This window comes from Camellia sinensis, chromosome 13 (assembly GCF_055761805.1).
Source record: "Camellia sinensis isolate YWXY chromosome 13, ASM5576180v1, whole genome shotgun sequence".
In the NCBI taxonomy this organism is placed as follows: Eukaryota; Viridiplantae; Streptophyta; class Magnoliopsida; order Ericales; family Theaceae; genus Camellia; species Camellia sinensis.
Window position 1 is genome coordinate 21,480,625 of NC_138973.1, and position 72,089 is coordinate 21,552,713.

The 72,089-nt window shown below is 37.3% G+C and overlaps 3 protein-coding genes and 1 long non-coding RNA gene across 5 annotated transcripts in view; 3 read left to right on the plus strand and 1 right to left on the minus strand.

The window, feature by feature from the left end:
* Positions 1 to 7,334: 7,334 nt before the first annotated feature.
* On the plus strand, positions 7,335 to 37,517 carry LOC145805243 (uncharacterized). Its single transcript, XM_082900336.1, has 4 exons — positions 7,335 to 7,591; positions 7,682 to 8,101; positions 36,812 to 36,884; positions 37,113 to 37,517. The coding sequence occupies exons 1-4, from the start codon at positions 7,335 to 7,337 to the stop codon at positions 37,515 to 37,517; spliced, it is 1,155 nt and encodes a 384-aa protein (XP_082756462.1).
* An 8,182-nt stretch (positions 37,518 to 45,699) lies between these two features.
* Positions 45,700 to 54,512, plus strand: LOC114274022 (Thioredoxin superfamily protein). Of its 2 annotated transcripts, none has more exons than XM_028215879.2 (10): positions 45,700 to 46,076; positions 46,179 to 46,223; positions 47,145 to 47,201; positions 47,598 to 47,667; positions 48,147 to 48,188; positions 48,444 to 48,517; positions 52,136 to 52,206; positions 53,282 to 53,364; positions 53,495 to 53,595; positions 54,152 to 54,512. In XM_028215879.2, exons 1-10 carry the CDS (start codon positions 45,918 to 45,920, stop codon positions 54,212 to 54,214), a joined length of 765 nt encoding a protein of 254 aa, XP_028071680.1. In that variant the 5' UTR covers positions 45,700 to 45,917; the 3' UTR covers positions 54,215 to 54,512. The 2 variants fall into 2 exon arrangements, with proteins under 2 accessions (XP_028071680.1, XP_082757834.1); XM_082901708.1 differs by having other exon boundaries at positions 45,704 to 46,076; positions 52,140 to 52,206; positions 53,314 to 53,364.
* On the plus strand, positions 46,501 to 46,880 carry LOC145806053 (uncharacterized). The gene is made up of 2 exons (XR_014348488.1): positions 46,501 to 46,628; positions 46,660 to 46,880. It is a non-coding gene; the product is annotated as an uncharacterized LOC145806053 (long non-coding RNA).
* Positions 54,513 to 70,520: 16,008 nt separating the features above from the next.
* The window catches only part of LOC114274068 (uncharacterized), a 2,711-nt gene continuing 1,142 nt past the window's right edge, over positions 70,521 to 72,089 (minus strand). The window contains exons 5-7 of the mRNA XM_082900338.1: positions 71,906 to 72,089; positions 70,988 to 71,512; positions 70,521 to 70,883 (exon numbers count right to left, since the gene is read on the minus strand). The exon at positions 71,906 to 72,089 is cut by the window's right edge and continues 106 nt beyond it. Of these exons, the coding sequence (XP_082756464.1) occupies positions 70,521 to 70,883; positions 70,988 to 71,512; positions 71,906 to 72,089 (1,072 nt within the window). The remainder of the gene's footprint in view (positions 70,884 to 70,987; positions 71,513 to 71,905) is intronic.

Below are 72,089 nucleotides of genomic sequence, written 5' to 3' on the forward strand. Positions count from 1 at the left end.
GAGGACCAAACTCTTTAACGGGGGAAGACTGTAACAATCCCGACCCATGATTAACTGTTAAGCCATGATTAAGTATGCCTAATAAATAATTAAGATGAAATCCTGAGTTAATTACATGTGCATTTCATTATTTGTGTTTCTATTTGTCTTTCGTAGAAAAATCTATTTGTATTTCTGTTTCGATTTGTGAATTGAAGGTCTTTTCAGCATTCGATCACGAAATTTACTTGAATTATGTGTTAGTTGAAATTTTTAGAACATTATGGTAGGTTTAATTGAAATTTGATTCGGAACCAAATGATTAGAATATAATAATGCCAATTAATTAGTTGTTAATTAAACTTCTTAAACTAAGCCCATATAAGGCAATTTGATGACTTAAGGCTATTAGTTACACTTTCATTTCTCATCTTTTGGACTCAAACGTAGAGAGAGCGAGAGAGAGAGAGAGAGAGAGAGAGAGAGTTAAAGACCAAGGGAGCAAGTGAGATTAACAAGGAAAAATGAGAATTACTAGAAATTCAAGGTGTTGAACTAAGGGACTCGACCATTTGGACATCTAGGACATAATTAAGCTTCTAAGTTAAGAATTTCTACCTCCTAGTTTGTAATTTAGTTAGTTATTACATGAAATCAAGTGTGATGGGTGAATTAACATGAGAATTGAGCTTAAGAAGATGAATTCCCTACATGAATGCATTTTCATCACATTTGGCGTTTGAATTTCAAACAAATCTCACATGAATGTGTCTATCTTGACTTTGTTTTAAGTTTTCACCACATTTCTTACCATTTGATCTTAATTGATCATGTTTTGGAAAGTTTAACTTCACAACAATTCATACATGCCATGTCCATATCATATTCGTAAACTTCAAGTTGAATTTTGGGCAATTGGCAAGCTTTTGGGCCATAATTTCATGAAATGATCCTTGATTCATCATATTTTACAAGTTTGCATGTGTTTCCTCAAGTTTTGGGCCCAAGAGAATGTGTTTTGTTGGTTTGAATTTGAGTTTTGAGCTGGGAAGAGCAATTTGAAAATCTTGGAATTCTACTCTCTGCTCGAGCGATAGATTATGCACTCGAGCGACCACTCTATGTTTTGCACTCCCACTCAAGCGACAAATAGTTGGCTCGAGCGTAAAATTCATGCTCCCAGAAGTTTCCTATGTTTGCAGACCGCTCGAGCGACAAGAGTTGTGCTCGAGAGAGGACCTGAGTCTCATGCTCAAGCGAGCATCGAACAGAAAAACTAAGCCACCAATATTTTTGCAAAGTTTACAGACCACTCGAGCGACCGAAGTTATGCTCGAGCGATCTCTCACATTTCGCATGTCCACTTGAGCAAAAGAAGTTGCGCTCAAGCAAGATCCCTGTTTTTAGCAAGTTTTGTTAGGTGTTTTCAAGAGCATTTTTGGCATCCTCATTGCATCCTAGGCACTCCTAGGTAGGGGTGCAACTCGGGCGGATTTGGTCGTGTTGAGAGGTTGTCCAAGCCCAACCCAAGTTATACAAAGACCTACTCAGGCCCGAATTGTAACCCAAGGTTGTCTGCCCAAGCCCAACCTAAGTTAAACCCGAATTACCCAAGTTGCCCGAATTGTAAATGATTTTTTTTTTCCAGCTACATTATTAAATTATTAAAAATTGACTCTATTTACATTTTTTTTTTATAGAAAATCATTAATACCATCAAAATAAATCATTTATATAATGTAAGAGAGATGTCATTATAGTAGTCTTTATAATTTATAGGGAGTGTAAGCACTTTGGTGCTTTGCCAAAGGTGGGGAGATTTTCTCCCATATGTGCTAATCTAACAACTAACAACTAACATTTGCCGATCAAAAAATATATATATATATATTCAATATAATTTAATAATCTAAATTACTTTAATATCATGTAATGGCTAATAATTTATATGTATATTTAATATTTTTATATATCTATATATGTATAATTTAGGTTTCGGGTTGCTCGGGTTGTTTGACATCTTTGCCCAAGCTCGTCCAAATTTAATTCGGGCTTTTGAATTTTTGTCCAAACCCGTATCGAGTTTGAAAATATCTTGTCCAAGCTTTAAAAAAATTCAGGCTGGGTTTGGGTTGTTCGGGTTAAGCCCGCCCAAGTTGCACCTCCACTCCTAGGCCAAGATTAAGACATAATAATGAGGATAAGAAGTAGAAACACACCAAGATAAGAGCAAACTAAGTTAATGGTTCCGGGTGTATAATTCAGTACGTATTCGTTCTGTAACTGTGTAGGTCACGCACCACAAGATATCTGATTTGCTTACTCTGCCTGTCTACTTTCGGAGCCATCTGTGAGTAATAACTTAGTAAAGTTATGTTCAACTTTATTTATTTTCTGTATATGGAATAAGATTTGTTTTATAACATGTTATATATTTTGTACAATGAATGATTGCCTAATTTCTAACAAGCAAGTTATTTGTTCCCGGTCTGGAGGTTCCTATATGGAACTGACAAGTTATCCGTACCTAGCCGGAGGTTCCTTTCTAGGAACTGACAAGTTATCTGTTCTAGGTCCAGAGGTTCCTATATGGAACTGACAAGTTATTCGTTCCCGACTTGAGGTTCCTATATGGAACTAGCAAGTATGACCCTTGATGCTCTGTATGTGATATGTTAATGCTAACGGATGTACTATGTAAGATTAAGCATGAACTCTGATTTCTGTTTATGACTCGAACAAAAACGTGCATATGTATATGTTTCTGTTTATTGAATTAGTTATGGGACATAATTGATTTAACCCTTTACTCAGTTATTATTCACTGGGCTTTCGCTCACTGTTTATATTATGTATATAGGTGAGCAGGCGCGTGACCAGGCCTAAGCTGCTGCTTGGAAGAGTTGGGTCAACCAGCCTTTATGCCTCCTAGGGAGTGTAGACACCCCATTTTTGACCGTCCTCAAGACTTGGACGTTACCATTGGAACACTTGGTGATTATCCATGCTTGTGTTCGTTTGGAGTTCCCGGAGGTCTCGGCTACGCGCCTGGCCTCAGGATCTCCGAACTCGACTGTTTAGTGTCTGCTTTTGCACCAAGTACTTGTGTTTTGCCTTGGAGGGACAGGGAATGCCTTGTGAGGCATCCCCACACATCACCGGCCATGGCCAGAGGCCACCGGCTGGTATTTTGTTGCTGTCGGCAATGTATATTGCCGGTCGGCACTATTTGTTGCTGGTCGGCACTCATTTTTGTCAAAATGGCAATTTTGAGTAGCCGACCACTGTTCATCTACTTTATGTAGATATTTTGTGCCAGCTGTGATAGTTGGCACCAACTCTGTTCCCCTCCATACACTCTAAGCAAGCTTGTTTGGTAAGCTTTGAAAGGGGGATTTCTATAAGAGGAGCCCTTCTCTCCCTTGCTTAGGGGTTAGAGAATTTTGAAGAGAAAAACACAGAGAGAAGCCTTGGTGTTAGGGTGAGGGTTCATACATATCTCCTATCTCTCTTTTTCTCTCTTTGTGTTCTAGGTGTTTTAGTCCATACTATTGCACACAAACACCTAGTGCTTCACCTTCCTTTGGCTACTGAGGTTCTAAGGGGCTGGTTTTGGTGTTTTGGAGCTGGATTCAAGCCGAGGAGGGCTGTTAGAGCATCATTTGTGAAGGTGATCTACAAGGGTGAGAAATTTCCCTTTTATTCCCCATTTTTGCATTGCTTTTCTACCTATCTTAGAGCTGTTTTCGTGCTTATTGTATAATACAAAAAAGTTCTGTTCTTAGGCCCTCTAAATAGTTTATTTAGGGTGTTTTGTTGTTTGAGGTTGTTTGACGCCTCCTAAGCCTTGTAAGGCTCCATTTTGTGCCATTTTGAGTGAGCTCCGAGACCTTGGTGTTTGGGCCTCCTCACCACTGAAATCTTGAGGGATTTCAGAGGTGAGGATGGTGCCTTGAGGTCCCAAGAAGGAGAGGGCCACCCCCTCTCCTTGTTGTCCTTGAAATGGACCATTTTTGGCCTCTTGAGGGAGCACCTAGCTAAGCTTCATGTTGACCATGCCTTAGTTGTTTTTTGTGCTTATTATGACATAATATGCCTCTGTTTTTAATTGGTTTTGGTACACCATGCATGCTTAGCATACCTACCTTGTAATGCCACTTTGTTGCCTTAACAAGTCTTAGGTTGTAAACCCTTGTTCTAGCATGTTTTAGGCTTAGCTTTATGAAGCTTTTGTGCATATTTTGCCATGTTTAAGGTCTGTCCTAGGTTGTTTGGGTCGGATTTGGCATGCTTAGTATAGCCCCTTTGCATTCCGGCTTGTTGGCCTTAAGTGTGTGAATGTATAGCATGACATTCTTGCATTGATTTAGTGATTTAGAACTATCCACCATGTCATTTCAGTCCCCTTTGCATGCCTATATGCTGGTCTTGGATGTCTCTTTGATGCTTTGAAAGCTTGTGTAGTATGTTCCATGTTTTGGCCATTGTGCATGCCTTTAAATTCAAACCATCTAGATGCTATCTAGTTAGTCTTTTGGGCTTAGTTTCATGTGTTAAAACTCTGTTTTTGGTTGCCTAAGTCCTGCCATGTGTGGTTGTACTAAGTGTAGTCCATTGCCTCTTTGGTGAGCCTTGAATGCTTGGACCATTGTCGCATGTTTAGCTTGCCTTGTTGCTTGGTTTGGCACCATGTTTTAACATGATTTTCAGAGCTTATGTTGCATGCTAATTGTCCATGATATCCCTTTTCAAGTGTGCCTTAGAGTTGCTTATTTAATGCCTAAGTGTTGGTCCAACTTACTTGCATGTGTGTATGTATGTTTGATCCCAATTCCTTGGTTTTTGGCCACTGTTTTAGGCCTATTTAGAGTTGCCTAAATCATGTCTAAGTCCACCTTTTCATCAGTTAGCATTGCCTCATGTTTGCTTGTATGCTTGCATAAGTGTCTTGCCATGCCATGTTGCATCCTTAGCTTGCATGCCTAGGTTGCATTGCATCTTGCATGCATGCCTTGTTCCTTGACTTGGTGATAGGAATTGGGCCTTGGTTCGTTTGTTTGGTTTGCATTTCATTTGACATGAAAGTTGCACACTTGATTCTTTGGGCCATCATGCATGGAAATGCGTGATTGGCGGTCCGAGAATCGAGACACATGCCCTTTTGAGTCACAAACATGATTGGTGCATACATTGCTTGAATTGTATTGCCATGCAAGTTCTGTCCTCTGTTGTTGTGAGTTGCAGGTTCTGCAAGCATTCTTTGCCGACCGGCAGTATACATTGCCGACCGGCAGTAAATCACCAGCCGATGGATTCATTTTGTGCCGGTGACCACAATTCACTGCCGGTGGTAATTCTACTCAGCCGGTGGTGATTCCCAGTATCCAGAGAAGCATCCTTGAGACTTTGGCAGTCTTCAGAGAGGCAGAGCTGGGAAAACAGAGGCAGACTATGCATGGCCGTGCACTTCCGAGCAGGACCCGAGCATGTGCTGCATCTGGCTCTCCTCCCGAGGCTGTTTACTGCTTTTCCTAGTTTAAATTAGTTTGTTAACTGATTAGGCAATTTGTAATATTTAATTAGCTTGCATAGTTAATTAATTTGTATTATTTATTTGGTCCCTCCAGGCGAGGGCAAATCTGTAATAAGTGTGGGTGAGTGTGTGAATGTCTTCCAACCCCCATTTCTTCATTCCCTTTTATTTACCTGCTTATGATATAGATTAGGGCATGTTTAAATTAACATACCTTATGCTATGCATACATGCATCCATACATTTGTTTTGCATGCACTAGGCTCGGTACATCATTCTAACTGCATTTGTATTTCAATCCCAAATTGAATACGTGTATTAATTGGTTGTATTTCACATGTCATGTTTAGGTTAGCCGAGCCTACTCTAATTGCATCTCGCATGTGCTGCATTAGTCAACTTGACATGAACTAGGATCACGCATGTTTGCTAACTAGTTTATTGTTTTGGCACGGAGTACGATGTAAGTATTTATGCTTTAGCATCTCGCATGCGTGTGAATGCTATCATGATAGCATGCTTACCATGTGGCTAGATGCTTATGTGATAAACTGTTTGAATGCCTGTGGATGAAGGCTGGATTTCTTGAGTTGGAATAGCTTGTTGAAATCCGTATTTTAGCCTACTTGCGAGTAGCAAATTCCAAAACATTTTCCAAAACAAACGAATATGCAATGCTTATTTCCAAATTAGGCAATCTAGTCTATACTTGTTTGATGTGCTCATAATATAGTAATTCTAGGCTAATAACTAGAATAAGAACACATAACGTTTTCAAAAACGGATATCATGGTTAGTAGAGGCCGGTCTTCGGACCAGGCGAAAGGGGGTGCTCATAGCTGACCTTCCCCGATCGTACCCAAGCTCCTGAGCCAAGACAACTTTGGTGATGACGGACATGCGGCCTTCGACACCGAGTCAGGGTTTCCTAAATTTCCCCATAAAAAAAAATATTTAGGTGGCGACTCTGTATCTGGCAAAGCAGTCCATGTTTAGCACTTCTTTTCAAAAAATTTGTTTCTCAAAACGATTTACCGGATTTGGACTCTTTGGTTCAAGATTAAGAACCGTGACGATTTGAGAGTCTGAGCTGTAGTGACCCCACAAATGAACGGAACGGGACTCACCCTCCCAGGGCGTTCGGGGACGTCTACAGGGAGGTTCCCTTTGAGAAGTCAAGTTTTTGTGGTTCAAGCTTTTAAGACCTGTTTTCTTTTTGGTATAATGCATTGGGCTAAGTCCCACTTTTGTTTCATCTGTCTATGGGAATGATGTATGACTAATGTATTTTCATGACGTTACAAGTGTGTTTATAAAGTTTAAAATTATATGTCCCATGTATGTCTGCACAACTTAATGGACTATATAAGTTTTATATATTTGCTTCTGCGGCCCCTTATATTTTGTAATTCTGTTCAGAGGCCTTTGGTAATCCAAGTATTACTGGCCGGTTACGACGCTAAACTCTTAGAAGTGGGTTTGGGTCGTGACAAAGTGGTATCAGAGAACATGTTATACCGCACGCACAAGTCCATATGAGCCATAGGATGTCCTAGAAAAGAATTAAGGACATTTCATCTGCATGTATGAGTGTGTGTGTTCTATAAATGTGAAAATTGAACCTAACTATGAACACATGAAATTGAAATAAATGAACTGAGATTAAATGATCTGAATATTGTGAAAAGGACTATTTGCCTATGTTCATGAGTGCTCTGTTTACCTCTAGCAAATGGAAAATACAAGAAGTAATGATGCCACTGAATCCTCAGAGGCTCGAATAAGTCAAATGGAATAGATGCTTGTAGCTTTGACTGAAGCAATGACGCAACAACAGAGACAACAACTTTTACCCCCTCTGCCTCCTCCGATCCAAGTTGAACCAGATAACAATGATATTATAGATCTAACCCAGAAGTTCATGAAGATGAAACTGCCGACTTTCTTGGGTGGTATTGAACCCTTGAAGGAAGAAACCTGGTTGCTCGAAATGAAGAAAATGTTTGAAGTCTTTCCTTGCTCCAAGACACAAAAAGTTCTTTTGGCCACCTACACTTTAAAAGATGAAGCTCAGAGATGGTCGTTGTTGATCCGAAATAGCAATGGAAACATGACATGGGTTCGATTCAACGAAAATTTTTATGACAAGTATTTTCCTTAATGCTTCAGGGACCGAAAGGTTTTTGAATTTCAAGAACTTAAGCAAGGCAGGATGTCCGTAGCCAAGTATGAGACTAAATTCACTGAGTTGGCCCGGTTTGCTCCACACATGATGGATACTAACTACAAAAAGCTACGAAAATTCGAAAGGGGTTTGGATCTGGATGTGTTTGATAGAGTAGGCGTTTTAAAGTTGCCTACATACGTGGAAGTACTTGATAGAGCATTGATGACAGACGCCATTTTGGCAACAAAGAAACAAGTTCCAACCCCAATGACAAAACGGAAAGGTAAACGACCTGGATCTAACTTTCGGAAAGGCCATTCATCTTTTACCAACAAAAAGCAAAATACTGGATCTTCTAGCAGTTCAAGCCAAAGCAGTGAGCCTATGTGTAACGTCCCAAAATTTGAGGACATCATAATAAGGTTTAGAACTTAAAACCAATTTTCTTAATTAAGAACTCCTCATCAATGTTGCTACTAAGTTTACCATCATCCATTAATTAACAATACAGAAATTAAAAGTTCTTAAATTACAACTTTAACAAAACTCAAGACTTAGTCTCAGTATATGAAAGAAAGACACAAATACAAAAAAAAAAAAAAAAACTAGAAAAAAACTAGAAAACTTAGAAAAAGGTTCATGGAACTTTGGCACGTTTCAAGCTAACCAGAGCTGAATATTGCCTTCCAACACCTTGATGTTTCCTTTGGTTTCTTCGGTACCTGGCATGAAACACCAGGGCAACGAGAATGCCAATGAGTGATGAGCTTAATAAGATACTACAACCTGAAAATACCCACCCCGATAATGATACTCATAATTAATGAATACTGTGTAGTAACAGAATAACAAGCAACATTTAATAACCATAATAAGAATGCTATCAGTTAAAGTAATAACAATAGATAATAAGAACAATGGCAAGTGGAAGCAGTATTTCATCATAAGGAAAAATGTCAACTTTTCTTTTAAATTCACATAGATTTAGTTTATCAGATAAGTCTAAGTAACTCCCCGCGGAGCACTATTTTCACTCAACTGCTAAACAATGGCCACGGGCAATTCTGACTCCCCCTTTGTCAAATATTCAAATGTTGCTTGCTGTAACTACCAATGATGCCCACGCACCAGGGTTACGTACCTGAGTCGTGACATCACGGTCTGCCCCAAGGGAACAATCTATGTTATGACACCTGCATTACTAACCTTATATCGCCTACACTGATAAGAACCGAAATACCTTCCCGTGCCATGTTAGGGTTCGCAATTCACTTGCACAAGATTCTAAACCGGGCTCACCCCATCACTTTTAAATTTTTAATGTATTGTAGACACCCTATTTTTGACCGTCCTCAAGATTTGGACGTCACCGTTTGAACACTCGGTGATCATCCATGTTTGTGTTCGTCTTGAGTTCCCGGAGGTCTCGGCCACGCGCCATGCCTCAGGATCTCTCGACTCGACTGTTTTGTGTTTGGTCTTGCACCAAACACTTGTGTTTTTGCTTTGGAGGGCAGGGAATGGCTTGTTGGCCATCCCCACACTCCACCGGCCATGGCTTGAAGCCACCGGCTGTGTTTTGTTGCCATCGGCCAAGTATTTGGCCGACCGGCACTCTAGATGGTCGACCGACCATGTATTTTGGTCAAATTGTATTTTTGGCTGGCCGACCACTGTTCATCTGCTTTTGCAGATATTTTTTATGCCAGCTGTGCTAGCTGGCATACACTTTGCTCCCCTTCATACACGTGTATGGAGGGATCTCCCTCTTGACTAACTTACTTGAGAAGCTTTGCAAGAGTGAGCTCTATAAGAGGGAGCCTCTTCTCCCTCCATTAGGGTTAGAAAAAAATCCCAGGGGAGCTCTGGTTCTAGGGTTAGCATAGTATATCTATTCTATCTCTATTTCTCCCTCTCTTTTGCCTTGTGTGTGTGTTTAGTCTTACTATTGCACACAAACACCTAGTCCTACACCTTTTCTTGGTTGCTGAGGGACCAGAAGGCTGTTCTTGGTGTTTTTGGGTGGTTTTGAGCTTGAAGAAGCTGCTGGAGCATCATTCTTGAAGAGGGTCGACAAGGGTAAGATTCTTGCCCTTTTTACCCCATATTTGCATAGTCTTTTGGCCTATCTTGCAACCTTTTTTAGAATCTGTGTATAACACATAAAAGTCTTATTTTTTCCTGCTCTAAATAGTTGTCTAGAGTTTTTTGTTGTTTGAGGTCGTTTGACCCCTCTTAGGGCTTGTTTGGCCCCATTTTGTGCTATTCTGGGTGAGCTTGGGGACCACCTTGTTTGGGCCTCCTCACCACTAAAATCTTGAGGGATTTCAGTGGTGAGGATGGTGCCTTAAGGTCCTAAGAAGGAGAGGGCCACCCCATCTCCTTGTTGTCCTTGAAAAGGGCCATTTTTGCCTCATGTGTGAGCATCCTTTTTAAGTTCATGTTGGGAATGTCTTAAGTGTTATTTGTGCTTATTTTGCCATGATATAGCACTGTTTTTACTTGGTTTAAACACACCATGGTTGCTTTGCACACTTGTCTTGCAATGCCATGAAATTGCCTTAACATGTATCTAGCATTTAGACCACTATGCTTACTTGTTTTGGCTTAGCTTTGTGAAGCTTTTATACATGTTTTAGTGTGCTTGAGGACTATTTTTGGTTGTTTGGGTCATCCATGATTTGCTTTGTATAGCTACCATGTAATCCCTCTTGTAGGCCTTAAGTATCGGACCCTCTAACATGCTATCCTTGCATCATTTCAGTGGCTTAGAACCACTTATAGCATCATTTCAGTCCTCATGGCATGCTTGTATGCTTGCATTTGATGTCCCTTTAATGCTTTATAAGGTTGTCATCTTATGCTCCATGTTTGGCCTCTTTTGTATGCTTGCATGTTTAGACCATTTAGATGCCATCTAGCTGTGTTTTTGGCTTTGTTTTAACATGCTAAGACTCTGATTTTGGTTGTTCAAATCATGTCATGTTTGATTTTGCTAAGTGTAGTTCAATACATCTTTGGCTTGCCTTGAGTTTTGGCTTTGCTTGCATGTTTTGCTTGCTTTAATTAGTTGGTTTGGCACCTCTATTTCATGCAATTTCAGAGCCTAGCATGCTTGCTATATGCCCATGTTTATCTCCTTTTAAGTGTGCTTAAAAGTTGCCTCTTTGTGCTTAAGTGTCGAACCATATTTGCATGCATGATTGTATGTTTAGATACTTGGTTCATGACATGTTGTTGCATGCTTGAATAGTGTTGCGTTTGGTATGCATTTCTTGTTAAGTTGTCTAACATGTTATATGCCTTGCATGTGTGCATGTTGACATTACACTTTGCATGCTTGTTATTTACATCCTTGCATGTTCATTTGCATGCTCATGTTGCATGTTTAGAGTGCATGCTTAGGTTGTATTTGACATGCATGCCTTGCCTCTTGAATTGAGTATGATAGAAGTTAGGCCTCATTTGTTTGTTTGGTTTGCATTACATTTGAAATCAAAATGCACAACTTGGTTCATTGGGCCACCACGCATTGAATTACGCGATTGGTGGTCCGAGAATCAAGTACCATGCTCCTTTGAGTCATGAATATGATAAGGAGTGTGGTTAGTACAAACATTGCTTGAAATGCATTGCCATGCCATGTTTTGCCCTCTGCTGCTGTCAAAACAGGTTTCTACAGACAAAGATGGCCGGCCGACTACATAGAGTGCCGATCGACCAAAAGTTTGTGGCCGAGAGCTCAATCAATGGTCAATGACTATCCTGCCATGGTCGGTGACCATTTATCTTAGCCGGTGGTGTTCCACAGTGTCCATAGAGTGCTCTCTGGGACTTTTGCAATTTTCAGAGGAGCAGAGCAGGGAAAACAGAGGCAACTTGTGCATGGCGACGGGTTTCCGAGCAAATCCGAGCACGCATGCATTGGGCCCTCTTCCCGAGGCGTTTTATCGCTTTCTTTACTTAATTAATTTGTTAATTAATTGGATGATCTGTAATATTTAATTAGCTTGTAGGTTAGTTAAATCTGTATTATTCTTTTGGTCCCTCCGAGCGAGGGCGAATTTGTAATAAGTGTAAGTGCGTGTGTGCATGTTATCCAACCCCCACTTCTTTCTCCTTTTTACTTACCTGCTTTTGATGGTTAGTATTAGGGCACGTTTAATTTAGCATACCTTATGCTATGCATGCGTGCATCATTCATCAGCCTTACATGTACCGGGCTCGGCGCATCATGCTAACCGCATAGTATTTCAATTCTAAACTTGAATACGTGCATCGATTTCTCGTATTTCACATGTCATCCTTAGATTAACCGAGCCCATTCTAATGACATTTTTGTATGTGATGCATTAGCCACTTTAACATGAACTAGGATCATGCATGATTACTAACTAGTTCATCGTTTTGACACGGAGTACGATGTAAGTATTTATGCTTTAGCATCTCGCATAAGTGTAAATGTTAACATGACAACATGCTTATCATGTGGCTATGTGCTTATGTGATATTATTGAATGAGTGCCTGTGGGTGAAGGCTGGATTGTTTGAATTGGGATAATTCATCGAAATCCGTATTTTAGCCTACTCGCGAGTAGCAAAATTCAAACCATTTTCCAAACAAACGGAAATGCGATGCTTTGTTCCGACTTAGGCAATTTAGTCTATACTTGTTTTGCTGTGCGCATCACATAGTAATTCTAGATTAATAACCGGAATAGGAACACATAATGCTTTCAAAACAAGATATCACGGTTAGTAGAGGCCGATCTTTGATCGGGCGAGAGGGGGTGCTCATAGCTGACCTTCCCCAATCGTACCCAAGTTCCCGAGCCGAGGCAACTTTGGTGATGACGGACACGTGGCCTTTGGCACCGTGTCAGGGTTTCCTAAATTTCTCAAAATAAAATATTTAGGTGGCGACTCTGTATCTGGCAAAGCAGTCCATGTTTGGCACTTCTTTTCTAAAAATCCATTTTCCAAAACGATTTGTCGGATTTGGACTCTTTGGTTCAGATTAAGAACCGTGACAATTTGAGAGTCCTGAACTGTAGTGAGCCCAATATGAACAGAACGGGACTCATCCTCCCGGGGCGTTCGGGGACGTCTACAGTTTTTGGCGACTCTGCTGGGGAGTTTAGAGAACTTGACTCGAACTCATGATATCTTGTTTTGACTACACTTATGTGTTTCTTTGCATTGCATGTGCATTTGTGCGCCTAGGACACCGTGTTGGCCATCTGCTATTCCTGAACGGTTTGCCGAAGGCTTGCCTTGTCAAGGCATGACCATAAGGCTGACCGGTTGCGGGCTCTGCCAATATGGGAACACAAACTCCGGTTTTACCGGGGCACCCTTTTTGACCATTCGACCTAGTGCATATTCGGAATCCATAGTGACCATTCCAAATTAGGACAGGTTGCTTACCCGATGATAGGTTGTTTGAAACCGCTGCGTGCGTAGTGAAACCCTAGCTCCTGACAAAATAGGACAGGGAAATCCTACCCCAACATAGGGGTGTTTTGACTCTCACCTATCTGTTATGTGCTTTTAGAGTGAATCTCTACAGGAACGTACATACCAGTTTGCAAGTTTGGGCATTAGGCCTGCGGGCGCCAGTTCAGTGTTTGAGAATCAGCTATTTGCGGGTATCAGGTTCAGTTTTTTGGGACAGTGATTTTGGGGAATAGTGATCAGTAGTAGAGTACAGTTATTCAGCTACATCTGTATCTGTTCCATCTGGGCTGAAATGCTGCTTGTTTTCCCTTTCAGGTTCAGAGATTTGGGTTCAGAGATTTGGTGTTCTCCTTTGCTGAGGCAAGGCAGACATCTGATCCGTCAATCACCGGTTACATCATCACCGTTCAGTTCAGCGGACTTATGATGACGCAGAGTTTAGAGAAAATTGTGGTTATGGCAGCCGCGTTAGACCAAGGGATCATCTTGTAGGATAAGACCAATGTTGATGTACCGCATCCGCTCAGGTCGCCTGCTGCACACCCGAACTGGACCACCCATGTCACACCCCACTTTTTAGTACTCGAAGTCATTACCAAATTCATTAACTTAATTCAATTTCAAGGATAACATGCGGAAATAAACTTATACATTCAATCCGTAGAAGTGATTAACAATACTCTCATTCATATGCAAAGTAAATATTACATGAACATACTTAATAAATTGCCCTTGGGCTTACATCACTTAAGGTACAAGAAGAAGGGTGTAACCCTTTTACAACAATGGCATTCCGCCAACATAACTGAGGCCCCGTGGCCAGTAAATAAGTAGAACCAAATCTTGCAGCTCAACCTGCTTAACACCTGAAAAAGATTCAACAGCGTGGGATGAACATATAGTCCAGTAGGGAACTCAACGTGATCCTCAACAATAACAACTTACAGATAGCTATGATCATGAACACTCATTCTCATACTAGAATAGTAATGTGACAGTTTATACAAAATATATATGTATGAACTTTTCTCGAAAATAACCGTTTCATTCAACACTCCAAGTGGTTTGTCTTTCCTTTTTCCTTTCATTAACCCCAATTCCCAATCTTTCATAACATTAACAAATACTTAGGAAATAATCTCACTAAGCCCGATACCCTCTTCCATTTCCTATACATACTCAGATGTACCTTTTCAAACATGTTTATCTATAAAACACAAAAGACAAAAAATGACATTTTGGTTCGTTTCCGTTACTATCATAACTATACATGCATATCTTTGTAAAAATATAAATTTACAACCCACCAACATGTATACAATCAACCAATGGAGTAACTCGGTCCTCCGAACTGTAACCAATCAAATCCATGATATTTTCAGTTACAATGAAACAACAACAATCCCATTTCGCTCTACTAGCTATGTGCATAGTAAGCCAACAATACACCCCACTCAACAACATTAACAATGAGCCAGTTTACCAGGTGCTAGCTGGAGGGGTATGGTACCTTCGATTATTAGTGCAGTCAATTTTCCAAGCGCTAGCTGGAAGGGTATGATACCTTTGATTCTAAGCGCGGTCAGTTCTCCAGGCGCTAGCTGGAAGGGTATGATACCTTTGATTCTCAGCGCGGGGCACAACACCAACAATCACAGCACATCAAGGCATAACCAACATGTATAATGCATATACATAAACTATCAAGACACCAGCAATGTGTTAAAGTATATGAGCACATATCTACCTCTTCCCAAGCAAGCATACATATATAATGTATCTCAATAATTCATCACATACGATGTTCCATTAACAATGGTATAATGCATACACGACAATTCAACACAACCATGTCATCCTCCACCGATGACCAAGGACAAAACCTCTAGATGCAAATTTATTGTACATCTATTAACAGACTCAATTATCATGAGATCACAAACCCATTAACAACCCAAGCATGGTAGTTACAATTTATTCCCCCCAATGTGTACACTGACACGCATGATACAACAATCCAATTCCCATATTTATTTTCTATGACTCACATAGAGTTTAAAGTTTCATTCTTCACTTTCAGAATCAATTTTCATAATTTTCCAAATCAATATGTTCCACCACTTATTCCAAAAACACTTTTCTCATTTTCCCAAAATCAATTCCATTCCTTCCATAACCTTCCAAACTAATTATGCAAATTAAATCATAAACATTAAATTAGGGTTTTTCTATATTTCAACAACAACATACTATTTCACGCCACAAATAGTCCAATGAACACTCAAAGACAATAAATCCATTTTTTTATCACCCAACTCTAGCTTCCCTCATGATTTTCAAATAAACCCAACATGGTACAATTTTCATGCAATATAAAAATTACCACATGTCTATCTATAGACGGAGTATTGAAAAAGAACAAGGAGAATCCCTACCTCAAATGGAGAACTCAAATGGAGAATATGACCCGAAATCAAAGTGCTTCAAATCCCAAATTTCTTGGATCACAACGAAGCCCTCGACGATCAACACACTTCTTACAAAGGCCGAAGGTGAGGAAAACACTCTAGCTAGATCAATCCTAAGAGAGAAGTTAGGTTTTAGAGTGAGGTGCTCTCCAATGGCTTTTTTCGAAAAAGTAAGAGAGAGAAAGGAAATCAAAAAGTGATTCAAAAAGCTGAATCTCGGGCGTCACTCACAGATTCCCGCTCGAGCGCCAAAACCCCCCGCTCGAACGGCAGATACCACCATCCAGAAGTTTTGCAGAACAGGTCCCCGTTCAAGCGTCCAACTCCCCGCTCGAGCGTCACACTCAAACTCCCACTTGAGCGTCAAACCTCTAGCTCGAGCGTCCAACACTACAGAGGAAGTACAGGGAAGGTGATTTTCCCGCTCGAGCGCCGAAACCCCCGCTCGAGCGAAAAGGCCAAAAACTGGGCAAAGATTCTAAGTTTTAAAACATCACCAACTTATTCCCAACAAGTCTAACACAACCCAAAACTCTAAGATAAAGAGTAAAGGACAGAAAAGAGAATGAGACAACAACAACAAATCTACGGAACCGAGTCCGAATTATGGTTCAATAACGACAGGGAATACCGGGATCGCTATAGCCCAGTTGTATCAGGCTCGTGAGCCTACCATGTTCGAGTTAATGGGAATGATTGGTGACCTCCAGAGGTTTATGGCTGATCTCGCCTACGGAATGTCGGCTTCACCACCAACTACATCGTATGCCGGGAATTTTGTACTGCAGGAGCCCTCGCTACTGGGACGGATTGTGATCGAGCTCAGCCAACCTGAGGTTGTCTCAAGTTACAGCAATGACATGTCAACAACAATCGGGTTCCGCTCTGATAAAGAAACTCAAACCCTCGATCAGGCTGAGGCTAGAGGTAAGAATAAAGTGAGAACAGATGCTGATCCTGTTGAGCAACTGCTATGGGTAGTCGAGGCTTTGAAAGCCGGAGGGATGAATAAGCAGCAAGTATTCGCAGTTGTGGCTAAAGCTGTGGATGATGCTTTCCCCACTCCAACCGAAGGCAGTTCAAGTTAGGCGAAAAATCAGGATAGGCCCCGTTGTGCCAAGACAGTTTCTCCTAATCTCAACTCTGCACCGGGAAAAGATCAGAAAGTCAGGGCAGTGCCTGCCGACCCTTTCGCTAGTGCGTCTAGCAAGAACCCTCAGACTTCGAAGTACCTGCCTCGAGGGCGCAGAGTCTTTCACGCCCTCTACATGCCTTTGTCTAGGACATTTCAAATCTTGGCTAAAAAGGGGCATCTTAAACCCCTCAAGCCTCGGCCTCGGCCTCTCCCAAAGAATCTCCCTCGTACACATGATGCTACCTTGTATTGCACGTACCACCAACAGTCCGGTCACAGCACCGACGGTTGTTTTCGCCTTCGTCATGAAGTGCAAGATTTGATCGACAATGAGGTTATCCTCCCACCCATCTCAGCAAAGTTTGTTACCACTGAGTTGTTGGACTTCGAGGATACTACAAGTATGTGATCAGGGGTTGGACCACCTGCGGGCGGCGCCCGGTGTATTTCAGATGTGGCGTTTGGCACGCACTGTTGGGAGCATTTGCGAATGCAGTTTTGTAATTTCTGGCTTGGGTGTCGAGTCAGTTCTTTGTTTTGTTTTGGGGTCTGTCTCATTGTCTTGAGTTAGTATTTTTGCTTAAGGGTCTGTCTTGTTGTGTCGAGTCAGTCCCATTGTATAGAATGTCAGGTGATTCCAGGGTTGTTACCTTGAACACCGTTTTATTTTGTAATTATCCTTTTGCTTTCTTTTTGAGTCTGTCTCTGCTGTGGAGCCAATTGCAACCAGAAAATCTTGAACGAAATAGCTGCGGCTATCATGTTCTCGTGCTTATCGCTACTTTGAGCTAGTTGTTCCAGAGCATTTGAATGAAACGACGGAGCATCTCACTCACTCTTCTGCACCCCAAACTCATTGCATTAACTTAAGTTTTTTCAAAACTGTTTGAACATTGTGGTGATGAAAACGAAGAGGAAGGAATTCCTCGGGTTTTGCAAAACTTTGATCAAATTGAGAGAAAGAGAGGCGTGCTAAGCCCTTAATGATTGAAATCATGCTTGTCAACGTGAGTACTGAGAAGAACCCTGGCTTGATCCAGACTGGTTCCACACTATCTTCAGCGCGAGCGATTTGTCGCTTCTTTAAAAACTTTCAAAAACAAAATGTTTTGCGCGGTCCTGCGAAGACCTATGTGGAATCGCTCTTGAGATTGTGCAGCTTAGGATCGCTCTTAGCCTTAAGACTTGAGCCCTTGCTTTAAAACCTTGAACCACAATTCGGAGTGTTCAACGATCGACCATCAAGAGAGGCCTGTGTGGCCAGATTGGAAGCAGCCCTCGAACAAGAGGCACCAAAGTCAGATCAAGAAGATCGGATCTCATCAGAAGAAGCTTGTGAAGCTAGAACAGAAGCACCCCTCCAATTAGGAGCAAAAATGTCCGATGTGCTCGAAGAACCGAAGATGGGTCCTTCAGCAAAGCAATACAATAGTCATTTTCCTGGATTCAGATGATTTCAGGATCTCAAAACCATTTGGCATGGACTTGATACACTTTTACCCTTTGAGAGGCTCGTTGGGCCGAAAACCCGGAAGGGCGACCCAGGTAAAAGTTAGAGCAAGAGAAAAAGAAAAAAGAAAGAAAAAATGAAAAGAGAAAAAGAAAAAAGAAAGAAAAAATGAAAAGAAAAGATGAAAAAGAAAAGAAAAGAACAAAAAGAATTAAAGGAAAGAAAAACAAAGCTCGCAAGGTCGAAAACCCGCAACGGGCGCCTTGGCAAAAGTTAGAGCCTAAAAAAAAAATGAAGGTTAAAATACACAAGTGTACCTTACCCCGAACTACGTAAGGCTTGATTCCCATGTTTGGGATACGTAGGTAACTTCATTCTAAAGTCCAGCCCCCAACGCTTTCATAGCGACTAAGTCCATGTAATGGTTTTAATCATCCTTGATTCCTATGTTTAGGATACGTAGGCAACTTCATCCTGAAATCCAGCCACCAACACTTTCAAAGTGACTGTGTCCATATATTGGTTTTGACCATCTTCGCCTTCTCTGTATCCAACAGTTCAGTTGCGATCATCACTAATGAGGACTGACTACAGTATGCTGCGGCGTTATCCAGACAAGGGGCAACTTTCCGTTGCCATGAGTCGCCATCCAAACCAGGGGCAACTTTCCGTTGTCGTGCTGTGCCCTTTGGAACAAGGGGCAATTTTTCATTGCCTCCAATCCGAGGTTGTGCATCTCGAGAGTAAGTTCTGCGCTCGTTGAGCAGTGGCCGTTCGCAAAAATGATTTTTGAGAATTTTTTACTAAGGTTGACTATTTTCTCGAAAATTATTCTATCTTTTCCAAAACTGGACCATTTTCTTAGACCCAAGAAAGGAAAATTTTCAGTGCTCATAGCCTGACTTGCTTGATTTTAAATCAGAAAATTGAACAAGCATGTTAATCTAACTCTCATATTGGTCAAAACTGTTTTAGTAGAAAACCAAAGCAAAAAAATGGTCAAAATGATGAATTAGGGGTACAGTTGAGTCAGGCTCCCTGTTTTTCCCCCGATTGTCAATACTTGCCAGAAGGGCACTCTATTCGCCAAAAGAAGACACAACTGAAGTTGTCAGTAAAGGACTGAAAGCTCTCAACAACCTCCAAGCAACAAGGTATCGAGCCAAGTGCGAAGCACAAATTGGAACGGATCAAGATACTCCATTCCCTTGTCTGGGGCATCGACTAGACGTCCCGGGAGGAAATAGCCGCGAGCTAACCGTATCGGGTATGAACCCACAACTTTCTATTCATCCATCAAACACCCCGGGGAGGGATAAAAAAATGAGAGAATGAAGAATAGAGAGGTGTAAGTTGAGAGAAAAAGTGAGCCAAAGGGTTTTGAGAGAAAAACCGACCCTGAGAACTGAGTCATGTGAGAATCACAAATAAGAAAGGGTGGGAGACAATACCTGGAGGAACTGGCTCCTCATGATTTGAGGTTTCTCATTTTTGTAAACACGACGGTATGTCGTGCCTTTTGTTTTGTTTGTCTCGATTCTTGCTTTGAGACGTTCCGAGCATGTCTTGTTGTGTTTAGGTTGTTTACCCTTTTGTTTCCGCTGTTGAGTCTTTTTCACTGAGTTCAGTTGTAGGCTCAATACCCTGGTTTGAAAAACCTTTTTTTTTCAATCTCAAAAATTTTAATCATGCTGTGCTCAGAGTGCTGTGCCATTCTCCACATTTATGCGAAGCAAAAAGGAAAAGGAAAATTTGGGGCATCTAAGTGTGCTTCAACTTCAGCCGATTCTACCTTTGTATTCCGTCTTGTCAGATTGGACTGTTTGTTCAGGGTTTGCCGTGTGTAGAATAAACAAAATGGCCTGTGTGCAGATTAATTCCCAGCAGAGTATGGGCCGAGTGTTCAGACTAAGCAGTGGGTTGTATGAGTTATTTTGCTATTGGTCGATTCGTTACCTGGTTATTACAATACAAATATTTGACTTTTAGACGGGAGATCAATTCCATTTACATTGTTATGTGATGTGATGTAATGTAATGTACCAAAATATAACACTTTTTCAGATAAAAAGCTTTGTCTCATTTCATCATCTTTTTCAAGTACAAAGTTTTGAAAAAAAAAAAAACAAAACCTGCCTGCGGCAGTACAAGGTACTCTAGCTACCAACAAAAAAAGAAAAGTACAAAAAAAGAGAAGAAGAAGAAAAGCAGCAAAAATCTGGATCAATGTCAAGCGGCCTCAGGCCTAAGGGTCTATCCTCGTCCTCTTCCTGGATGAAGGTCCAGGAGCATCGTCATCAGCGCCGTCATCTGAGCCTGAGTCAGTGCTATCTCTGGTCTCCTCCTCAGATGACTCTGCCTCCGTCTCCACCTCGAACTCATCGTCATCAGGGACTGGTGCCCGTGAGCTACTCCCAACATGAGTGCGCCCCGCCTTGGTGCGGGGGTATACTCTGCCCTCTCCATCTCCCCCTCGAACAGGAACGGGTGGTCCAGCTGGAGCACCTCCTATAGTAGGAATCTGGAAGGGATGCTGAAAAGTACAAATGGCAAACGCATCAGTATGTTACAGGATGCAGTATATGAATGCAATGTATGAATGCTGTGAGCAGTGTATCAGTGCAGAATGCAGTGTACAAATACAGTGTGTGAATACTATGAGTAGTGTATCAGTGCAGAATACAGTGTATGAGTACAGCGTATGAATGCCGGGAGTAGTGCTGTGAACAGCCTGTGGGCTACAGTGTGTTAGATGCCGTGAGGGCCGTGTATCAAGTGTTGTGTTGTGCATCAGATTGTGTGGAACAATTTACAGTTTGAGACCATGGTCAGAAGAACATACCGGAATACTGTAGATCGCCAGAAGGTCGAGGCTCTGCTGGAGCATCCCCATCACAGAGGCGGTCAACTCCAGGGACTGGCGAGTGTACTCGGAGGAAACCTGCAAAAGTGTTAGAAGTCTTAGTATTCTGCGGAATATCAAGTGAAATGAAATGAAATAACGGTGCAAAATGCAAAATGCAGTAGTACATACCGTAGGCAAACCGTAGAACCCGACTAGCTCATGATCAGCCGGAAGGGGAGCAATGGGGATCTGGTAAGTTGCCCCACCTTACCCTCTGCATGTCATCGTCACGGGCAATGCTGGCCAACTAGCCCCCTGTCCTCTCTGGGCTCCACTCCTGCCACGGACTCGAGCCATCCTCGATGTCCCTGCTCCGACTCCAGCCGCAGGTGCCGCCGGCCTCTCTCTCTCAGCTCGACGGCCGCTGCTCAAAGGCCGCATAATATAGGTCCGGACATACTCTGTGTAGTATGCTTCTGAAGCGCGTCGAGTCCCAGCCGATCGTGTAGTCGGCCATCTGCTCAGGAATGAACCTCTCGGTGTCCCTCATATGGTCAGGAGGGTGAACCGGGACTATCTGCTCCAGTAAACCCAGGGTCTGGCATAGGAAATGCTCACCCAGGTACCAAGCCCGACAGACTAGGCCCTCCAGCAGGAGCCTGAAGCGGGCAGTCTCCTCCGCACTGGCAATGAAGCTCAAGGCTGCCAGGTGATCTGTAAATGGCATGTAGTTTGTTATCTACTGTTATTGAAAATACAATGTAAAGCAAAGTTTAAATAAACTCTAAAGTTGAACATACCTTTGCGGAGGTGATGGTGTCAAAGTAGCGGCGGAAGAAGATGAATGTCTCCCACGGTCTCCGCACGCATCTCACGTCGAAGCGTCGGGAGAATGGAACGACGAGAGGGGTCTCCTCGTCAGGCACTGGCGCAAGCCTCGGAAAGTAGGCGTAGATCCACAATTACAGAGTAAGTATCAGAATGCTTATCAGATAAAGCAGAATGCAGAATATAGCAGAAATTATAGAACCGTGTATTGTGCAGTGTATTGTGCAGAGTGTACAGTGTGTGCAGTGTACAGTATATGACCAGCATGAAGCAGACCGCAGTGTGTGCAATGTACAGAGTACAGAAAATGTAAAGGCAGAAATGTAAAACAAAGAAAGAGATGTACCTCCCAAGCTCGCCAGTAACCTCCGAGCAACTATCCACTGCCACGGGAAGCCGAGCTCATGTATCCATATAAGGTGGCCAAGGCTGCTCTACCCCAGTCATAGTGCAGGATCCTGGTCACGTCCACTAGAGCGCTCAGCAAGCAGAGGGGCACGGTGTTCACCCGATCGGCGAAAATAGTCGTCCCCAGCAGAAACATGAGGAAGCCGCGTGCGTACCGCTCCACGTCCTCCTGAGTGGTAGGTGCCTGGACCTGGAAGTGGTCCTTGAACCACGAATATCTGACATACCCTGCTCGAGCAGGTGGCGGCTGAGTGCCAAGCAAGTGTATTTGGGCAACGTCCCACTCATCCATGTCGGTGTCGAAAGGGATCGGATCACCCCCTACCCTGATGCCGGTGAGTATCGAGAAGTCATAGGAAGTCATCGTCATGTCTCCCGCGACAGAGAGGTGGAACGAGTCGGTGGTGTCCCACCACCTCTCCACCAGAACGGCGAGGAGAGGCCTGCTCGCAGTAAGCCGGGAGAGTCCTCTGCAGAAGGCGCCGAAGCCAGCCTGGTCTACGATATGTCGGACCGCATCGGGCAACTCCATGTACCAATCACAAGCGACAACATTCCCATACCCCCGGAAGGCATGGGAATCTCCCTGTGTTCAAGCGAAACAGTTATGAAGCAATATAAAATGTACAGTTTTGAAGAGCATTCAGAATTGGTGACAATACAGCGTGTGTGCACGTGTTCAGATTCAAACAGATATCAAGTACAACGTATTCACAGTCAACTACAACATGCAGTGTATTGGTGTATCCGGGTTAAACAGTAAAGAACAAGATCAACTTTGGCAGTTAAATGTTCTACATTGCGAAAAATGAAACGGGGAAGAATATACCTCGGAAGCGTCGTATGATAGATGTGACTTCGGCTCACATAGGAGAAGCTCTAGAGGCGTCGTCCTATCAAAGCTCCTGAACTGGCGAAGTCCGTTGGGAGGCAGTATATGAATCGCCGGCGGGTAGGTCGCCGGATCGAACGGGCGGACACTCAAGGGGAGGAGCTCGGCCTCTGGATCCATCTCATGCTCCGGGGGAGTCCCGCCCTATGGAAGGTGGTCTGCCATCTCAAAGAGAGTGTGGAAATGGCCAGAAATGTGGAAACCGGGCTAGAATGCGAAAAGTCAACGAAAAGTCAACCCCGAGAGGGTAAAAAATGGCCGGAAAAGCCGGAATATGGAAAAGGCACGAAGATCAAGAGGAACTAGGGGGAAACAAACCCCAAGTGGTGAAAATCGCAAAAGAAACACAGAAACGAAGTTTCGTTCGGTTCAAAACGTCCGAAACGCGAAGGTATTCGGGAATCAAACGTCAAAACAGGCACGAAAATCGAAAAAAATGGAGGATCGAAGGAAGGAAAATATTCTAGAGAGAGAGAGGAAGAAATTTCGAGCAAATGGGAAGTGACAAAATAGGATTAGAGGCCCTATTTTAAAAGACTCGAGGCCAAAAGACCAAACTGCCCCGATTCAGGCACTTTTGGCCGGTCGGCCAAATATTTGGCCGGTGGACTATTTTTGTGGCCGGTGGGCAGCCGGTGACCTCTTCTGATGGCCGGTGAGCCTTCTACAACCTTGTTTGGGTCAGATGTGTGGTTTGGAGCCTTCATTGCTCAAGACAGTGCAAGAAAGTGCATTTCCGAAGCTCAACCGGTCTCCGTTTTGACCTCAGACCGTGTCTTCTGCGCGTACCACTTGAATACGGGTGCGGTGTATCCTTTTGGTATCCTTTTGTCTCTTTCAAGATTCGAAAGTTGCCCCGCATGTGTTGCTTTACAACGCTTTGACGTGAACGCGTATTGAATTATACATCGTTGTGCTCGCATTGTATGCACTCGCAACGGTCTGGCGAGACCTTAAATATGCCCGGTCTAGGAGACCTTAAATCCTCTGAAGGTGCAATTCCTTCGGTATTTGTTATGCATCCCTCTCTCGCATTGTTATGCACACACCTTGTGCACTGCACACGTTATCATTTGTTGTTATGCATGTCTGCATGCGTTGTAGCACACATCATCCCTTGCATCGTTATGCATGTCTACACGCATTGTAACACGTACAATTTGCATCGTCATGCATTTTTCCCCAGCACTCGGTCTAGGAGACCTTAAATCCTTCGAAGGTGCGAAACCTTTGGCGTCTGCATTGTCATGTATGATCCTCGTCACGCGTTGCTATACGCACCTTACATGCGTTGTTATGTATCTTCCTCACATGCATTGCCATGCATTTCAAGCAACTTGCGTTGTCACGCATTCCAGACAACATGCATCATTTGTATTTTAAAAAACAAAAACAAAAACAAAAACAAACAATAAAAAAATATATGCATATGTCATGCACTGTAAATAGCATGCATTATCATGCATTTTCATGCATTTGTCATGCATTTCATCATAAACATTGCATATGTCATGCATTTCATTGTATATATTGCATATGTCATGCATTCCATTGTATATATTGCATACGTCATGCATCATTGTAAATAGTGCATACGTTCATTGCATCACCCCTACCTACGGCTTGTGCCTTTCCAGGTTGAGCTTGGTCTGATATGTGCCTGTACTTTTTGCGTTGAAACACAGATCTGAGACTTTTGTGTACGCGCTTATTCCACGTTGGTATGTTGGTTTGAGGGTTGCGGCACCGTTTCTGTATTAAAACGTTGGTTTGTATGCGTGCATGCCTTTCCTAGGCAAAACAAGGTTTGGTCGCGTGCCTTATCCGCTGTGAATACTATATTTGCATCCATTGCATTCTCCCCAGCAGATCGCATTGTACATAGCATTCATTGTATATAATGCAATGTACATCCATTCCATCCAGTGCATATTGTATATATTGCATTGTAGCTTGCATGCATCCACTGCATCACATCCATCTATGGCTTGCGCCTTTCCATGTTGAGCTTGGTCTGGTATGTGTCCATACTTTTTGCGTTGAAGCACAGTTCTGTATGTGTACGTGCCTATTCCACGCTGGTATGTTGGTTTGAGGGTTGCGGCACCTTTTCTGTGTTAGACATGGTTTGTATGTGTACATGCCTTTCCTAGGCAAGATTTGGTTTGGCCTGCGTGCCTTATCCATTGTATCCTACCCATTCAGTGCATATTGTATATATTGCATTGTAGCTTGCATGCATCCACTGCATCACATCCATCTATGGCTTGCGCCTTTCCATGCTGAGCTTGGTCTGGTATGTGCCCATATTTTCACATCGAAGCATAGTTCTGCATGTGTACGCGCCTATTCCACTGCTGGTATTGTGGTTTGAGGGTTGCGGCGCCTTTTCTGTGTTAGACATGGCTTGTTTGTGTCCATGTTTTTCCTAGGCAAGATATGGTTTGGGCCACAGGCCTTATCCATTGTAAATATTCCATTCCATTGCATATTTGTATATGTTACATTGTAGCTTGCATGCATTTGCCGCATCACATCCAGCTATGGTTTACACCTTTCCATGTTGAGCTTGGTCTGGTATGTGCTCATACTTTTCATGTCGAAGCACGGATCTGAGACTTTTGTGTACGCGCCTATTCCACTGCTGGTATTGTGGTTTGAGGGTTGCGGCACCGTTTCTGTGTTAGACGCGGTTTGCATGTGTACATGCCTTTCCTAGGCAAGATATGTTTCGGTCGCGCGCCATATCCACTGTATATACTGCATTGTAATGTAGTTCGATTGCATCCAGCATTAGGATCATAATCTTTTCTGAACAGAGCATGCCTCACTTATGTCATTTCACCCAATTACTTGTTCTTGTGTCCGTCTACATCACTCATAGTTCTACATGTGTACGCGCCTATTCTACTGCTGGTATTGTGGTTTGAGGGTTGCGGCACCTTTTCTATGGTAGACGGACTTTGCATCTCCATCAATCTATTTGATATTTGTGTGGTTTTGAACCGCTCATGATTGGATCATGATTCAATTGCATTACATATCGTTTGCATTGTTTATACATAGTTTTGTATGTTTTGCATATTATTTGCATTGTTTTTGCATTTATTTTATAATTTTGCATATCATTTGCATTACATTAGATTCAATTGCATATCATTGCACTGTTTGTGCACCCCTTGGTCTAAGGAGACCTTAAATCCTACATTCGCGTTGTCGCGCAGCTTTCGATTGCATTGTCATGTATGTTGCTAACCATATTGCACCTGTTGAGTTTTTTTTCTCTTTCAGGCACGATATTGTATGTACGGTTCATTTGAAGCTGGTGCAACCAGGCGAGCTGCACAGGTATTGTATTCTCCGAGTGAGACGTATCGAGAATTGCATAATTCTCTTACATCCTTTCTGCATTGTAATGTAGTTGGATTTGTATTTGCTAGCTTAAAACTGTCACATGTTATGCTTCGTTACAGCTTTCTTTGCATGATCATAAGTTATGTTCAGCTTCTTGCATTGCGGTTGCATTTTGCCCCTGCCTTCGGGTGCATATCTTTATTGTCTTGCATGCTTTGTCTAAGTCTTCGGCCTTGTCAAAAATTGGTCGTCTCTGTGCTTTGACACTCACTCTCGTCATTCTTATGACTTTCGAGTTCTGTCAAAGAGGGGCAACTGTAGACACCCCATTTTTGACGGTCCTCAAGACTTGGACGTCACCGTTTGAACACTCGGTGATCATCCATGTTTGTGTTCGTCTTGAGTTCCCGGAGGTCTTGGCCACGCGCCCTGCCTCAGGATCTCTCGACTCGACTGTTTTGTGTTTGGTCTCGCACCAAACACTTGTGTTTTTGCTTTGGAGGGCAGGGAATGGCTTATTGGCCATCCCCACACTCCACCGGCCATGGCTTGAGGCCACCGGCTGTGTTTTGTTGCCATCGGCCAAGTATTTGGCCGACCGGCACTCTAGATGGTCGACCGATCATGTATTTTGGTCAAATTGAATTTTTGGCTGGCCGACCACTGTTCATCTGCTTTTGCAGATATTTTTTATGCCAGCTGTGCTAGCTGGCATACACTTTGCTCCTCTCTATACACGTGTATGGAGGGATCTCCCTCTTGACTAGCTTACTTGAGAAGCTTTGCAAGAGTGAGCTCTATAAGAAGAAGCCTCTTCTCCCTCCATTAGGGTTAGAAAAAAATCCCAGGGGAGCTCTGGTTCTAGGGTTAGCATAGTATATCTATTCTATCTCTATTTCTCCCTCTCTTTTGCCTTGTGTGTGTGTTTAGTCTTACTATTGCACACAAACACCTAGTCCTACACCTTTTTTTGGGTAGTTTTGAGCTTGAAGAAGCTACTGGAGCATCATTCTTGAAGAGCGTCAACAAGGGTAAGATTCTTGCCCTTTTTACCCCATATTTACATAGTCTTTTAGCCTATCTTGCAACCTTTTTTAGACTCTATGTATAACACATAAAAGTCTTGTTTTTGCCTGCTCTAAATAGTTGTTTAAGAGTGTTTTGTTGTTTGAGGTCGTTTGACGCCCCTTAGGGCTTGTTTGACCCCATTTTGTACTATTTTGGGTGAGCTCCGAGACCACCTTGTTTGGGCCTCCTCACCACTGAAATTTTGAGGGATTTCAGTGGTGAGGATGGTGCCTTGAGGTCCTAAGAAGGAGAGGGTCACTCCCTCTCCTTGTTGTCCTTGAAAAGGGTCATTTTTGCCTCATGTGTGAGCATCCTTTTTAAGTTCATGTTGGCCATGTCTTAAGTATTATTTGTGCTTATTTTGCCATGATATAGAACTGTTTTTACTTGGTTTAGACACACCATGCTTGCTTTGCATACTTGTCTTGCAATGCCATGAAATTGCCTTAACATGTATCTAGCATTTAGACCACTATGCTTACTTGTTTTAGCTTAGCTTTGTGAAGTTTTTATGCATGTTTTAGTGTTCTTGAGGACTGTTTTTGGTTGTTTGGGTCATCCATGATTTGCTTTGTATAGCTACCGTGTAATCCCTCTTGTAGGCCTTAAGTATCGGACCCTCTAGCATGCTATCCTTGCATCGTTTCAGTGGCTTAGAACCACTTATAGCATCATTTCAGTCCTCATGGCATGCTTGTATGCTTGCATTTGATGTCCCTTTAATGCTTTATAAGGTTGTCATCTTATGCTCCATGTTTGGCCTCTTTTGTATGCTTGCATGTTTAGACCATTTAGATGCCATCTAGATGTTTTTTTGGCTTTGTTTTAACATGCTAAGACTCTGATTTTGGTTGTTCAAATCATGTCATGTTTGATTTTGCTAAGTGTAGTTCAATACATCTTTGGTTTGCCTTGAGTTTTGGCTTTGCTTGCATGTTTTGCTTGCTTTAATTAGTTGGTTTGGCACCTCTATTTCATGCAATTTTCAGAGCCTAGCATGCTTGCTATATGCCCATGTTTATCTCCTTTTAAGTGTGCTTAAAAGTTGCCTCTTTGTGCTTAAGTGTCGAACCATATTTGCATGCATGATTGTATGTTTAGATACTTGGTTCATGGCATGTTGTTGCATGCTTGAATAGTGTTGCGTTTGGCATGCATTTCTTGTTAAGTTGTCTAATATGTTATATGCCTTGCATGTGTGCATGTTGACATTACACTTTGCATGCTTGTTATTTGCATCCTTGTATGTTCATTTGCATGCTCATGTTGCATGTTTAGAGTGCATGCTTAGGTTGTATTTGACATGCATGCCTTGCCTCTTGAATTGAGTATGATAGAAGTTAGGCCTTATTTGTTTGTTTGGTTTGCATTACATTTGAAATCAAAATGCATAACTTGGTTCATTGGGCCATCACGCATTGAATTACGCGATTGGTGGTCCGAGAATCAAGTACCATGCTCCTTTGAGTCATGAATATGATAAGGAGTGTGGTTAGTACAAACATTGCTTGAAATGCATTGCCATGCCATGTTTTGCCCTCTGCTGCTGTCAAAACAGGTTTCTGCAGACAAAGATGGCCGGTCGACTACATAGAGTGCCGATCGACCAAAAGTTTGTGGCCGAGAGCTCAATCAATGGTCGATGACCATCCTGCCATGGTCGGTGACCATTTGTCTTAGCCGGTGGTGTTCCACAGTGTCCATAGAGTGCTCCCTGGGACTTTTGCAATTTTCAAAGGAGCAGAACAGGGAAAACAGAGGCAACTTGTGCATGGCGACGGGTTTCCGAGCAAATCCGAGCACGCATGCATTGGACCCTCTTCCCGAGGCATTTTATCACTTTCTTTACTTAATTGATTTGTTAATTAATTGGGTGGTCTGTAATATTTAATTAGCTTGTAGGTTAGTTAAATCTGTATTATTCTTTTGGTCCCTCCAAGCGAGGGCGAATTTGTAATAAGTGTAGGTGCATGTGTGCATGTCTTCCAACCCCCACTTCTTTCTCCCTTTTACTTACCTGCTTTTGATGGTTAGTATTAGGGCACGTTTAATTTAGCATACCTTATGCTATGCATGCGTGCATTATTCATCAACCTTGCATGCACCGGGCTCGGCGCATCATGCTAACCGCATAGTATTTTAATTCCAAACTTGAATGCGTGCATCGATTTCTCATATTTCACATGTCATCCTTAGATTAGCCGAGCCCATTCTGATGACATTTTTGTATGTGATGCATTAGCCACTTTAACATGAACTAGGATCATGCATGATTACTAACTAGTTCATCGTTTTGGCACAGAGTACGATGTAAGTATTTATGCTTTAGCATCTCGCATAAGTGTGAATGTTAACATGACAGCATGCTTACCATGTGGCTATGTGCTTATGTGATATTACTGAATGAGTGCCTGTGGGTGAAGGTTGGATTGTTTGAATTGGGGTAATTCATCGAAATCCCTATTTTAGCCTACTAGCGAGTAGCAAAATTCAAACCATTTTCTAAACAAACGGAAATGCGATGCTTTGTTCCGACTTAGGCAATTTAGTCTATACTTGTTTTGCTGTGCGCATCACATAGTAATTCTAGGTTAATAATCGGAATAGGAACACATAATGCTTTCAAAACAAGATATCACGGTTAGTAGAGGCCGATCTTTGATCGGGCGAGAGGGGGTGCTCATAGCTGACCTTCCCCAATCGTACCCAACTTCCCGAGCCGAGGCAACTTTGGTGATGACGGACACGTGGCCTTTGGCACCGAATCAGGGTTTCCTAAATTTTTCAAAATAAAATATTTAGGTGGCGACTCTGTATCTGGCAAAGCAGTCCATGTTTGGCACTTCTTTTCTAAAAATCTGTTTTCCAAAATGATTTGCCGGATTTGGACTCTTTGGTTCAGATTAAGAACCGTGACAATTTGAGAGTCCTAAACGGTACTGAGCCCAATATGAACAGAGCGGGACTCATCCTCCTGGGGCGTTCGGGGACGTCTACATGTATCATGGGTTTAATTTCGTGTTTCTTTACTTCATCGAATTCACATTTTGATGCATGTACGAGTTTTAGTTTGAAAACCACAGTGACATAATATTTATATAGCACAACACAATCATGTATGGCAACCAAAATAAATATGATAGAATATCTTAGGAATCATCGCAAAATTTCTTAAGAATTCACACACTTCTTCTTTCAGTACTGTATGGTTAAACCAAAAAAAAAATGAAACCCATACCAAACGAAGTTCAACCATTACAATATTTTAACTAGTTCTAGTTCATCGAGTTAAAAAAATATTTCGAGAAGAATACCAGGGCTAAAAATGACTTTAAAATGAAGAAATAAAATTTGGAGAAAACTGATTTTTTTTTTTCTGGGATAGTGAGTTACATTAAGTTCCAACACAGGTGATCTGTGTTTGAAAAATAAAAAAGGGCCTCAAACGGTGTCAAAAAGAGGTATGGTCTGAATGGCTTGCTAGATATTTGAGTTTATAACATATTTCCAAAGGAGTTTGAAGACTGAAACCCAATGGAAGATGGTCAAATAATTTTTCTACGAAAACTGGACAAATTCTGTCACAATTTGGAAAAATTGACATTTCTCTCTCAATGCTTAATAATAAAAAAATTATGAAACCAGCGGCATTTGAAAGGTAACTTAAAAATCTAACTTTTCCAATTTGAATCACTTGAAAACTGATTATATAACATAAATGGTGACTTGATAAAGTCAGTATTGCTGTTGCCTCCAGACAGTAATGAAGTTAAAAATATATTTTGGCCACGAAACGTTGTCAAATAATTTTTCTCAATATTCTAGCACCATGAAAACATGTTCAACTAACTCCAGTAGTTTCAGATTTTATAAAAGTGTTCTCATGAGTTTGTTTGGGTTTATTCAAAATAGATTAAAAATCTGTTTTGCTGCAAGTTCATTATTTTGTGAAAAACACACTTTGTATTCACCATGAATCATACGTAAGACTATAAAAATTATTTCTTGCTACTATTCCCATGTGAAACTCTAATCCTTCATATTTACTTTCATTTATGGGAACAAGGAATAGATGAAAACAATATTTATGAAGAATGAACACAAATTCATAAGCATGCAAGATTATTTCAAATAATGGAGAATATTTTAACACATAAGAAGAAAAATCAGTAGCTAGTTATAGTGATCCCAGTTTTTTCCTCTCATGTTTATTGTATTCCCGACCCAGTTCTGTGGTTGATGGTTGTTGTCTGTATTGCATTTCCATCCTTTAACTCTTAGTAATTGAGTTTAGAATTGTTTTGGGCGTGTTTCGAACAGGTGGCTTGAGTTTTGGTCTCAAGTGTTGTTGCCCAGGTTTTTGGTGATCCGCTCGAGCGGGTCCCTTTGCCCTCGAGCGGAGTTTGCACACTTTCAGTATCTTGTGTGTCTGCAAAGCTACTGCAGATGTGTTTTTCAAGCTCGAGCGGATTTCCTTACGCTCGAGCGGATCGCGCTTGAGCGGGTGTTCTTTGTCTGTAAAAGTTCTAGGAGGATGTAATCTACGCTCGAGCGGGTTTCCTTTTTGCGCTCGAGCGGGTGTGTTTTGTTTTGTGCCTTAGCGCTCGAGCAGGTCCTTTTGCGCTCGAGCGGGTAAAGTTTTTGTGTATGACGCTCGAGCGTCCTATTCTCCGCTCGAGCGGGTCATGCGTATATCAGATCTGGACTGTGATATTTTAAATCACTTTTTACACACTCTCTCTCTCTCTCACTTTTCAAAATCCTCCATTGGAGAACTCCTCTCTCTAAAAACTCAACTTCTCTCTAGGGTTTGATCTAGTTTGAGTGATCCACCCCCTTAGTGTCTTTGTAAGAAGTGTAGAGCTTGGCTTAGGCTACCTATCAATCTGAAAATCTTGGGATTTGAAGCACTTTCGATTTTCTTCATCTTCCTCCTTTGAGCTCCGAATTTGAGGTAGGGATAACTACTCATTTTTATAGTCTTTGACATAAACTTGTTGTCATTTTGATGTAATGTTGAAGTTGGGTAATTGTGGGTGTTAGGGTTTCAATATGAAAAGAGGGGTTTTGTTCTTTGGGCCATTATATGTGTATTTTGGGTCTCAAATGAAGTTATTGTTGATAGTTGGGCCTTTTGGTCAATGTTGAGAAAGGGAGAAGAAAGCCCTAATTTTTGTCATGAATTAATTTATATAATTAATTTGGGAATGTTATAGAAATATGAAATTGAGTTAAGAATAATGAAATTGGCTCATTATGTAGTAGAATGGTGGAGTTGGACTTAATAATCACTCACATTTGAGAATTATTTATAATTTATCTGTTGGTGCATTTATTATCTGTTTAGAAATAACTGCTTTGGGCTATCGGTAGAGGATAGTCTTAATTGCTGTAGACACTGCATGATGATTAGGTGAATTAAAACTAATCAATTTGAGTATGTCATTGAATATGACGGTTGGAATAATACAACGAATATGTGTATTGATTGGTCATTGTATATGATGAGTATTTGAATACATGGGTGCCGAATCCCGCGGATGAAATTTCCGTAAAATGGCAATTCGAAAATAATTATACATGGGTGCCGAATCCTGCGGATGAAATTTTCGTAAAATGACAATTCGAAAATATCTATACATGGGTGCCGAGTCTCGCGGATAAAATTTCCGTAAAATGGCCACAAGAAAATAATTACACATGGGTGCCGAATCCCGCGAACGCAATTTTCGTAAAATGACAGTTTGAAGTATTGTTGGCATGAGATGTAGTCTCATCTAAGTTGTGTGGCCAGGTTCTGAGCCGTGTTTAAAAGTTGAGAATTGGATAAGTAAAGGACTATGGAATTGGATTGTACTGTGTGTTGGTTTATATGAGTTAAACATTTATCAAGTGCTAATGTTTTAGTTATTGCTCATATTATGTTTAGCATATCTCTACTGGGCGTTGGCTCACTCTATTTGGGACATCATTTTCAGGTGCAGGTGACATGTCACCTCTAAGGACGTAGCTTGGGAGGCTTAATGGCTGAGAGACCTTTTTGATTACTTTTTGTATTACATGTATATCAAGCTAAGGGCTTATTTTGTGTAGAGTTAGTACTCTCCTTTTTGTAACCAAGTGTTGACTTGGAAAGTTGTAAGCCCGTAGGGCATTTACTTTTGTTGTCAACATATAATACATTCTGTAATAATACTCTGATTTATGAAATGTGATATCTCTTTCTTGTATCATGGATGTCTGTTTTTGGGTTTATTTTAAGGACGTTACATAAACCATCTAATCCATGCTTGCAAGAAGGATAGAAATCATATAATCATATGATTATCATTCTATCAAAATATAAATATGCATTGAGCTATTGTGTATTAACAATGCACACTATTGCATATTTTTAATAAATAGATTTAATTAAGAAAAATATCTAAGGGATGATAAAGGTTGAGTATTCCTACCTCAAGAGTTTTTATAAACAATTCTCAAAACTAGTTTTGAATTGGTAATCACCAAGCACCCTCTCTTCTTCCCCTCTTTTTCTTTTCTTTTCTTTTCTACTCTTCCTCCCTTTTTCTTTTCCTCAGCCGTCGAAATGAAAAGGGGTGAATAGTGCTCTATATGTAGGAGCTTGGAGACAATTTCTTTTATTTTTATTTTATTTTTCCTCTTCGCTTGGAATTATCATCTGTATGTATAGGCTTTAGAGTATGCTTTTATGCATGGCTTGGCATGCTTTGACAGCAACCTCTTGGCTTGGTATTATCATCTATATGTATAGGCTTTAGAGTATGCTTCTATGCATGCCTTGGCATGCTTTGACAACAGCCTCTTGGGAAGAAAGACAACCAAATTCCTCTGCCCAAAACAAATATGATTTCCTCATTTTTTTTTCTTTTTTTTTGTATACAAAATAAAAATCAATGAATATACATAACTTAGTCACTAGATATTTTACTCCCTACTATCCTCTGATTAATTTAGTTACTATTTGTTTTAAAATTTTCACAACTGTATTTAGATATAGAAATTTAATCACATAAGGATAAATAATATTGGTATTAATCATGATGTTATCAACATTATAATTTAATAGTTTAATAATCACTATTAATTGACTTAATATTATAATATTATTATATGTAACTAAAAGACTTGAGATTGAACTAATTAATCTCCATGGGTTAATTTTCTTGTACACAAATTATTAATGCAAAAATTTATACAGAACAATTATAAAGAATAATATATATTAAGAATTAGATTTGTGTAGTCATAAAAGTAACAATAACAACGATGACGACAACAATAATAATAATACTATGAAGATAAAAATTGCACTAATTAAATAATTAAAAGTTAATTATAGAAATTCGTCACAAAATGTTGTTATGGAATTGGATTATGGATGTTGATTACAAAATTTAAGTAGCTAAATATAATTACCAAAATAATTTAATATGTAAAAATACGGGGTTCTCACACTATGTCAGTTTGTTTAGAATATGGTAGAAAGCCTAAAGGCACGTGCTACTGTGCATCTGGTGCTTGTTTTCAGTGTGGTAAGACTGGCCACATGATTAAAGATTGTCTACTAAGATTCAACAATGCTAACCATCCGACAGCAAGTTCAGCTGGATCTGCTCTTGCGATCAGGACCAATGTAAGAACTAATGTCAGGGGTAACACCGGGAATGAAACGCTAAGGCAAGGAAGAGTGTTCACACTAGAATCTGGGGACGTACAGAATACTGAATCTGTGGTGTTAGGTATAATCTTTACCTGTGCTTAGAATGCCTGTGTGTTGATAGATTCCGGTTCTGCACATTCATTTGTGTCTCTTGTTTTTTCTCGAAAATTAACTAGATCATTAGAGCCTATGAACTGTTTGATGTCTGCGTCTATACCATCTAGAGGTTCTATAATATGTACTTATGTATATCCGGCATGTGATATTATGATTGGTGATATGACATTTTACGTTGATTTGCTGCCTTTGAGCATTGATCATTTTGATTGTATTATGGGTATAGATTGGTTGACGAAGTACTATGCCACCATTGATTGTGTGAGTAAATCTGTTGTGTTTAGACCACCTGGTATGCCTGAGTTTGTTTTTACTGGAAATGGGGTGGTTCCTCCACCATAGTTGATTTCATTTCTGAAAGCGAGGAAATTATTAAGAAAAGGTTGTTGGGGCTACTTGTGTTGTGTGTTGACCGTATCTTCAGATAGTGCTAATGTGCAAAAAATTCCTGTGTTTTGTGAATTTCTTAGTGTATTTCCTAATGACCTACTTAGGAGGTTAATTGATAGGGAAATTGAGTTCACTATTGATGTAGTACCCGGGACACAACCAATTTCTAAAACCCCATACAGAATGTCCACCTCTGAATTGAAAGAATTGAAAACTCAACTTCAGGAACTGTTAGACAAGAAGTTTATCCGCTCGAGCACTTCACCTTGGGGTGCTCCAGTCCTATTTGTTAAGAGGAAAGACGGATCTTTAAGGCTATGTATAGACTATTGGGAATTGAACAAAGTGATTGTTAAGAACAAGTACCCACTACCTCGAATAGATGACTTATTTGACCAACTTCAGGTGGCACAAGTGTTCTCCAAGATAGACTTTTGATCCGGATATCACCAGCTAAAAGTGAAAGCAGAAGACATTGAGAAAACTGCTTTTTGAACTAGATAAGGGCATTATGAATTTTTAGTCATGCCATTTAGGGTAACGAATGCACTTGCAGCATTTATAGACATAATTAATAGAGTTTTCAAACAATTTCTTGATGAGTTTATTGTTGTATTTATTGATGATATACTGATTTACTCCAAAAGCAGGGAAAAGCATGATAATCATTTGAGAACTGCTTTGTAGATTCTGAGAGAAAGGAAATTGTATGCAAAATTATCCAAATGTGAATTTTGGCTTGATAGTGTAGTATTTTTGGGGCATGTAATAAACAAAGAGGGATCTCTGTTGACCCACAGAAAATCGAAGCTATTGTGGACTGGCCTAGACCAACCAATGTGTCAGAAGTTCGAAGTTTTCTGGGGCTTGCTGGCTACTACAGAAGATTTGTGAAAGACTTCTCAAGATTTGCTATGCCATTGACACAATTAACACAGAAAAATGTACCATTTGATTTAAATGATCAATGAGAGTTAACCTTCTGAGAATTAAAAACTAAACTGGTAACTGCACTAATTCTGACCTTGCCTAACAGAACCGATGGGTTTCAGATATACAGTGATGCTTCCTACAAAGGTTTGGGGTGTGTGTTAATACAGAATGGGAAGGTAATTGCTTATGTCTCTCGGCAACTCCGTCCTCATGAAAAGAATTATCCAATCCATGACCTTGAACTCGCCTGTGGTTTTTGCTTTGAAAATCTGGCATCACTATCTATATGGCATAACTTGTGAAGTGTATACCGATCACAAAAGTTTAAAAATTTCTTTACTCAGAAGAAACTCAACATAAGACAAAGACGATGGCTTGAATTGATTAAGGATTATGACCTACAGATTTTGTACTATCCGGGAAAAGCTAATATCGTCGCAGACGCTTTGAGTAGAAAGTCAATGGGAAATTTGTCATGCTTACTTATAGATCGGAGAGAGTTGCTATATGACTTGGAAAAGAATGAAATTGAAATTGTGTTGCGTGAACAAAGCGAAATTTTAGCCGCCATCTTTGCCCAACCTGCAATCATTGAAGAAATTAAAGAGAAGCAACTGCAAGATGAGTTTTTGAAAAAGATAGTGGATGAAATTGACTCAAAATCGAAGCCAGGATTTGCGCTTGATAATAAAATGTTAAAATTTCAAAATAAACTTTATGTATCAGACTGTTTGGAATTGAGAAAACGAGTCATGACTGAGGCTCATTTGCTATGCATCCAAGGAATACCAAGATGTACCATGATTTGAAACAAAATTTCTGATGGCCTGGAATGAAGAAAAGCATTGCTAATTTTGTGGCTAGATGTTTGCACTGCCAATAAGTTAAAACTGAACATCAACAACCCACTAGACTACTTCAACCACTTCCAATATCGGAATAGAAATGGGAGCACGTCATGATGGACTTCATTGTTGGATTGCCTCGCTCCTCTCGAGGTATGGACTCTATTTGGGTTATTGTCGACCGTTTAACTAAGTCTGCCCATTTTTTGCTTGTGAAAACTATTTATAATGCGGACAAGTTGGCTAACATTTATATGAATGAGATTGTGAGGTTACATGGTGTGTCGGTATCCATTGTATCTGGCAGAGTGTAACATGCCCAAAGGGGACCTGCGCGCGTTAAACAGTTCAGACCCTCGATATCTCTTTGATCTAGTCTCACTAGTGCAATGTGAAACGTAGATGAGAGTCCAAATTTGACAACTTTTATTGAAATCCATTTTATTACAATTTTGTCAAAAATGGACTGCGTCATCAGATCTCAGAGTCGCCACCTAATATTTTTGAGAAATTAGGAAACCCATGACTCGTGCCAAGGCCACTGTTCGTCGTAACCAAGGATGCTTGGCTCAAAACCTTAGGTATGAAGGGGGAAGGTCATTAATTGAGCACCTCCGCTCACCAGATCAAAAGATCGGCCTCTACTAAACCATGATATGAATTTTATTTTCTTTATATGTTCATGTTCTGATTAGTTAATAAATCCTAAAATTTACTATGTGAAGCACACAAGGTATAGACTAGTTTGCTCAAATTGGAACAATTCAATTTCATGTTTGTTTTTTAAAGGGTTTGAATATGCCACTACAAAGTGGGCTTAAAGTTTGTGAATTTGCCACTACAAAGTGGGCTTAAAGTTTGTAAATTTGCCACTTGACAAAGTGGGCTTAAACGTACATTCATCGAATCATTCTAATTCAAGCAACAAGCCTTCATCCATAGGTATTCAAGCAGTTTATCAAGTAAGTAAATAGCCACATGGTAGGGTGCTAAACATAATAAGAAAATTATGTACAAGTGGAATGCTAAAGTAAAAAAACTCACATATTTACCAACGTCCCATGAACAAGCTACAAAACAAAGTTAGTAAAATATTCATGATCCTATATACAAATCCTAATGCAATTCATACACAAGAATGCTTCTAAAGATCCGGGTTCTAAAACATGACATGTGAAACATTGCAACACATGCGATAGCACGCAAAATCATATAAGAATCAATTAAAGCACAAAGATGCAAATTTAGCCGGATCTAGGCATGAATCATGGATGCAAAGCATAGATATGCATAGCATGTCAGATATATACATATGTACAGTTAGGGAAAGCGATTAAAGAACAGGATAAAAAGAAATGGGGTGGGGAATTATTACAACACTTTAAATATTACAGACTTGAGGGAGATAAATAAAATAAAATCCTCACAAACACAGAAAATAAAAATAAAATAAAGAACTTCATATACTTTGGGAAAACAAACTGCCCATAATTAATAACCCAACTCAATAGTCCACTGGTGCATTCCACTCATTTTCTCCAATGAAATTTGAGCCCAACAAGTAAGCCCAAAATTATGAAACCTAATGTTGAAAACCTCCGGCCATTACCATTTATCTTCAACCCAGCAAGCCTACACACCAGCAAATTACCATGGGCCCAATAACCCACTTGCAACTTATCAGCACATATTATGATATATATAAATCCATCCCATGTACTCATGTTGAGCATCATCAATGGAGGGCCCCACCTTAGGTGGTTGCATTTCAGGAGAAAGAGCATCACCATAATACTGTAATACTATTGAGTTATATGAATTTATCCTCTCAACTTGTTTTATAGCTCTATGGTCCATCCATACTATCACATTTCTCCCTAAATCACCACTCCAAGAAACTGAAACAGGGGAGCCTTCAGAATCCACGGCAACGACAAATCCCAAACCCATTACTTCTTCCCCAGTAACATTTGTAAGGGAACATGCTGATTTTATGGCCGCACAGATTGCATGCCAAGTATCAGTTGAAAATTGCTCAACACAATCACTCTTCTTCCAAATCTGTATTAGGCTGCTAGCAGAACCTAGAAGTTTTCCATTCTCATCAAACAGATCTACGCGGGTGCTGCCGGTGCCAACATCAACGCCGAGGAAGACGGAAGAGCGGTGGGGGTAGCTCGGTGCAGAGACTGTTATCTTTTTGTTTTAGCCCTCCATCCGGATATACATATATGTATAAGTTATATGGAATTGAGAGAGAGAGAGGGAGAGAGAAAGAGAGAGAGCTCATGCATGCGTGTATCTGTGTGTGATAGAAGAGAGAAAGAGATGTCGAGAGGGAGAAGAGGCAGCTCTGAATAGCCACCCCTTCCCCCCTTTTGTGTGCGTGTGCTGTGTATGTGTGTGTGATGTATATCAGTGTGTGTGTGTGTGTGTGTGTGTATCAGTGTGTTGTGTGTGTGTATCCCTTTTTTTTTATTCTTCAATGTGTGTGTGTCTTTGTGTTTTTGAAAACAAATTGATCCTTTGTCATCCCCGTAAGAGAGGAAGAGAGAGACCAGCTGTGTGTTTTTGCTCTTCCCCTCTGTGTGTAGCTCTGTGTTTTCTTGCTGAGAGGGAGCGCCGAGAATTTTACATGTGGCTCTCTGTGTATTATCCTTTCTACCATCTCACCTGCTCTCCTCTCTTTTCAATATTCTCCACCTACCTTTGAACCCCACTCTCACCGAATTCAACACCCAGAGAGAGAGATAGATATAATGTCCCCATGCATGTGCTTTTAGTGTCATTTTTTTATCCTCTCTCACCATCAATAATCAATCCATACAACTTTGCCACTAACCCCTCATTGTGAAAAGAAAGAGAGAGCCCACCCCATGTGTGTGTGTTTTCTTTTGCTCAGATAAAAGTTCATCTCTCATGCCCCACGGGAGAGAGAGTCATCAACTTTGAACATTTGCTCCAATTGTATATCCCGCACTATCAAAACATCTTCACATGTTATCTTCATAATATATCCCACTAAACTCATCCTCATAATGATAGCTTCATCCCAAAAATACCCTGACCATACTCTATTATTTTTTATTATGTTCTATTTATCAAAATATCTAAAATGTACCAATTTATATAGCACCACCTAAAAATATGTACACACACATAAAATTATAAAATACTACAAATTGATAATTTGGCCAAAATGGGTGAGGTTTGGGATTAAAGTTTCAATTTGATTTTTCTGCTGAGAAATTCATAAACTAACATATTCTAATTTTCATTATCAGGTGTTCAAAAGAAAATGCCCCAGTCTTAGGGCTGGTCAAAATGGGGTGTCTACATAGAGATTCGAAGTTCACGTCAAGGTTTTAGCAAAGTTTGCAACAGGCTTTAGAAACTGAACTGCGGATGGATAATGCCTACCATCCACAGACAAACGGCCAAACTAAACGAACCAATCAAACTTTAGAAGATATGCTTCGAATGTGTGCCCTAGATTTCCAAGGCAATTGGGAAACCTACTTACCATTAGCTAAGTTTGTGTACAACAACAGCTACCATTCGAGTATCGATATGGCTCTCTATGAAGCTTTGTATGGGAGGAAATACTATTCCCCGATCTGTTGGGCCGAGGTAGGTGACAGACCATTGTTGGGACCAGAACTAGTGCAAGAGACAACTGAAAATGTGAAATTGATTTAGCAGCGATTGAAAACTGCATAAAGCCGCCAAAAGAGTTATGCAGACGTCCGAAGAAGAAACCAGGAATATGAAGTAAGGGATCATGTATTTATCAAAGTAACTCCTATGAAAGGACAAATGCGGTTTGGTGTAAAGGGCAAGCTAGCACCGAGATATGTGGGGCCATATGAGATTCTTAAGAAGATTAACCCAGTGACGTATCGGGTAGCCTTGCCACCGGTCATGGAACATATGCATAATGTCTTTTCACGTCTCAATGTTACGGGATTATTTGAGAGATCCATTACATGTTATCGAACCAACACATGTACTATTGAATGATGACTATACGTACGAAGAGAGGCTAATTCAGATTGTGAACCGCCAAATCAAAAGATTGAGGAACAAAGAAATTCCATTGGTAAAAGTGGATAGGCAAAACCACAGAGGGACATATACAACATGGAAGACGGAAGAAGATATGATGAAGAGATATTCGGATTTATTTCCATTGGACCCAATGTTCTTCCAAAACGAAGGTAATTTGAATTTGAAGGACCAAACTCTCTAAGGGGGGAAGACTGTAACAACCCCGACCCATGAGTAACTATTAAGCCATGATTAAGTATGCCTAATAAGTAATTAAGATGAAATCCTGAGTTAATTACATGTGCATTTCATTATTTGTGTTTCTATTTGTCTCTCATAGAAATATTTGTTTGTGTTTCTGTTTCGATTTGTGAATTGAAGGCCTTATCGGCATCTGATCACGAAATTGACTTAAATTATGTGTTAGTTGAAATTTTTAGAACATTATGGTAGGTTTAATTGAAATTTGATTCGGAACCAAATTATTAGAATATAATAATGTCAATTAATTAGTTGTTAATTAAACTTCTTAAACTAAGCCTATATAAGGCAATTTGATGACTTAAGGCTATTAGTTACACTTTCATTTCTCATCTTTTGGACTCAAACGTGGTGAGAGAGAGTGAAAGAGAGAGAGAGAGAGAGAGCAAGGAAAAATGAGAATTACTAGAAATTCAAGGTGTTGAACTAATTGACTCGACCATTTGGGCATCTAGGACACAATTAAGCTTCTAAGGTAAGAATTTCTACCTCCTAGTTTGTAATTTAGTTAGTTATTACGTGAAATCAAGTGTGATGGGTGAATTAACATGAGAATTGAGCTTAAGAAGATGAATTCCTTGCATGCATGCATTTTCATCACATTTGGAGTTTGAATTTCAAACAAATCTCACATGCATGTGTCTATCTTGATTTTGTTTTGAGTTTTCACCACATTTCTTACCATTTGATCTTAATTGATCATGTTTTGGAAAGTTTAAGTTCATAACAATTCATACATGCCATGTCCATATCATACTCATAAGCTTCAAGTTGAATTTTGGGCAATTGGCAAGCTTTTGGGCCATAATTTCATGAAATGATCCTTGATTCATTGTATTTTACAAGTTTGCATGTGTTTCCTCAAGTTTGGGGCCCAAGAGAATGTGTTTTATTGGTTTGAATTTAAGTTTTGAGCTGGGAAGAGCAATTTGGAAATCCCAGAATTCTATTCTCCGCTCGAACGACAGATCCTGCTCTCGAACGACCACTTTGTGTTTTGCACTCCTACTCGCGCGACAAATAGTTGGCTCGAGCATAAAATTCATGCTCCCAGAAGTTTCTTATTTTTGCAGACTGCTCGAGCGACAAGAGTTGGGCTCGAGTGAGGACCTGAGTCTCACGCTCGAGCGAGCGTCAAGCAGAAAAACCCAACAACCAGTACTTTTGCAGAGTTTACAAACCGCTCAAGCGACCGAAGTTATACTCGAGCGACCTCTCACATTTTTGCATGTCCGCTCAAGCAAAAGAAGTTGCACTTGAGCAAGACCCCTGTTTTCAGCAAGTTTTGTTAGGTGTTTTCAAAAGCATTTTGGCATCCTCATTACATCCTAAGCACTCCTAGGCCAAGACTAAGACATAATAATAAGGATAAGAAGCAGAAACATACCAAGATAAAAACAAACTAAGTTAATGATTCGGGATGTGTATTTCAGTACGTATTCTTTCTATAACTGTGTAGGTCACACGCCACAAGATATTTGATTTGCCTACTTTGTCTGTCTGTTTGTTTTCGGAGCCATCTGTCAGTAATAACTTAGTAAAACTATGTTCAACTTTATTTATTTTCTATATATGGAATAAGATCTGTTTTGTAACATGTTATATATTATGTACAATGAATGATTGCCCAATTTCTGACAAGTAAGTTATCTGTTCCCGATCCGAAGGTTCCTGTATGGAACTGACAAGTTATCTGTACCCGGCTGGAGGTTCCTTTATGGAATTGACAAGTTATCTGTTCCCGGTCCGGAGGTTCCTTTATGAAATTGACAAGTTATCCGTACCCGACTAGAGGTTCCTATATGGAACTGGCAAGTATGACCATTGATACTCTGTGTGTGATCTGTTAGCGCAAACGGATGTACTATGTAAGATTAAGTATGAACTCTGATTTCTGTTTATGTTTCAAATAAGAACGTGCATATATATCTGTCTTTGTTTACTGAATTAGTTATGGGACAATTGATTTAACCCTTTACTCAGTTATTATTCACTGGGCTTTCGCTTACTGTTTATGTTATGTATGTAGATGAGCAGGCACGTAACCAAGCCTAAGTTGTTACCTGGAAGAGTTGGGTCAGCCAGTCACTATGTCTCCCGGGGAGGTTCCCTTTGAGAAGTCAAGTTTTTGTGGTTCAAGCTTTTAAGACCTATTTTCTTCTTGGTATAATACGTGGGGCTAAGTCCCACTTTTGTTTCATCTGTCTATTGGAATGATGTATGACTAATGTCTTTCTATGATGTCGCAAGTGTGTTTATAAAGTTTAAAATTATCTGTCTCATGTATGTCTGCACAGTTCAATGGACTATGTAAATTTTATATATTTGCTTATGCGACCCCTTATATTTTGTAATTTTGTTCAGAGGCCTTTGGTAATCCAAGGATTACTGGCCGGTTGCAACGGTAAGCTCTTAGGGGCGGGTTTGGGTCGTGACACGAGCGGACAGTTACTGATTGATTTTTTTCAATTCGCCTAGTTTTGGACGGATGATGGATTTGAGGTTCCTTTGACCGTAACTGAATCGCCAAACCAAAAGCACCCCTAGTAATTTGTAAGACTTGTGTTTTTAATTTGTTTAGATATTCTGTTTGTGTTTTCAATTGAAAAAGAATTTAAATTCTATTGAAAAATAGTTTTCAACTTGAATATATTTTTTGAATTGAAAAAAATAAATATATTATTTATCTATATTTTTTGGTTTTTAAATCTAACTCTAAAAATAATAAATAAAAGAGATGACACATGCTGGTTAGTTTTTGTTTTCAAAAACAGATATAAATGTAACAATATAGAGGCATATAATCGCTACTACTGCTCTGTTCATGGTTTTGATTGTTTGAATTGTTTTTATATTTTAAAAGTCACAGATTGTAATATTTTATATGGATGAGACATACAGCGATTGTAATATTCTAAAGTTTCAAACTTTATTTCTTTGGCTGATTTATGCAGTGATTGTAATATTTTTTTAAGTCATTGACTGTAATACTTTTATTTTTTTGAGGAAGTGCACAAGTTGACTTATATTGAAAATTTATAAAATTTTAAATCGCTAAACGGATTCGCATTCATTCGCTAATCCGCTCAATCCACATCTGTTGGATTGGTGGACGGATGCAGATTGATTTTCTCAAATTTACCAATCTGGCAAACGAATGACGAATTAGAGATTCCGTGACCATAACCAACCCGTACCCACCCCTAATTTAATGTTATGGTTGGGGGTGCCTCTATTTACACACCACATTTCATCTCAAAGCACACTACTACTTAAGGCACACCTTTAGTAATTTGATAAATAAGAAATTTTCTCAATACACACCACAATCTTTCATCTTTACCCTTACTCACACACCCCACCCACAATCTTACATCTTTACCCTTACTCACTCACAAACTACACCTACGATCTTCAATCTTCCATTTCCTGAAAAAAATTTATTACATCTTTATCCTTCTAGTCAATTACATTTTTAACATTCATACAAATTTCTCAATCCATACAACACAAATTTTATTATGAGTTGCAATGTCAGCAATGAAGGAAAGAACAACCCGAGTTGCTGCCATGGCAAGAACGCAAATGGATTGGGGATGGAAACAAAAAAGGGAATTGTGTCAGTCGGAGAGTAATAGCGGCAGGAAGAGGTAGGATGGCTGACGACAATGGTTGATGGCGGTGCGGTTGCGGGGTAGAGTTAGGGTTAGGGTTATGGTTATGATTAGAGAAGATGAGGATATTTTTTGAATATTTAAAAATTGATAGTGTGTATTGAGCGAAAAATAAAAAATCAAAATTGGGTGTATGAAATGTGGTGTGCAAATGGAAACCCTATGGTTGGAGTACAAAAAAATAAAAAATAAAAAAGGACCGAACGGCCCATCAACCTTCGGGTTCGGGTTCCGAAAATGGCAGGGAAAACACGGGCTTCATATCTGAGAGCTGCACAGAAATCATTTTCCGGAATCGCCAAGAAATTGAGGAAAAGCTTGGAATTCGATCTATGAAACCCTAGAAATCGTACCAGCTGGAAGCACAGCATACAGAGAGAAAATGGAGAATAATCAGTACGATCCGATCACAATGTTGAACCAAATGGTGTCAGAGCCGTACTACCTCTTCCACTTCCTCGCTTTCTTCTCTTACATCCCCGTTCGCTGCTCCGCCTCCCAAATCATCTCCCCTCACTTTTCCTCTCATCTTCTTCATCGGGTATATACACACCTCTTCAATAAGTTCATGCTTTCTTTCGATTTGTGTGTTCTATTAACCTAAATGTTCCTAAAATTTCATCTATTGATGTTTGTTTTTCAGGAAATTCAAGCAGCTCTTGCATTTTCTGTATTGACTGTTGTCAAGGTGTATTTTTTTCAATTTCCCCTTTACCTTCATCAATTCATTCATATTTGATATATAAAAAAAAATGACTAAGTGCTTCACCAAACTACCAACATTTATATTTTTACTGAAATTTGATGAAATTTTAGAAACAGTAAGGATTGGAGTTGGTTTTCTTTCATTGAAAATGGTTAAAAACAGGCTTTTTAGGATAAGTTCGGAATTTTTCAACCAAAAAAAAAAAACGATTGATGGAAAAAGGGAGTAGGATTGGAGTGTTCCATATCAAATCAAGCTTTTGGCCAATTTTCACTCGAATTTGATGAAAAAAGAGAGTAAGAATCGGAGATGCTCTTATAAATCTTTATATGATGATTGTGCATATCATTTGGATACGTAGGTTGGTTCTTACAGTACTACCTTTTTGTTGAATGTCAATTATGCTGCTACCTTTAAGTTTGAATGGGCAATTTGCTCTGAAGTGATTAATGGTAACATTTGGCTATAGAGAATTTCTTCTTGTGTTCATGGGGCTGTAGCCTGTATCGACTGATTAGTTCATAATTTTTCAGAACTCATAAATATATGTGGGAACATTCCGATCAACAAATTATTGATCTCATCAATGATTTTGCTTACTTTAAGCACTTTTTTTTTTTTTTTTTGTATTTTGAGAAAGAGAAATTTCACTGAAGTTGAACTTATGCTATATTTGCTTATGTCACATCATGGCGGAGCTCAATAGAATGGCAATAAGAGATGATTGGTCTATTAACCTGTTTTGAAACTGCCATATTCTGTCATGGATGAATGAACCTAATATCTTTGTAGGAAAACACTGATATTTCAAATTTTTTGTATATTTTGGTTTACATATAGTTCAAACACAGTTGGTAAGAAGTGGCTCTAATTTTTTGTTTTCAATTTGTTTATCTGTGGCAGATGGTGAAAGTGGAGGCATGGGAGGCCTTCATTGCAGATACTCTCTTTTTCGCTAAGGTGGCCCTTTTTTTAACAGCTTAATTCTTACTTCTGCACAGTTTCTTAGTGATAACACACAGATATGTGCAGCATATTATGTGTTTGATTGCTATTTAGTAAAATACATGTTTAGTTATTTGTGATGTACCATAGTTTTAAGTTTTTTTGTACTACATTTACATGTTTAACCTTATTCAAACACCGCTTTAGCAGGAACCTCATGCATTGAGTGTTAGTGGTTCTCTTGATACTATCAGGAGGAATTTTTGTTGAGTTGAGTTTGAAAGCCTTTCTAAGTTTTTATGTAATATTGTAATTATGCTTTGAAGATCATGTGACGCCCACTTTTCTTGTAGTTATCCCTTAATTGTGATGCTTCTTTATCTATATTCTAATTGGAGGTCTATATTTCAGATTTTTCTTGTTGGCATTGCTTTAGTCATGGATTATCACTTGGCTCTCTGGTACACGTTGGTATTTCTAGGTAGGCCCTACTGACTAGTGTGTTGTTCAAATCTTTTGATGAGGAGAACTTCTACACTTTGTGAGTAATGTGGATACCTTCCTTGTTTTTTTTAAAAAAAATTCATTTAAAGTACAGAGCATTTAATCTATTGTGCTGTTTTTTGTTGTTAAGACTCACGCAAGAAGGTTTCACATGTATCTTTTATTATATCTTCTTGATAGTAAAGTTTCTTAAAGACCAAATACTTGTACGCCCTCTAGTGGTACGAGGTAAAATTGTATGGAATCTTGTATTCACATGGCTCTTTCCATGTTTCTTACATCAATACATTTTAAATCATCTCTTATTTTACTACATGATGTAAATAGCTTGTGTTCAATTTTAATTGAAAAGTAATGCTAAACTTATGACGAATTTTTGGTTAGTAAATGTGAGTCAGATGATAGTATTTGGTATGATGATTTTGAGCCCATTGCATTTTTTTTTTCTTCTGGCAGTTATATATATCTTGACTCAACAACCTGCCTACCAAGGACTAGGTATGAAATGAATTATGTTTTGGCTTCCTCTCATTTTCTAATTTTAATATAAATATTAAGATTTTATTAAGAAGAGGCACCAACAGGGTGCAAACCATGTACAAAAAGTATAAGGGAAACTATACACCAAAAACTTAATTCAAAGATCTCTAAAAGTTTCTCTGAAATCAAGTGCATTTTATGAGACAAAGCAATGACTATATTCGATATGATGACTGCAAATGTTTTTATTTTTTTTCTTCTGGGTTTTTATAGGTACTTCAAATCAATTAACTCCATTGCAGTTGGAAGCTTTGCTGACTGAGGGGAACACATCAAGATTCTGGCTAGTTTGGTTCTGTTGACTTGTTATTGGAATTCTAATTATCATGATTTACAGTATAAATGTGTTTGTTTTTTAGTTACTTCCAATTGTAGAGGTCCCTAAAACAAGCGCATGCTGTTAAATGTTAATAGTTTCACACAGACAGATGCACATTGTCAGAAGAATCTATTTGACTTAAATTAGTTAGTATGCTACTTCCATATACATTAGTAAGTGAAATAACTTGAGTATTCCATTTCAACCATTTTGATCCAATTAATGCGGCATGATAACTGTTTGACACCTATGCAAAACCAAACCAAACCAAACCAAGCCTTAAGTTCCATCAAATGGGGTCGGCTAATTGAATCCTTCTTCTCCACGCGTCCCTATCAAAGGCCATTTCATTAGTCAAATTAAGTAGATTCATATCTCTATTTAAACGCTAGTCAACATTAATCTAAGCCTACCCCGTCCCCTAACACTTCCATCTACCGTTACAGAATCGCATCTCTTCACTACTGCCTCTGTTGGTCTCCGTTGAATATGACCAAACCATCTCAAACGATTCTCTCTCAACTTATCTTCTATCGGTGCTACTCCTACCCATTCCTGAATACACTCATTTCTAATCCTGTCTTGTCTAGTCTTACCACACATCCATCTTAGCATCCTCATCTCTGTTACACTCATCTTATCTATATGTTGTTTCTTGGTTGCCCAACACTCCGTCCCATACAACGTAGCTGGTCTAATAGCCGTTCTATAAAACTTACATTTTAGTCTAGTGGGTATTCGTTTATCGCACAATACCCCAGACGCACTTCTTCACTTACACCATCACGCCTTAATCCTATGGGCCACATCTGCATCAATCTCTCCCGCTGTTGTGATAATCGACCCTAAATAACGAAAATGTTCACTCTTAGGCAATTCTTGGTTCTCAATCTTCACTTCTCCTCTGCTTTCATTGTTACTGTTACTAAATTTACACTCCATGTATTCTGTCTTAGTTCTGCTTCTTCGGAATCCTTTAGATTCAAGAGCTTTTCTCCAAATCTCTAACTTTGTGTTAACTCCTTCTCTAGTCTCATCCACTAGCACAATATCGTCTGCAAAAAGCATGCACTATGGGACGTCATCCTGAATATTTATCGTTAACTCGTCCATAACTAAAGCAAAAAGATAAAGACTTAAGGTAAATCCTTGGTGTAACCCTACAGTGATAGGAAATTCATTTGTCTCTCCAGCTGGCGATCTAATAGTGGTCACCACCCCTTCATACATGTCCCTAATCACGTCAATGTAACCTTTTGTCACTCCTTTTTTCTCTAACACCCACCATATTATATCCCGGGGCACTCTGTCATATGCTTTCTCAAGGTCGATAAACACCATATGAATGTCTCTTTGCTTTTCTTTATACTTTTGTATTACTCTCCTCAAAAGATAGATCGCTTCCATTGTTGACCTACCAGGCATAAACCCAAATTGATTCTCTGACATCTCTGTTATATCTCGCAATCGGCGTTCCATCACCCTCTCCCACACTTTCATTATATGATACATTAGCTTGATTCCTCTATAGTTGTTACAATTCTAGACATCACCTTTATTCTTATAGATTGGCACTAAAATACTCTTCCTCCACTCATCTGGCATGTTCCTAATCAACAAAATTTTGCTAAACAACCTAGTCAACCAACCAACTCCCTTTTTACCCAAACACTTCCAAGCTTCAATAGGGATATCATTGGGTCCTAAAGCCTTATTTGATTTCATCTTCTTAAGTGCAATTTCCACTTCAAAGTTCATAATCCTGCGATAGAACTTATAGTCTTGGTTTATCGTATTACTGGCTATTTCTTCCCTTATTGTCGTACCTCCATGTTCCTCATTTAATAGTTTCTAAAATAATTCTTCCATCTTTCCTTAATCTCATCACCCTTCACCAATACCTTAGAATCCTCACTCTTGATGCACGTTACTTGATTAAAATCTCTTGTTTTCCTCTCTCGTATCTTAGCAAGTTTGTATACCCTCTTCTCTCCCTCCTTACTATCTAGTCTAGTGTATAGGTCATCATATACTTTCAACTTGGTCTCTCTCACTATTTTCTTGACCTCCTTATTAGCCAATCTATAGCTCTTAAGGTTTTCCTCAGTTCTATCTTTCTGTCTGACACCTATGCCTCGGACAAAAATACTAAACCTTTGGAGAATGAGATTGTAACCTTGGGGAAGATAATGGCATGAAATAGTTGAGGAAATCTCTTATCATTGTGTGTGTGTGTGTGTGTGTGTGTGTGTGTGTGTGTGTGTGTGTGTGTGTGTGTGAGAGAGAGAGAGAGAGAGAGAGAGAGAGAGAGGACTTTGAAAGATAAGTTATGCACCAGCATCATCCCAAGTGTTTCACGTGGGGAGAATTTTTTTTCCTTTGTATGCTTCTGTCTACTGAAGCTTAATTTCATTAGCCAGGCCAATATTGACATCTTCTATGAGCTGCCAGCAAGCCTTTTGCATGCCTTTGGTTCATTCTTTGATGGAAAGTTAGTCTTGGGTGCATATAGCTGGGATAAAATAACTAAATATTGTAGGGAACTCCTTTTTAGGAACACCATGAAACATTATGAAAATTTAACACTGAGAGGGGGAACATGTTCTTTGATTATTTTGCAGAGGTTAACTCTTATAGTGCTTGATATTTTTTTGCTAACTTGCCCATCCCTTCGCTTCCTAAACTAGTGTTTTATTTTTTCTTAATGGAAGTTGCTCAATAAATTTCTATTCCCATTTGGTGTTTTACTTACACTTGTTAGATCAGGCTTTGAGCTTCAGTTTTCCATGTTTCTACTTTTGATTCTAGTAATCACTATCCAGTTATTGGCTAATTGTTCTCACATTCTCTTAATGGGGCTCTTTGGTTGTGTAAGTTATTTGGTGGTTGTGTAAAAACTAATAGGTGCTTACCTGGCCTGACCATTTAGGCAGCCGTCATGTCATCATACTTCAGCCTATGGACACTTAATTGCATACTTTTATGCTTACCAATCTTAAGACGATGGCTGTTTTTCTCTTTCTTCTTTGAAAATAATCTTAATGGAGTGTCACTAGCTTTCACTAATGTTGACAATTGTTAATAATCATTGTATAAAAGAAGTTCTCAAAAAGATTTGATGGGAAATATGTTTTTTTTGTGTTTGTTGCTTGAACTGCAATATCCAGTTGTTTGGGTCCGTGTCATTGCATAATTAGATTGTTATTCTGTAAACATATGTAGGTAATAGGGTCACACTTGTAGAAGTCGATGTGCATGTGTCAAGTTTTCAGTATAATCTAAAATAAATGATGCCTCAGATGGCCAATGGTTTCTATTGGTTCTTTACCCAATTGCCTTCCAGCTGGCCCAGTTTGTTAAGCGGGTTCACCTAGATGTTTTGCCATTTTTCTTTCTCCATAGTCTATGATTTAGCTAACAGAAAGATCTGGGAGATTGTCACAGGACATTAGTGGTAATAATATGCATAACTGTCTGACCTTTGTAGCATGACATTCAGAATGTTGCCATATTATTGTATCACACATGACAGTCTTGTTTTTTCTATTTTCCTTTTCAAGTTACTGACATGTTCGATTATTAACAGGTAGAATTTCGTGCATTGTCTTCGTCCACTTGCGTTCACACCAGTCGGTTCTTTCCTGAATTGTCAATTACGTAAGTGTTTTGCCTTAGTATGCACAAGAGCGAAAATGGGGAAACTTTTTCCGTAGCTTGTGCAAGTTTTGAAAGCAAAAAGGATCACATTTGCATTTTCTTGAAAATATTCTTTTGGTCCTTGTTCGTTTGCCTTAGTGAGCAATGCTACGTACCTCGAATTTGAGTTTGCCTCAAATGGCTCGAATTTCATTTTGTCGGTCGTCCGGCAAAAAGGCTAACAGCCGCGGTCGACAAGGTGACAACCATGGTAGACAAGTGTTTCACCTGGTCGTCCGGCCGGTCGTTTAGTCACTCGATCAGTGAACACAAATTAGAGCCATTCGAGGCAACTCAATTCGAGGCACCAAAGATTTCTAATTAGTATTATTGTTACTCTAACCTAAGAAGCACGGACACTTCTAAAAAGGTGACGTATCCGTGTCGGACACCGACACTCTTTGGACACTCTTAGGACACGTGTCCGATACTCTTCAAAACGTGTCCTATTTTTTAAATATTTTTAAAGACCCGGACGCTCTTTGGACACTTGGAGGACACACGTGTCAATTGTTTAAACAAATGTGTCTATTAATTATACATATGTGAAACTAATTATAAGTTTGAACAAAACAACTTAAGATACAATAATAAAACAAAAACCATATAAATTTATAGGAAATAGTGCTATATTGCATTTTTTATTATCTTTGAATGATATATTCATATATATAATATATAATAAATATATAAAATTATATATTTCATGCGTGTCCTCCACGTGCCGTGTCCTGCATTTTTTTAAAATTAACGTGTCGGCGTGTCCGTGTCGTATTCGTGTCGTGTCACGTGTCCATGTCCGTGCTTCTTAGACTCACTGTTTGATTCATGGATTTGGATAGGGATTTGGAAAAGAAAAGTGAAAATGTAGGTGAAACGTAAATGAAATATAACTACATTTAACACACCTTCTCCCCCTTTCCCTTTCCAAATTCCTATCCAAATCCATGAGCCAAACACAGCCTAATATAGCTGTCACTAGGAGTTTTTTTTTTTTTTTTTTTTTTTTTTTTGTGCTTATGGTTTCTTTTAACAGATACTCAAACAAAAATTTATCTTTTGGGATAGTTGATCTTGGCCTCTTTCCCAATGCTGCAGAGAAGTATGGAATCTCTCTAGGTAGTTTCACTTTCTAACTATCATATGATGTCTCAATTTCTTACATTGAAAAATTGTTCTATGAATGTCATTTTTTCCTTTTGATATGTTTTGTTGATTGAATGATAAATTTGGGGAGTGGTACTTGTAGGGAGCAACGAAAAACTTCCAACATATATATTGTTCGAGAATGCAGTGGAGGTTACACGCTTTCCTGAGGTGGATTTAGCTTCTAATCCTCCTATAACAAAGGTATCCTCAAAAAAAATCATAAAGCTCAGTATGTTCCATGTTGCTTGGGTTTAATACTTTTTTGTTAATTGAATTATGATCTTGAAGCAACTGTTCTTATTCATGTTGGTTTGCATCCTGCTATCTCTTAATGAGTGCATGCTTAGAGGTGCACACAGCTTACTGTATTTGTAGTAAGTTCTGTCTGCCATGTTTCATATAGCACATACACAAGTAATGTTTAATTGATGGAAGAGAAGAAACCTGTTATGCCCTAATATAATTCATTGTTACTGCAAGTTTGCAATCACACCAACACTTGATGAAGTAGGGAGAGCTGTCTTTATCTTGAATGTTTTGTAAAAGATTATATTGCTGGTTTAAATTTGTCTTGGGAATTGAATGTTGTAAACTTGAATGTAATTAGTAATTTTGCATTTTAACATAAAAAGAAAAATATCTTCCCAAATAATTTTTTGAAGAAGGCCTCATTCAAGTTTTTAAAGGAGTTGGGAAAACTGTTCTTCCAATGAAGTAGTGATATTTTAATAGTGAATCCCTGGATTATGTCTTGCAGAAACTTCTTTGCCGGCATTTTGAGCTTGATCGATGCCTCATTGACTACATAAATGCTAAATAGGTGAATGATTCAGACGACGTGTTCTGCAATTGAGTTTTCTCGCTTCATTTCTTTCTATTTGTATTATTTTACAATTTTGTTTTGAGGTGTAGAGTCACGTATAATATAAATTTGAATGCTTGATTGCTAGAAATGTTGCTGGCGTTTGGTCTTGAGTCCTGGGAAAATTACCAAAAGATCTTGCAATATTTCTTTAGATTCTTAGTTTGAAATGCTTACGATTGTTGACTGGGAAAAAAAATCTCTACAAACTTTGTTTACAAAGTGATGTGGCATCTGACTTGAATTTGCTGCAAAACTCTACAATCTCTTGTTTGTTTGTTTATTTATTTTCATTTAATTGATTATTGACAAACATTAGAATGTTAGGTGGAAGGTTGGCTAGATCATGGTCTTTCCTGTTTTGGAGGGAGCCCAATTGAATAGAAACCTAGACATTGTGCAGTGTGCAGGGTGGTTTTGGTGTCACCCTTGACGGATTGAGAATTTTTTTGACTCAACATCTTGCTCATCCTCAAAACTGGCTATCTGATTGGATATTAGCAAATTTTATTTATTTATTTTTTTTGAGAGCAAGATATTTAGCAGTTTTAAACCAATGGGTTGAGCGGACTAAAAATATAGAATGAGGAAGAACATTAGTCAACATATGATCTATATGTTTTTAACAATTTTAATTAAAATATTCATTATTTATTTCAAATCCCTACACAAAAATCCCCATTGATACTAATCAAACTCATATTTTTCATATTGATTTACAAATGAATGAAAGAATACTTTTCAAAGACGGGAAAATTACAAATAAGTGGTATTTTTACAAAATATTTGTAAATTCATAAAAAAATTATAACTTTAATTATTAAAGTTGACAATTTTTTTCATTTATTTGTAATTTTTTTTTAAAAAAGTTGCAGTGAAGTGTTATTTCTCCTTCAAAGAATTCGGTTAATATTTTTATGAGCCAAGTGGGATTGCTAATCTAATCATAAGAGATTAGAGATTAAAAATAAATAAATTATTTTATTTCTCAATTAACAAAATCAACGTCACGTTTGTCATTTTTTTTTTCTTATGAACTCAAAGGGTCTTGTTTATGTGAAAATTATATAAAATGATAGTTACTTACATATTTGGATTTAATTTAAAAAAAATTAAAGCGAGTTTCTCCAAATGTGAAATTACATATTTGGACAATCCGTATTATAGAAGTTTTGGACTTTTTCTCATTCTGGAACAAATTTCACATTACGAACAAAAATGTAACACTCTATTATAACATACTAAAAAACTCTTTAGTATATTTTTTTCAAATGTAATAACGTAACATTCTAAAAAAAATCTTTAGTGTATTTTTCCAAATGTAACACTCCAATGTAACACAAAAAAAAAAAAAAAAAAATTCTTAATGTACTTTTTCCAAACGTGATACTAGATATGGCAATTTGAACCCGACTCGACGGGGACCCGGCCCCCCGACCCCGATTAGAATGGTTTTTTCTCAAAAATACCCCTGACGTGCTGGGGCCGAGGACAATGATATATTCCCAGCCCCAGGCCCATCCCTGTTTCCCCTGATGTGAAATTACTATTATACCCACATATATATATATATATATATATATATATATATATATATATATATATAAATCAAACCCTAAAACACATACACAACCTCACACCGCCTCTCATATCTCTCTCTCTCTTTCTCTCTCTCTCTCTCTCTCTCTCTCTCTCTCTCTCTTTTCGTAGATCCTTTCCCTTCCCTCTTTCATCCACTGCCCCACTACCACCTCCACCATTCGACGATGAGAGTCGATCGCAGCTCATCTCCCCCCTCTCTCTCACAGTTACTCCACTACTGCCTTCGCCATTCGACAATGAGAGTCGAGTTCAGATTTGGAAGATCTGGTTGCGGCGGTCGGGGATCAAGGACGTCATCGTTTCGTCATCACCACCTTCGTCTCTCACAACTCACATTCACTTCTCTGTTTGAGTTTGAGAAGACAACGTTGACGGCGGCGAATCCAAGCCCATCTCATCAAGAGCACCTTGATTTTCATCGCAATTAAGTAAAAAATCGCAAATCTACCTCTTTTTTTAGATAATTTTGATATTTAAGGTTCGGGAAGTAATGACACATTGCAAAATTGTTTGTTTTTTGTGCAATTTCAAGTTGATTTTGGGGATTTTGTTGAAATTTGACAGATCAAAGCTTTTAGACTTGTTTTTTGTTGATGATGATGAAACATGCTAAAACAAATTTTATTTTATTTTATTTTTTTCTTGCGTTGAACAAAATTCAAAATTTAAAATTCAAAAAAAAAAAAGAAAAAGGATTAGGGATATTTCGGGGCTGGGGAAACCCGATCCCCATTAGGGGTGCGGAAGGGGAGTGATGGGTTCCCCGTTGGGGATTGGAGTCGGGGTCAGGGATAGGGATTTTTTCGGGGATCAGGGACAGGGAGTGTAATCCCCGGCCCCGCCCCGGCCTGTTGTCATTCTTACGTGACACTCCAATCAATATAATCTCAAATGTAACATTAAAAAAGTCCTTAGTATACTTTTTCTAAACGTACTCATAGTTTGAAATTATATATTTGTCCAAAGTTTACTAAGGAACTTTTGTATTCGTTTTGGAATGGTTTGAGGAATCTTACATCTTTTTTTTGTAGTGTTACATTAGAGTATTACACTAAGGAGTTTTTTTAGAGTGTTAAATGAGAATGTTACGTTTGGAAAAAATATATGAAAAAGTTTTTTTGGAATGTTACGTTTGATTGTTATATTGGAGTGTTACAGTTTGAAATTAAACATTTGCCCAAAACTTACTAAAGAATTTTTGTACTCTTTTTGAAATGTTTGAAGAATCTCATATCTTTTTGGAAGATTTAAAAAATCTCATATTTCAAGTCATTTTTGTACACTTTTTGAAATATTTTCCAAATAAAAAAATTTTAATATAAAAATTCATCCTAAATTTGATTTATCATAGATTGTGTATCTTACTTTTTCTAGCACAAACAAAAAAAGAAAAAAAAAATAAAGAAAAAAGAAAGATAATAGAAATAATGATATAATTGTAAATCTAATTTTCACATAATATACTAATTTACCTTTTCAAAATTAATAGAACTAATTGATCTATTAAAAAATTCTTAAAACTAAACGAATTGCCATTACTTAAAATAAAATTTATAATAAATTTTCTTATAATCAATCCTAACCATTTAATATTATCAGAAATGAAAATAATTTATATCTGACATATGATTGGGCAATTAAACATGCGCAAGTAAAAGTGCACATTTTATTTGAGTACTTTGGAGCGTGGAACACACGCTCCCGAGGGGAAGCGTAAGAAAATTGATTGTTCAGAAAAGAAAAGGGACCCACACATACGATCACGATCGTTAATATTCTTTTTGGTTGATAAGACACATGCCGATGATAAAAGTTGCGCCGCCGAATATTCGGGCTTTTCACATTTGACATTTAGACCGTACTTCATTTTAATTTTTAGTAAGATTAGTATGAAATGTGAGTTAGCATTTTAAAATTTTAATTATTTTAATTTTTGATTAAAAGGTCTCATTTGAAATAAATTTTTTGATTTTTTAATTTTTGTAAAAAAAAAATAAAATAATTATAATTTAGATGTGATATTTTATCTTATTAAGTTAAAAAATCTATTTTATCTTAAAAAGATATGATTATGAATTTAATATAATATTTTATATTTTAATATTATTTTAGCCCAATAAAACTTAAAAAATCTCTTCCCAAACATTTCTTTAGTGTTTGTTGGGAAATGTAAAATAATTATATTTTTTAAATTTTTATAAAAATATGTATAAAAAATATAAAATTAATATGATTTTAAAAATAAATAAATAAATAAAAATGCTATATTGGCATTTCTCCAACAACCCTTTAAAATTAAAAGTAACCATGAATGCGCAGGCACCTAATCGGAGCCAACACAGGTGGGCCCGTGAATCGAGAGTGGGGCCCAGTTTCGATTTTTCAGCCGCTTTTATGGGCCCAACAGCTCCTTGTCGGCTCACGCCCCTGTCCCTGTCCGGCCCACTGGGACAGTTTTTCTTCTCTTTTTTCGCACCTCTGCCCTCCACTATCTACTCTCCGCGTGCCTTCCTATACCGTATGTGCACCGTATGTTGGTTGGGTTAACCAAACTGATGATGCACGTTAATCACATACATGCATCAGCACACAGAGGCATACATACATACATGGTATGTATTGTAAGTCTATCCCAACTAGATCCTTCGTTTAGAATGTGAATTCACTTTTTATCTTTTTAATTTTTTGATTATTTTAATTTAGAATTAAAATGTCTTGTTTAGGATGAGTTTTTTTTTTTATTTTTATAAAAAAAAAATAATAAGTATAATTTAAATGTAATATTTTATCTTATTATAACCGTGCTAAACATAGCCAGGGTGATATATGTAAGCTTTTTTTACTCCAAAGTGCATGCATTCTAGGTTGGATCATATGAAGACCAAAAAAAAAAGGGTAAAATAAAAAAATAAAATGGATCTTATCAAATTTGAGTGGGAAAAAAATTTGGTGGTTGATTCCAGTATTCAAGCAAATTTCATAAAAAAGTATAGGGTAAATTACAAACACCCCCTTCGAGATTTGGTAAAAATACTGATTTCTTCTTGAGATTTGAAAAATTACATCACACCCCTGAGATTTATATTTCCATAACAAATTGTCCCTTGAGGTTTTTATTTTCATACAGATTCCCCCTAATTTTTCCTAATTTATTATGAAAATTTGACCCTCAAAAGGTAATTTGTAATTTCTCAAACCTCAGGGAGGAATCTATGTTTTCACCAAACCTCGAGGGGGTGTTTGTAATTTGCCCAAAAGTATAAATCTTATTGATTTTTATTGAGATTTTTGACAATTTCAAGAACATCCTAGTTGGTTTATCAAATTAATAACATTAACAGAGGATGTAATTTCATAAATTTAACTTTACATGTTAATGAATTTTCCTCTATTTTATCAATTCCAAATGCCTTTATCTTAATCAAGCTCACCCAATCAATTGAAGGTAACTCAATTGGTTAAATGAGGCTTGGGTTGGGTTTGGAGTTTGAAATCTAGCCCGTTCTGTAAGCTTGTTTGTCAATATGCTATCCGAACTTGCCTACACAATCCTTTGGCTTGTCTATTAGCCTAGTCCATAAGTTCGATAAAAAATATTAAAAAATTGAAAAAAATTAAAAATATAGGATTTATCTCTCCTGATTAGACTAAGCCCGTGGTGCAAAAGATGGCCCATTAACTTGCTCACGAGTTAGTCTAAATAAGGCTTGAATTTAAGATTTTGACCCACAAATTAGCCTGACTTGGTCAATAAAAAAAGCTCATTAAACTTTAACTCGTGAATAGGCTTAAGCACTTCTTTCACAACTTGCTCCAACTTAGCCAATGCCTACCCTTAAACCTTATGGCTTGTAAGTTTTTGATATTGACAGCTTTAACATCGTAAGTGAAGCAACTGTTTTGGCATGCTACCTTATCTCATAAGTTAGAATCTTTATATATATTGAATATTGCACTCATGTCATGACTTTAATATAATATAATGGGAAAAGTGTACAAGAATGAGAACTGTTTTTTTAATGAGTCTGCATTTGAATGCTTGGAAGTGGGGAAATTGAAAAAGGCACTGAATTTGGTCTGCCATTAAGTTTTTAACCAATCAATTTGTCACAACTTCACTTTCAAACCTTTGAAAGGTGGCCAATTTTAAGGAAGACCAATTTGTGATTTGAAAATAGTATATATAATATAGAGAATTTTGCTTGTTTTGGAAAATTTGATAATGCTCCTTTTCTTGTTCTTGACTTAGAATTAGAGGTGGCCACTTACTTGGTGATCTGTCCATTTCGTTGAATTTAATATGATATTTTTTAAAATTTAAAATAAGTATTTTAATTTAAAGATTTTGAGCTACTTATTTTTTAGCTTAAATTTAAAATGAGAAATTTTAACTTAGACCCACTCAATTATTAAATGTTGATTTAAAATTTTATATTATTATTTAGTTACATAATAAAATAATAAAAAATTAAAAGAGCCAAATTCATTTAATAGTCCACCAAATTTTGTATAAAAAAAATAAATAAACAATATGTTGCATATACAGGATTGAGTAGGCGGTCTTAAAATTTATATTATTTCAAGATCGGGTTTCAAATGGTTAAATCAAGTTTGATATCAACTGGATTTGGGGGTTGTTTGGCATGTGTTACTTTAACACATTTTTTTTAAAATCTTATTTTTATCACATCATTTCTTATTTGTTTGCATCAATTCTCTACTATATTGCACATCTTTTTATAAAAAATTAAAAAATATGCTTATTTAGATCATCTCAAATAAATTCTTAAAGGATAAATTACATTGGCACCTCCTGAGGTTTATGTTTATTATAGTTTTTCTCCTCACCTTTTGAAAATTACATTCCCCTTTCTGAAGTTTAAAGTTTCATTACAGATTGTTCCCTAAAGTTTAAAATTTCATAATAGTTCTTCCCTTAACGTAATGATCATCATACATAAAATTAAATTAACAAGGAAGGTCAGTATAATTTTCTAAATGTGAGGAGAAAAACTATAATAAATATAAATTTTAATGGGGTGTCAGTGTAATTTACCCATTCTTAAATGATATATATTTTCTTATTCCTGAGTACAAGCCGGTTATGAACACAACTTGATCGATGAATGGTAAGTTTAGTGGATATCGAACTCAAATTTTCAAAGTCACGAATTAATATATTAATGCTTCCTTTTTCTCAACTAATGATGTCATGATATGTTTAAGAATTGATATTTTCTTTTCTTTTACAATACCAAAGTTGTCAAGAACTCGCGTTCGGAGTTGACGTATAAACCGTCAGATTGAGGGGGTGGGTTACAAAGTTGTTAAAAATTAATTTTTTTATTATTTTTTATGTAAAAAATGTGAAAGATAATGTGACTCAAAATGAGTTAAAAGTTAAAAATTAACTTTTAACTAGCTTTCCAAATTGTCCTTGATTTAGGAGTATAAATTTGGTTCGGCCTATGTCGGGCCTCGTAGGCTCCTATCAAAATTTAGGCCAGGTCAGCCCAGTCCACAAGCCAAAAAATTATGACTAGGCCTAGGAGGTATTCGGGTCTTGGGCTGGTTGGTGGGCCCGAGATTGGGCTCGGGCTTGGGCGGGCCTAAACATTTTTTTAAATTTTTTTTACTAAAATTTTATTATGTTCCACGAAAAAAGGCATTGGGCCTCAAGTGGACCGGGTCTCGGGTCGGGGCCTTGAGTGGGTCTTAAACGGGCTAATGGACTGAGTCACGGGCCGGGCCAAGCTTAAAAAATAATAACACAGGCCCAATTCCAGGGTCTCGAATTAGGCTCGGGCCCAAATGGACCCAAACGGACTGGGCCCACCCCTGGTTGTGGGAGGGCTTTGTGCCATTACAGTCCTACCTGAGTTATTGTATTTTAGTGAGAAGTTAAGAATTTAAGGTAGCGTTTGGTAGAGTTTCTAAATATGATTTGAGAATAAAATTATATTTTGAGTTTGTGAGTTTTGAAATTATGAGTTGAGTGTGAAAAATTTGTTTGGTGAATGAGTTTTGAAAAGAGTGAGAAATTTTTGATGTAACATATGATATTTAATACAAAAACTTATAACTCATAACCAAAAATACAACTCAAAATTCTATTCAAAACTTATAAAAAAGATTAAAAATTTTCGATTTTTTTTATTTAACATATAAAAAATAGCAAGTGTCAATTGTAAAAAAAAAAAAAGAGCACCGTTTCGATCAACCAACCAGATGTCTAAAAGGACGACCGGTTAGCCTCAATTTTCTCACCTTAGAAAGAGTTTTCAAAAATGGGTGTGAAATTAATTTTTGAAAATTTTAAATAATAACACACTCAAAACAATAAGTAAAAATGTGTTTGGAGAGGTTCTCTAAATATAGCCTAAATTTTTCTTATATATGCGTAGATTTTAATCTTTTTATATTTTATTTGAAATCTCTACAAGGTTAACACTTAGGGCACAAATATATACATTTTTGTTTTTTAATTCTTTGTCTCAGATTTGGTACATCACAACGAAAAACGAGTGTGTACTAATTAATGCTATTACTTGTACATTACTTATAAGGATTTTGGGGTAGATTTGAATAGATGTATGGACAATTTAAAACTTGAATTATATATAATATTAACATATTAAATATATATATATATATATATATAATATAATATAGATCATTAAATTACATTGAAATTATACACGCTGTTAGATTAATTAAAATATATGTCTCATATCTTCTGTATACAAAATCTAATCTATTCTTTCTCATTTGTAACCTTGCCCTCTATCTCTACTTTTCTAAGTATATATTATGTCATCTTAAATATGCTACAATATATATATTTTTTTGGTTGAGGAACTACAATACTTTGTTATGTTGTTAGGTTATTCTAGTAAAAACATTATTTGTTGTCTTATTATTGCAAGTTACTTGCTTTTATTCTACCCATTAAAATAAAAAATAAAAATAAAAAATTCAATTTGCAAACAATTAAAGTTAGCTTGAGTTCAATTTATTGAGTTTAAAGCGAATTTGGAAAAACAAACTCAAGTTAAAAACAAATTTGAACAACTCTAATTAAATTTGAACGACTCTCAGCATGTCAAAAATAAATAAATAAATAAAATAGTAATTTGTAACAAGGAAAATGTCGTGTCAATTATTTCGTTAAAAAAAAATTCTAGCAATTTTGTTAACTAACATGAATTTTTTTTTAACCCGTTTGTTTTCAGAAATAGAATGGAGGGGATTTATAATGAGGGAATTAATAGTGAGGGGATTGTTAGTGAGGGGATTAATAGTAAGGGGATTGATAGTGAGGAATTGTTAAATTATTTTTATATAAAATAATAAAACAAATAAAAAAATATAAAAAATTAAACATTATATTTAAAAAAAATTTCCAATATATAAAAAATAAAAAAATTTATAATCCCCTCACTATTTTTCTAATACCATCTCTACCTCCTCCTTAACAATCTCCCTTCCTCCTCCTTACTAATACCAAGGGATTACTAATCCCCTCCCTATCTCTCAAAACAAACACCTCCATTCTCAATCCCCTCCTTACTACCAAACCCAATCCCCTCCCTATAACCCCAAACAAACGGGGCCTAAAGGCATATGCATGACATGACATACATTCAGTGGCGACTCCAGGAATTTTTGTCAGTGGTGTCAATCAAAAACTTACATACCATATATCTTACAGAAAATTCACATTAATAATTATATCACATATGGAGAAAAAAATCAACAAATTCATTTAAATTCTAAAATTATAAACAAAAATATTTCAATATATTGATACTATTATTTAAGCAAAAAGACATGCTAATACACGAGTTTCTACAATTGACCATGACGAAATTTTATATTTTGAAATCGTTGCATAATAAGTTCATTATCAACACTATCAAATAGTGGGTTTAAAATAGTAAGATTTAAAACTATGAGTTCAGAGTTATATTTTAGTGAGTTCAATAACTAATTTTTTTTTTAAAATCTAATATTTATATAATAATAATAATAATAATAATAATAATAATTCAGTCAGGGAGTTTAGGTGACATCTCTGATCAAGCCTAGGAGAAGCCCCTACATACATTTGTCATGATGATGGTGGTGTTGATAATTGTGTGACAGAGAGAGATAGGAGAGAAGAGAGAGGAGAGAGAGTTTTAAGGTATATGAAATGGAGGAGCATGCAAAACAGTGAAAACATTCTCCTCAACCCATTATTCTGTCTTCTACAACAATCTCTCTTTCATACTCATACCCGATCCGGATAAGCAAAGCAAGTCAACCAAACCCAAACTCCCTTTTTTCTCATCTTTCTCAATTCTTGCTTTTCTTGCAGTTTACCTATTTCCACTTTCCGACACCAAAACCATGCATCTTTATTTCCAAGAATAATGTTTCAGTAGTTCGAATTTGTATGTTCTAAATGATTTGAATATATTAAAATGATGTTATTTTTTTCTTACAATAACATCATTTTAAAACATTCAAGCTATTCAGATTATAAAAATTCGAACTACCAAACATTATTATATTTTCAAATGTCTCTCTCTCTTTTTTCTTTTTCATAAAATTTCAAAATAGAGTTTACTTAAATCTCCATGTAAATTAATACTTTCACGTCACTCGTTCGTATTTGTCTAAAAATTTTAGTTTCGTTCGTATTTGTCTAAAAATTTTAAAAACTAAGGCGTCGTTTAGAAAGCAAAAGTTGAGATTTTTTAAAATTATTTTAATCATAAAAAACAAATTAGATTTTTTAGTCAAACAAGACAAAATATTACATTTAACTCATAATCATTTCATTCTTTCTCTCACAAAAAAGTCAAAAAAGCCTAAAGCCATTTCCAAACCAGGTTTTTTAACCTCAGGCTAAAGTAATTAAAAAAATCAAAAAGTTAAAAACCCAAACCACTTTCCAAACGAATCCTAAATAAGTTCTAGTGACTGGTGTATTTGGTTTGTGTTTGTAGAGTAATTTTTGAGATGAAAAAATATAAAAACTTGTTTGGTTTGCCTTTTTTTAAATATTCTCTCTAAAATAACTTTGATTTTTTTTGTAGAGTAGTTTTTGTTTGAGATAAAAAAGTACAAAAATTTGTTTGGTTTGCCTTTTTATAGAGTAATTTTTGAGATAAAAGTACAAAAACTTGTTTGATTTGTCTTTTTTACAAACATGTTTCAAACGTAATCCTGAAAATTGGATAACTAAACACATTTTTGAGAGTTTTTTTAAAAAAATCTATTTGATTTGATTACTCTTAAAAAAACATTTGTAAAATATATTTCTCAAAAATTTCTTTCAAAATCAAACCAAACAAGACCTCTAATTTTGTTTAGCTGTAACTTAAAAGTTTATTTTGTTAGATAAGTTTTTATTTGAGAAGCTCATGCTTGGGATAAAAAGCCACTTTAGCCTTTTTAAAAAGTAATTATTTTTTAAAAAAAATTAAAAATGTACCCAAAACAATAATTTTTATAGATTGTTAAGTAGTTATTTTGGAAAGATAGAAATAAGCAGTTTTTTTTTTTTTTTTTTTTGTGTGCTTATTTCCTTGTTTTTTGGCTTATGCCCAAAATCAATTGGAAAGATACGGAAAAAAGTTATTTTTTTATTTTTTTTTAAAAATTATTTTTATATGTTATCACATCAGTAGGTAAAGAGGTAAATTGGCCATTGGGAAGATGGAAAAAAGTTATTTTTTTATTTTTTTAAAAATTATTTTTATATGTTATCACATCAGTAGATAAAGAGATAAATTGACCATATTACCCGGTGAAATTACAACTTTACTTTATTTCTCTTTCATACACAAAAATGTATTTTCGTAATTTTGAAAGTTGACTTATTTATAACTTGCGAAATGATTTTTTTGCTCAAATAATCTAACTTTTGACTTTTTATCAAAAGCCAATTTTTTTTTTTGGTCTCCCCAAAATATCCCTAACTTTCTAACTAATTTCCAAACGAAACCTAAAAAATGATTGAACACAAAAGTCTTATGATGTAAAAATTTTAGAATGTCTCGTACAAAAACACTCCTTTTGATATGTATAGTTCATAAATACAAGGGTGAAGATTGTTGGCTGTCCACATGACATGAGTGTGTTTGATTTGACGGATTGGAAAAGGGGATTAGAATCTATCGGACTTGAATTCTGGGACTGTGAATCCCTCGGATTATTTGGTCGGATTGGATATGTATCCTGTGTTTGTTTTTTCATGGGATTAGATGTCTGGATAGGATTAGATGTCTGGATAGGACTATTTTCAGTGAATCCAACGTTTGGTTGGACGGACTGGATAGGATAAATGAATAAAAGACTATTTTACCATTTTTCAATTGTTTACTATGTAATAGCAATATTAAACATATCTTTAATATTTTAATTATTTTTAGTAAACATTAAACATACTAATGGTTAAATTTTGTTTAAAGATATTTAAACATACTAATATTGATAAAAAAATTTGACTGGTATAGATTATTTTTATTTAAACAAATAAAAATTTATTGTTGAAATTAAACATACTAATGGTTAAATGTTTAAATTTTTATTTAAACAATTAACATTAAAATTATTTTGATGTACAGATTATGTTTAAACAATTAACAATTAACAATTAAATAAATGTTGATGTATAGATTATGTTTAAACAATTAACAAATGTTGATGTAATTAACAATTAACAAATGTAGATGTAATCAAATGTTGACGTATTAAAACATAATTTAATAGATGTTAAATAAATATACATGTTGATGTACAGATGTTGAAATAATTTAATAAACATGTTGATGTACAAATGTTTAAATGTTTAAATAAAACATAATTTAAATAAATGAAATTATTTATTGTTGAAATTAAACATTTAATTGTTTAAATAAAACATCTATTAAAACATCTATTAAATTTAAACAATGAAATTAAATAAAACATAAACAAAATTTTAAAATAAAACATCAATAAAATATCTATAAAAAATTATTTTAAAAAATTAAATAAATAAAGCATTAATAAAAAGTTAAATAAAATTATTTTATTTTTAAATTGAGACATTTAAATTTTATTGAATTTTATTAAATATAATACATAATTAAATAGTAGAGGGTCAAAATGGTCATTTTCGCATATAATCCAAACAGTGATTAGTCCCCCACTTTCTGTCCCACCCCCCAGGACAGGATAGTCCCCCATATGGGAGACATGGAGTCCGGCCGGACATGGAGTCTGCCGGACTAAAAAAAAATCAAACGACGGATAAGGTGCACTATTTGGATTACAATCCAAATAGTAGATAGTCCCCCCTCCTAATCCCCCCAATCAAACACACCTAAGGACAATCCTCTCCCTATAAAATTTATATTAAATCACATGACAAAGTTTAAGAAAAAATTATTATGTGTTGATATCATTCATTTATCACGTTGTTTACCGAAATATCAATATAAAAATAATTAAATTTATTGTCTAAACCAATAATTATTAAATTGAACCACTGCATATATTTGCTCAAAAACACATTGAATAATTTTTTTATTTACCAAAACAGAAATGCAACAAACCCTAAGAAAATTACTAAAAGATTTACACAATTCTCACATGGGTATCATATAGTGTAGAATTTTTTGGTTTAGTGGGTGCAGCTTGTGGCTTGAGGATGTGTCCTTTTCAGGTTTCAGATGCAATTTTCATTAGGTGATATCAATTCTTTGGGATTACGTCCGCAGGCTCTGCCCGATCCATGTAGAGGGAACAATATGTGTAGATCCCGAAATTAATCGAAGTACACGTAAACCGACTTTTACATCCGATCATAAAAAAAATATATTTTATAATTAAATTCTGTATAGCACTGCTTCTTAATTATTTTTTGACAATCCAATGCCGAGGTTAAATTGTGCATATATCTGTTTTCAAACTTAAAAATTAATCTGTTTAAATGAGTCAAATTCAAGGCCTTTAGTTTTTACGGCTTGGCCCGCCCAGGGTTTTACTCCTCTAGACTCTAGACCCAGCCGAGTTCAAATCTTCTTCTTGCTCTCTCTCCTTAGGACTAGCAATTACATTATTTGATTCTAATTTTTTGAATTAAATTTTTTAGTTTTCATATTTTTTATTTTTAGTAAATTTTTTAAATATTTTAAATAAATATTTTATTTTTTAGATATACTTAATATAAATACAATTAAAAAATATAATATTTATAAAAAAAATCTTTAAAAAATTAACTAAATGCTAAAAATACAAAAAAATTACAAAAATGTAGTTTTTTATTTTTTTTATTTTGTGTATTTATTGATTTTTTAAATATATTTTTTTTATAAATATTTAATTTTTTAGATATATTTAATTTAAGTGTATTAAAAAAATAAAAAAATTTAGTAAGACAAAAAAATTTAATTTAGAAAATTGCAAAGAAAGAAGGTCATTGTATTTCTAGCCCCGTACACTGCCAACAAACAGACCTGGGTAAGAAAGGCAGCAAATGGAAATGATTGTCCAAAATGGTCTCCTTCTACTGAATTATTTATTGCTTGAGGAGCATTACTTCACATCATTTAAATTTGAGTGCTCTATTAGCACTTACTAAAATTTTTTGAACCCCTTATTACTTTGGATCTTAATCTTAAATTCTAAATTTTAATAATATTTTTTTAGACATCTCATTTATTATTAAATTTATCTATATTCATAATATTTTCACAATTAAATACACACCTACCTAATTTTTCATACCTCTCCTTCCTTGACCGTCGGTCTATTGTGTTCATCTTCTCCGCATCGATTATCCATTTTGCTGCTGAAGTGCTTCAACACTTTTCTTTGGACATTACTTTTTTTTTTTTTTTTCTTTTTTCTTACAAGTGCTTCAACATTTTCGAATTAAGTGGTGCTTCAACACTTTCAAATCAATTTTTCAGAAATTCAACACTTTCGAAAATTTAACACAAAAGTACGATTTACTGCTGTAGAATTTTTCATCTACCATCAAAGGTATAATTTATTTATCTTTTCTCTTCAATTAATCAAAACCACACAAATAAAAAATCCTTTACCAACCAAAACCACAACCACAACCACACAAAACCCTAAAAGCCAGACACTTTTTCTCAATCCAGCACTTAATTGATGGAAGCCATCCCAACAAATTGGGATTGGGCAAACAAACTTGTTTCCTATTTTGCTAAGCAGGATATATCTTTGGGCAGATAAGAAACCTTAAGGTCTACCCCATTACTTATCATACATCCTTTTGTAACTTTCACCTATCACCATATCACTCTTAGCAGTGCTGGCAATTGAAACAAAAACTAACAGATAGATTTCTATTTTGAAATGATGGACTAGCCTTGACCAATATATGGTTACATAAATGCAGACAATATGCAATTGACAGCAATAAACAAACCAGCCTTAGTTTCACATGATATAACATGGAGAATAGATTTAAATAAAGTAATTCATTTATAGGAAAACCATATGCTTCAATATATATCAAACATCTTTAGAAATTTTACACTGCTTAAAAACATGCACCTTCTGTGTCCTAAGTATGACTTGCCATACTCATAATGCTGCAAGCCTCTGTCGGTTTTGGCAAATGATTTGATTAATGTTTTTGATTCTTTTATAAGGGTCTATTAATGTTTTTGATTCTTTTATAAGGGTCTATTAGTTAGCAGCAAGACTTCCATTCTATTATATACTTCAGTGGTTCCCTGAGGAGATGTAGTCTATAACATGTAAAGAATTACATTTATAAACAATTGTATTTCTTTTATGTATAGCTTGTTCCCAAATGAGGCTTAAATCATAACTACAATTCATATCAAAATGCAAAGCTTTAAGCATTCAGATTCAGGTCATAACATGCATCTTCCTGTTACAGTATGCTAAAAAATTAAAAAACTCAATAAAATACTGTGGTCTGTTTATTGTATTAAAAGAAGGTAAATAAGAATTGGTCATAACACACCTATTTAAGATAGGCTTCAATGACACATCTAATTGTACTTGGTGGACAGCTATGGTGGAAACTGCTCGAGATCGCCCAACAGCATCTAGGAGACGTAATGTTGTACTTTCTCAAAAAGTGGCTAAGAGACCTCGACGCACTCATAAGACTAAGGATCAAGGTAGTGGAGTTAATGAACATGACACGAATGACATAGGTGCTCCTCTAGCAAAAACGGTTGAGGTTGAAAACGATTGGGGCAATCAATTGAATGTGAGTGACATGGGTGATGAACCAATAGATATGGGTGATGAACCAACACACATAGGTGATGATCTGGGTGATGAACCAACAGACATGGGTGACTATGAAGACCAACCAGCAAATACAACTAAAAAAGTTAATGAAGATCTTACTGGACCTTTTCCTGGAGGGCCATATAATCTTTCAATTTTGAAGAGTTTTCATTGTCACGTAGTAGCCAAAATTTGGCATAATGATGTAAGTCATTGTCTTACATTAATTTAATGTTTTAAATTTTGTTTCAACTTTACTAATTCTTTTTTTTTTCTTTTTTTTTTATTCTATGTTGCAGGAACGTAGAATACTTAAATGCTTAAATCATTGTTTTAAAGTTGGAGAATGGTCATTCAACTTGGAAGATAATGAACAGTCCAAAATTCATGGTTTAATTATGGATTCGAGGTAGAAAAACGATATAAGATGACCCATGTTAGGCATCGTCATCCACCGGTTCAACCCAGGGTTTGGTTCAAAATATGCCAAGATGTTGGTAAGGTCATCGATTTTCTCTTGTGATCCAAATAATTTCCTGTAGTGGTCATTATGCTCATGTAACTCTTTAAGTAAATCTTTTCTCACTTGTAACCATCCTTCTTCTCCAAAACCCATCAAACCAGCAATAACTCGGAACCCACAATTGCCATCTGCTGCAACATCCTTAACGTATTTAATATATCGTCTCAATTCAGAAGGGAATGCCTCTAAAAAGCAATTTGGATTCAATGATCGAAACTGGTGAACCTATCACAGGCCAATGCCAATGTTAGACAATAAAGTAGATAACATGACACAATTACATACCTCATTAGTAAACCATGTATCTTTTCTTTCTTCTTTGTTTTCACCTTTTTTGTTGTTACACTCGCCTTGGCAATGACTCCGGGTGAATAACTATCTTGTGCTGAAGCAACTATTTCAAACGCAGATGGCTTACGACGAGTGGAGGTCTTAATCTTCAATTTTAGTCGACCCCGTGGATTAGACTTCAATTCCGGCTCAATAAAAAATGTACAATCAGGTTTGGCTAACTCCCTCAATTTTTGTAACAAAAACCTCTTCATATTTGGATCCACCTCCTCGAATTGTTTGGCAAACAATTCTAACTTAGGTGTACAAGTCCACTCTTCACTTACAGTGTGTGGGGTACTCAACATATCAAGCTTAGTCCAATATGAATAAACCGATGAAAGGGGAATTGGCCGATTTTTCCTCATGTAATTTGCTATCTCATGTACACATGGCAAACCATGAGTACGTCGAACAACACATCCACATGTAGTAATATCAATACCAACAGAAGATGCTCGTTTAGACTCTGCCAATAAGATCTCTAATGCAGTAATTAAGACATTACCACGAAGCTCCTTAAACTGCGCAGGTTTGAAATCATGTTGCACAACTATCTTGTTTTTCTCAAATGATGATTTTATTTCACTATGTTGCAACTCAAGTAAATTGTGTATCCTTGTCCAATTCGACTCAAAATTTCATTGACTTGATCCAAGATATCTTTTAAGTTTTGCATGTGAACTCTCAACTCTATATATGAAAATAAACTGTTATAAAAAAACCAAACAACTAATAAATTTAAATGTTCGTATTTACCTATTTGTTGTAGAATTTCCAAAGTGCATAAATGTGTCAGTCCAAGCAGTCATAAATTTCTACTTGTACGTATCCAACCAAGATGAGGTAACATAATGAAGTGCATCTTCATAAGTACTGAACTCACTATATAACAAAGACAGTCGTTGCATGTATACTTCTTCAGACGATGACATAACCAACATATTCCAACTCATTATAAACATTTCCCATTTATCCTTTGTCTTAAACATCTTTTTGCAATTAGCAAGCACATTTTTTCCAATATGCCATCTACACAACAAATTTGTAGTTGTAGGAAACACTGTACATATGGCATTCATAAGGGCCAATTCTCTATCT

Excerpts from the sequence above, each read along its gene's own strand:
- LOC145805243 (XM_082900336.1), top strand. The coding sequence starts at position 7,335 with ATGACGCAACAACAGAGACAACAACTTTTACCCCCTCTGCCTCCTCCG. Across the intron at positions 7,592-7,681 it reads AAAGATGAAGCTCAGAGATG|GGACCGAAAGGTTTTTGAAT; the intron begins GTCGTTGTTGAT and ends TTAATGCTTCAG. Across the intron at positions 8,102-36,811 it reads TTTGAGGACATCATAATAAG|AACCGATGGGTTTCAGATAT; the intron begins GTTTAGAACTTA and ends CTTGCCTAACAG.
- LOC114274022 (XM_028215879.2), top strand. The coding sequence starts at position 45,918 with ATGGAGAATAATCAGTACGATCCGATCACAATGTTGAACCAAATGGTG. Across the intron at positions 46,224-47,144 it reads CTGTATTGACTGTTGTCAAG|ATGGTGAAAGTGGAGGCATG; the intron begins GTGTATTTTTTT and ends TATCTGTGGCAG. Across the intron at positions 47,668-48,146 it reads GTACACGTTGGTATTTCTAG|TTATATATATCTTGACTCAA; the intron begins GTAGGCCCTACT and ends TTCTTCTGGCAG.